The sequence below is a fragment of the Ruditapes philippinarum genome, unplaced genomic scaffold (assembly GCF_026571515.1).
Source record: "Ruditapes philippinarum isolate M1 unplaced genomic scaffold, ASM2657151v2 ctg915_1_1_1_1, whole genome shotgun sequence".
Classification (NCBI taxonomy): Eukaryota; Metazoa; Mollusca; class Bivalvia; order Venerida; family Veneridae; genus Ruditapes; species Ruditapes philippinarum.
The window spans coordinates 139,982-212,070 of NW_026865742.1; the positions used below are offsets into that span (position 1 = coordinate 139,982).

The 72,089-nt window shown below is 31.1% G+C and overlaps 1 protein-coding gene across 2 annotated transcripts; it reads right to left on the minus strand.

The window, feature by feature from the left end:
* Positions 1-14,247: 14,247 nt before the first annotated feature.
* Positions 14,248-52,363, minus strand: LOC132730152 (uncharacterized). Of its 2 annotated transcripts, XM_060716009.1 has the most exons (7): positions 51,571-52,363; positions 21,581-21,644; positions 20,876-20,890; positions 19,322-19,435; positions 16,497-16,604; positions 15,972-16,063; positions 14,248-15,175 (listed from the first exon to the last, which is right to left on the minus strand). In XM_060716009.1, the coding sequence occupies exons 1-7, from the start codon at positions 51,791-51,793 to the stop codon at positions 14,775-14,777; spliced, it is 1,017 nt and encodes a 338-aa protein (XP_060571992.1). In that variant the 5' UTR covers positions 51,794-52,363; the 3' UTR covers positions 14,248-14,774. The 2 variants fall into 2 exon arrangements, with proteins under 2 accessions (XP_060571992.1, XP_060571993.1); XM_060716010.1 differs by lacking the exon at positions 20,876-20,890.
* Positions 52,364-72,089: the final 19,726 nt, after the last annotated feature.

Below are 72,089 nucleotides of genomic sequence, written 5' to 3' on the forward strand. Positions count from 1 at the left end.
AAAATGACAGTTTTCAAAAATACATGTAAAGCTGATCGCCGCAGCTCATTCTCAACTTACGTTACATTTTAATTATATAATTATTGTAGGTATTTATTTCCTAAATAATGCCAAATTCAATAGCAAATATGGTACCAAATATTTTCAATGTTTGATAAAATAAAAAACTACAAGGTTAAAGTATTTCATAGTTTGCAAGACCAACCAATACACATTTAAGAAAATTTGTGCAAACTTTGAAAACAGGCCCTCATTGTGAAAAATTTTAGAGATATTTTAAATAAGGCTTTTATTACATGATTGTTTATAGTTTTGTTCCTTTTTTATAGGGAAACATCATGATGGAAAAACGGGATTGATGTCCATGAACCCACTATAAAGTATTGTTTAAAAGAAATCTTTGCGAGTTCTATGAAGAAGAGTATTTAACAATAAAATACTTTGACGCTTCCTGCAGGAATGAAAACTAAAGAAAAACCAACAAAACATACGTACATTTCATAAAATCACTATAGTAATTAAAAATTAATCAAGTTTTAGAATTATAAAAGAGATACAGTTACTACGGGTAAAATATTCCTAGATTTGAAACTTTTGGAGATAAGACAAACAACAGGCTTTAACGCTAAGATTTTATACGTACAATGCAAATTATGGCACGTCAAATTGTTATAGTCCTAGTGTTATAGATGGCCTTATAAGCCAACGTTTAAGTAATAATTTCAAATGTTTACCTCTTACGTGTCATTTGAAGTACGATTCAGTATTTATTGTGACGGTCAAAATAAAGCGGTGCACTACTGGTATACATTTTTCTTGCATCTTTCAATTTACTTTATGATAACGGTTGTTTTACATTTTTTTCTTATCGTTTGTTTAAGATATATTCAATTCAATTTCACACATAAATCCAAATGAAATAATTTTTAAACAAACAACGCAGTATGTAAGCATGTACATTAGAATTACTCTAAATTATTCAATAAAGGTGTTCAGTGCAATGCAATATGTTTAATCTGATACAAACAGCAGACGATTGGTACAGTTTTGTTTTTACAGTCCTCATACAGGAACATTAAAAATTAAAATCACATCATCCTGATTTATAGTAAAACTGTTGTACATCAAGCAGTGTTTGTTTATTGATACCAAAACATGCTATAAAGCACATTGTAATGGAAAATGTATTTTTTTAAAGATATAAATCAAGCGGTAACTTATGAATTATCTGCAAATGTTTGGGAAAACGATGTAAACCCTTTTTCAGAACAGCTGACAACGTTTCAAAATATAAGTTCTCAATTTTCTGATATTTAATCTGCCCTGAATATGTCTTATTTGAATAAATGGATAAACTATATATGGGAAGCTGCTTTTTTTAACGGGTAAAGTAAAGTTGTTTCTTTAAAATGACACTATATATTCATATTGTGCATATTATGACAACATAAAATGTGTAGGCTTTTGAACTCAACATATCTACTCTGTTTGTGTTATATTTACAAAGAGACTTTTTAGCAGTTCCAAGTATTTTCTAATATCAAATTTGAACATAGTATATCTTTAATAAGAGGCATCGTCATACAGATAACCTTATTATTTCTTTCTATTTCCCTTATTTTGCAAAGTTTCAAGAGGGTAATATAATTCTTGAATATATGATGTGAATCAGTATTTGGCGGGATAAGGATCAGAAGAAATGGACGCCGTTTTTGATCTTTGATATTTATAGATATATTCCAATTTCCCTGGCAAATATGTTTTTCTCTTTCTAATATTTATTTAAGGGTTTGAACTATATCTTTTTCATAGGCTACTTTGGACGGTACCTGTTTACAAACACATCTGCAGCACCTGTTTACGAGGCCGATGTGTCTGGTTTAAAATAACCGTGAAATGATGGCAATTAACATAATAAACTACAACTGTATATTATATTGACTTCCGTTTCTCTGTTACATGATATATTCTTTATGCCCTTAAATGTTAAGAAATTTACAGAAAATGCTGTATGGTATATGCCTGTCAAGCTTATCCTGTTGAAAATTCATTGTTATATGTGTGAATAAATAATGAAATACTCACAACTTAGTAGTTTAAAACGATGAATAATATTATTAATAAGAAAAGAATGTAAAAAAAAATGGCTTAAAATTAAAACGAAAAATAAACATATTTTAAGCTAAACTTGTAATTTCTTCGTACAGAAAAAATAAATGAACAGTTTTTATGATAATCCTAGTTTTAAGAATCCAAAAATTAAATGTGACCATTCAGCAACATTAATGAGCTATAATAGTGTTGTTTTTTTCTGCGCATAAATTATAATTTCTCCGCTGCCTTCAAAATATCCATAAACGTGAATTATTATACGTAGTTTTATAAATTGAAATATTACGATTTATAAACTGTTAGTCATAAATCAAAAATATCTTTCGAAAAGTTCTTATCTAAACACTACATGGTCGACAAAGCATATAATGTATGTTCATAGTTATGATTTCCAATATGATATTAAAATGTTGAACATAAAAATATATAGATATAAGCACATTAAAATACAAAATGGATAAAGAAATCTGAATCATGATATATACACTGGTATATTCCTTTTCCGTCATTTAGTTGTCTAGTCTGTAACCAGTTATTTGGTAAAACATTGGTATATTTCTGTTTCAGATAAGTGATTTGCATCCCTATTTTTTATAATATCCCATTTTTCGTTCCCAATACATTTTAATCCGAGTCTCCTTTTTTCAAGGTATGAGAGGTTTTTATTACGCCATTAAAGAGACAATGCAGGGAGAGCGAAGTGATTTATATCATTTGCTATTTAAAGCAGATATTGACACTTAAAAAGTACCCATTTTGGTATGTAGGTCTTTTTTTGTTAAGAAAGAACATTTTCTAGTTAATAACAGTGTTTGTATTTTTCTTAAAATAATACTAATGATGTTTATCTATATATCGCGCCTTAATGACGCTTCGCAAATGCAATTTTAAAACTACATGATTTACTTGATTTTATCATATAAATCTTTTTTTTTAATAAAAAATGTGAGATATGAGCTAGAAAACTATGCTGAAACTTAGATAAAAAATCTATTTATATTATCCCATGATAAAGATAGTAATCCAAGCTAGTTGAACGTAAGTACATAATTGTAGGCTTCCTGTAGAAATTAAGAATTTCTAATCTTTCAAAATAAGTAAGTCTGGCAATTTAAGTAAGAGGATTTCATTCAATTTATAACATTCATCCGAGTAATTTGGTTTTATTGAGCGTGTCATGTCTGGAAACGGTGATTTTAGAATAAAATCCATACGAAATATTGCATGAATGCGCTATACGGGTAGTTTGAAAAGTTCCAGTAAATTGCGCAGAAATACGTTGATATCTGACAAGCATGCAATCCGTCGAAATAGAAAACACGCTTACTTTTTCTTGCTTTAGTATAATTTATCTTGTATAAAATACGTTAAGAAAACCTGAATAAAACCAAAATAGTTTTTCTTAGTCTTATGAATAAGCAACGTTACAGTTTGACACTTTATATGTTTTACCTATATAATGTCAATACTTAAATAACGTAAATAAGTAACGGATGAATTTTTTCATTATGACTGAATTTTCATCAACAATATTATAATTTTATCTATGTATTAAAGATAAAGTAACTAGTTAGTTTGTTAATATAAAATTAAAATTCAATTTATAGGCACAATTTGGCTATAACTATAAGAATAATTGAAAAAAGGTGTTGATTGTTATCTATAAAACTCGTGCATCTTTCGGAAAACATAAATTATTCAAGCTGACAGATAAAATGAACAATTTATTCACAAATTGAAACATTGCAGCTACTTCTAGCAGCCGACGCAGACTTTGTCTCTAAGACACTAAGTGGTATGTCTAGTGTTTAAAATAGACATTAATGTTTGTTTGTTTGTTTGTTTGTTTCATTTTACGCCTTTTCCAAACAGTATTTCAGTCATATAGGCGGCTAGATTCCTAACCATCGTTCCTGGAGAGTAACAACAGTACTAGACTACCTTCCTCCGCGCTAAACTACCAAAGCATCTCCCGGGGATCGAACCCACGCCAGAGAGGTACCTGGATTAGAAGTCATTGACTCTAACCCCTCGACCACGGACATTTATGTGAAACAAACTCTTATTTTCGTTATAATATACAAGGTTTGACAGTGAACGTCACCTTGTAGTATTAATATTTGTTGTTTTATGACAATTTTGCGCTATACCTTTGCTAAATATTCACTCAGCTTATGACTAAGTTTGAATTCAACGAGGAGGGACATATGAAACGATAGATTTTAAGCAGTTCAGGAATACAAAGAATTTTCTTAATGAAACGGCGGTGAATAATTTTTACCGAGAAATAATCTTTGAAATAACTTAATTTCTTTTCTTTAGTACGTTGGCACTATCGCCAATTTGTTCCTGCTAATAGTTCGGATTTTGATTAATGTACCTTTCATTCATGCTTTTTCAAAAGTCATGTTATAAGGTTTTTAGGCGAATAACACCGTATTAAAACATAACAAGGAATAATATATTTAAGATCCTTTTAATCAGGGTTTTCTGTAGAATGCGATGTGTCAGTACCGTCCATGAACAGGCTCAATCAACATTTTCAATTTTGCCGTGTTGGGCTTTCTTTAGGGATTCTATATTTATCTATTTTATGATCACATTCTTGTTATTTGTGCCGTGTGGCGGCTGTTAAAAGTCTCCCCGTACATATAATCAATGATTTTATTTTTTCGATCCTTGAAGAGCGTTCAGCGCGACATTATTGTTGTGTTTGTGGTATTTTTAGTTTCAACTTTTCGGCATTTTCTAGTTGGGTGGTTCCAATATTCCTACTTGAATAATGTTGAATCACCCTAAGGATATGTTGCCTGCTTTTTAAATGTGTCTTTTAACGTCTTATCTGTGATACACAGGCTTCATAACCTCTGATCCCCTTTCAAAGTTCCATTTTATTTAGTTCCGCCCATTGTTTTTCTCGTTAAGGGTACACGCTTTTTATTACTTGGGACCATACGCCGCTTTTCATGGAATGGCACGGAAGTGTCACATTGAAGGTTCCATGATAACCGCCGTATGAACACATCTGCAGATAATTTAAATTCAAAATTTTACTATATCATGTTTAAATGTTGAATTCTGCTTAAGCCGGTGCTAGGGGGCGTGGACGGTAACTTGTACTTTCTAGTACCGTCCATGAACAGGCTCAATCAAACAGAGCCTGCAACATTTTCAATTTTGCCGTGTTGGGCTTTCTTTAGGGATTCTATTTTAGCTTATGCAGACATAAAATGTTTGTTTTTAAATTAAAGATAAACCCGTAATTCATCATATACAATAAACAATAGAGTATGTTGGACAAGGTGATGGGAAATGCACGTTTTTACAGTAAACTATTTTAGTTCTTAAAAAGTTTACATTTGGGAAAACGGATTAATGAAACAGCTGGTAAAGTTTTCGATTGTGAAACGAGTAATTCATAATTGATCAACATATTTTTATTTATTTACTTATATTTAAAATAATAGCAATATGTGTTTTATTGGCCAATTACTACAAAATACATTTACGGGCAAAACTAACGCACGACATATTTCATGTCACCTACCACTCGACAAAAAAGTTGAAAAAATGTCAAAATCGCAGACTCATTTTACCAAGTATTTTTCTGCCGGGCAAAAGAAACGGACAGCATATTGCATGTCACCTACCAATCGAAAAAAGTTAAAAAATATATACAATGACAGACTTACCATTTTCAAGTTCAAATGCTGAATTCCACTCAAGCCGATGCTAGGGGGCGTTGACGGTAGCTTTCAATCACCACTGCCGTCCATGATCAGGTTTAATCAATAATTTTTAATTTTGCTATGTTGGGCGTTCTTTAAGGACTCCTGTTTTCTCTATGTTAAATGCACAATGTGTTAATTAATGTTCATTTTTATTGATTTTGAAAATAAAGGTGTCAAAAAATAGGAGCCTTATGGCTAAGGGACTGCCTTTTCTGTTTGAGGTATAAGAAATGAAGCCAGCGTTCATCCCTGCGTGATCGCCGGAGGTGATAAAATGGGTTCAACTAACTGGAATGCATGCACTTCTTAGCTTCAGCAGGTGAGGTACTTCGACAACTGGTATTGCATTGCAGTTGTGGCACCCGAGGTTTGCCAAATTCATCATTCCAATTTCGACGCCACATAAAATGTGATTTGTTGCTGTACCGTCAAACCAAAGACAAAAACGAAGAAACATAATATAAAAATGAAGTTAATTAAGAATTGGTGAATACATATCATTAAGTTTTGTCTTGGTATGTTTGGCAAAAAGTCAGATAAATCATCTTTTCTCAAATACCTGTCATTGTATAACCAAACGATTAAGCTAGCAAAACAGAGAGTTAAGTGAGATAAAACTTTTCTTTACCTCAATGGTTGACCGCGTTTCGTGTTTTCTTTTAGCACTTCAGCTAGCATTCCAAACATTGTTGCCAATCTTTAAGTTTTTAAGGTTCATTGAACCATTACAAAATATACTCAAGGTTGTTAGTGAAGCAATATAATTTCGTTAAAGAATAAATAAATTTACACTCATTTATACTTTCCCAAATATATATCTATTATCAAATTCAGTTATTGTATTGATTGTAATGTAAAAGTCTATATACAATCAGATTAATTTCTTTCTGTGAAATTGTGTTTATCATTTTCGTTCCAGTTTACGTAATTCTTCTTCGTTTAAGAAATAATCGCATTTTTCATCTTCGTTTGATTGAAAAAGTGAGGGAATTTCACACACACAAAAATCTAAATAACTAACGCTTATAATGCGCTAGAAATGGCAAAAGGCATAAGTATAATTTAGGAAGAATTTAACGAGATTTAAATGACTTGTACTTATATGATCTAGTATTGCCGTCAAATAAACTATACACTGTTTTAGTATGCATTTTTTAACCTTATTATATTTGTAACATTAATGATTCTTGTTTTTGTTCTTTAAAGCTTTTTTTAAAACTGAAACAGCACTTAACACCTACTCACAACTTTATTAAGAATGTTCCATAAACAAGGTTATTTATAGATTTGTGAATATACCTCTGTCCGTTGAATTTATGAGAAAAGTTAGATAATCATTCTTTTCTCAAAGACCTGCCATTGTGCTATCAGAATAAGTGGCACATTTCAACAGTAGATAGATATAAAATATTTTCGTTGTTTTAATGGTTGACCGAATTTACTTGTTTTCTTTTAGCAATTGACATTATCAATTCAGCTAACATGCCAAGCATTGTTGGCAATCTTAAAGTGTTTGAGTTCATCGAACCATTTAAATATAGTTCGGAAATACACATATTCACATGTAATTATTATAATTTTAACACAATCTGGTTTGCTTATGCTTAGAAATTGTTCACAATAATTGTATGGAATGTAATGCATAAAGGGTATTTTTCTTTTCATTTTAGAAAAAATAAAGATATTTCATCTTCTTTTAATATTTGACAAAGGTTCTTAATTGATTTAACAAGTTGGAGAATAATTTTTAACAAAAAACGTATTCATCTAGTCATTGCCCTATGACAAAGGAATATCTATCAAGGATAAAAAATGTCCGGTTCCTTATGCTTATAAGTTTACTTCAGTCACGAGATTGAAATGGTGTACGGCGGTATCTTGTAAGGACAATTTAATTTAATCAATGATGAAATAAATTATCGGAATGATTTTTTAAGATTTGTAGTTCAATATTAAAGTTGATTTTAAACTTACAATGTATCAGTATACATTAATTCAATCATATTTTTATTGTACTTTACATGATAATAATTGGATTTGTGTATGTTTCTAAAAGAATCCGTTAAATGAAAGATTGATAGTTGTTTGATATAATTATTTAAATTAATTTTGAACATTGTGATACAAGTTTCAGTATAATATCACAGTTAAAATCGTTAATTCTTGTATATTAAATGGTTTCTGCTAGTTATATGTTTTTTACAAATACAACATATAGTTTATGTTAATATCATTTGTCTTACCTTTTTAATATTTTCTGTTTTGTTTTATAGTAGTATTTCTTACACTTACCACCACATTAATGAGCTTACAACATACAGACTGGCGAGAATTCTATGATGACATAGACAAGGCTGAAGGATTATACTTGTAATTGCATCTAAAGGTATTGTGATAACTACAACAACATGGAAATGGACGCTTTTACTCAGTTTTATACCTAAAATTAAAAATTAAAACTCGAATATAATTATAATTACCATGACTATTATCATAAATTTTTTTCGTGATGATTATTTATCTGCTGATTTATAATTTCAAAAATTCATATTAACTAGATTTGGAGGTTTTTGTCAGCTTATCGATTATATAAACTATTGTAAAACAAAAGATCAATTAATTCATAGTTAAATTATGTGTCCTTAAATCAAAGAGTAAAGGTTTGAAATCAAATAGGTTTACGAACATGCTCCCTCAGTTAACTGGTTTAAAGATACGCTATGCTCAAATTTGATATTAGAAAATATAGATAATTGTTACACATTCTCTCTGTAAGGATAAGATTAACAAGTGATACGTGATGTTTAAAATTCTACACACTATAGGTGGTCGCAATATGAATATATAATGTCATTAAAAAAAACTGTAATAGGGAACGCAGCTTCTCATACATAGTTAATTCATTCTCACGTTTTTATATCAGACATATTCAGTAGATTTCATAGATTTTAATAAATTTCCGTAATTAAAACATTTTTCTCAAGGATGAGCGTAGTATATCTTTAATTGAAAGAATATCTAGAAATTAACAGTACTAACATAATAGGTACTAATGTTTAACAGATAAAAAGCAACATCTGAAAATATGAATATATTTAATACACCAATCAATTTTCAAAACTTGTTTGATAAATAGTTTACTAAGCTAGGTAATATTAAAGAATGGCCTCCGTTAAAAAGGACAGAAAATCTAATTTCTTCAACACGAAAATACGTAAATAAATTAGTGAAACACATTTAGTAGACAACTGAAACATCCTCTTTGAGAGACTTATTGGTTAACGATGGGAAAACATAGCACCGTTTATTCATTACCGATGCACTTAACACCAGCCTCTTGTGTACAAATTAGCCAGACCTTACAAATTAGTTTCCATTCATAAAAAATCTGGTTGCACTTCGTAACTTCAAAACATTAATAATCTGATTATAATCCAAGAAGGTTGCATAAACGTTTTCTAATTACCTGCAACTTTTGATGATAATACGGAAATTAAAATTGTAATAACTATTCATAGAACAAATTTCATTGAACATTAGTAGGCAATAATAACACTTCATTTAATGATCTATACAAAAAGATTGGTTGCATATATGTCAGTCATTCAACCAGAAGATCAGGATTTCTGAACAACAGGTTACATGGTCTGACATGGTTTTGTATACTAAGATTATTGTAGCAGACATTACTGAAACAATTAAGCCTTATAAGAAAATATGTACTTTCCATATTGGGGTTGTTTTTGTGGAACACGATTTAGAAGGCTAAATTGTTCAGGATATGACGCATGATTTTCAAATTTGTCTTTTGACACCTTAGCTGTGATACGCAGGCTTTATAACCTCTGACCCCTTTGTAAAGTTTGTTATCGGTTTCTATTACTTGGAGACCATATGCCGTTTTTTGCTGAATAGCACGAAAGCGTCGCATTGAAGGTTTCATAATAACCGCCGGATGAACACAGCTGCGGATGTTTCTAAATTCAAACGATCAACATGTTAAATTCTGTTTGAACCAGTTCTAGGGGCGTGGACGGTAACTTGCATTTTCCAATACCGTCCATGGACAAGCTCAATCAAACCGAGCCTGCAACATTTTCAATTTTATCGTTTTGCAGTATTTAGAGCTTTCGTTTTCTCTGTTTAAATCATTTAAACTGAAATGAAGAACGAGGTTATAATTATGTAAGAGTATTAATACAACCCAAGAAGCCACCAGGCCTGGTTATTGGTATCAAATTCTGAAGAGGAGAGTTTACAAAACAGTTGCGCACAACTATTGACATTTCGCATTATAGTGAACATGTTATTATCATATAAAATCCTGAATTATAATTATCTTAATTTTTCTTTTCGTGTAGACCCCCTTACATTAGAACAGCGGCATGTTTGAGAAACATATACATATAATTATATATCTAATTATTATTTTTATATAATACTCAGCTGAAAGTACATCTTTATTATCTTCCACAAATGACAGATTCTGTGATTTGTGCATAATTTCAAATTATCGTAATTATCAAAATAGTGTTACTTTTTGTAATTTTCATATTAAATTGTTAAAGAAATTTTTTCAACATTTTCTGTTTTTATCGTTTCTTCTTGAATATGAAAATTGGTTAACAGAATTTCTAAAGATCGCCCAACATGGCAAAATTAAAAATGCTGTGTGCCTCATGCTACCGATTTATTTTTAGCTTTCTTGTTACAAAATGATAATATACGAGTAGATAGGCAACAAAAATGTTTTTGCCTTTGTAAAATGTGTTTATAAAAGAACAAACTTTATCATCTGCAGTTCCTACTAATTGTTTTCATAAACAACAAATTATTTCTATTATTAAACAACCTTATCAAATTATCCTCTTTGTTTAATCTTGCAATGTTTATTTGATCAGTAATTTTAATGAAACAATGAAAAATAATCTCCTTAGAAATATGAAACGAAATAATCATTCCCAAGAAAATAAGATAATACTTAACGGAAAGCACGTTTAATTATATGAAATGCAAATTTCCTGCTCTTAAATTAATTACCTCTCATGTGGTAAGGATTCAATATGAACACTTTATCATTTACTTATCAAGTCTCCTTTTGAGTATAATATCTCGTAATCGAACACATATGATGAAAGAATTTGGGAACTTGTACAAGTACAGTTTCTCTCATATGTAGCGACTTTAGAAAATATTTTAAATCTGATGTTTCTTTATACAACGACATTTGGTCAAATATATTTCGTATTTTAATAATCATATTTAATTTAACGAGATGTTAAAATTTTAAAATTATAAATGCAAACGGTAAAAACTGACACGCTGGCAACACTTTACTACTGTTATAATGCCAAGTAACATTTGTATTGTTGTTTTAATGGTAATCCACTGAGATCATAAAGCCTAAAAACATAATCTCAAAATTTCTTACTGGAGTCCTTTAAACGCTTAAATAATACTAATTCCATGATACACGCCTGGTTAACGATTAGGCTACCTCTTTCGAAGTTATAAGGCAAATCGCTCTATCGCTTCTTCCGAGCTAGTGCATGTCGCTAAATTCAGGTGTCAAATGTTTTCATTTTTTATAAAACTCTACACCAAACATCGATATTCAAAGAATGCTATGCCATGTAGATTTGATAAATATTTCCAGGAATCATATGTGTTTGAATCGTAGCTGTGGCGGCGCTTCCCAGTTGATATGAACCGTTTCTAAATTCAAAATGTTTAAGCTAGGGCGCGGACCGTGGTTTTCACTTGACAGTACCGACCATGAACAGACTCAATCAAAACGAACCTGCAACATTTTCATTTTTGCCGTATTGGACTTTCTTCAGTCTCTTTTGCCCTATTTGATAACGCAAATATATGTTACGTGTTAGCGAGCACCAACCTAATTTGTTTTTACGGGGGTCACATGTTTAAATGTTCGTATGAAATGTCAATAATTTGTTCTGCCACTCCCTTGATAATTATATAATAATTAGTCAATGTGTACAAAGCATTTCGGTGCAAATAAGCAAAAAAGCAAAATATTCCCAACATAACGCGTTCTATATATCCATAACACTTGTAGCAATACATATGTTTTAAATTAACACAATTTGTTACATACTATAAAAAAACACATCGTCATTACATACTTTCTAGTATGCAGTGAATAAGAGAAAATATTCAGATTACATGTATATTGGTGTTTGCCTGTATATTTTTACTTTGTTTCTACCTTTCCTTATTTTCTATATTTCATGAACAATCTTTATTGTGATACAGGAACATGGCGGTTTTTCCAGCACTTTTAAGTGTTGAGAATTGTGTACCGTACTTCACTTCAGTGTTTTCATAATTTTCTTGTCCTTAAGGATCATTGAGTCCAGCACTTTTAAGTGTTGAGAATTGAGTACTTCTCAGGCGGTGTAATTTTGCTGTTTTTTAATGCTTCCGAGAGATCACTCTTTCCAGAATTTGACTTGTTTTTAAGTATAGTGTGGTGTAGATATATCATCCACATTTACTTAAACAGAAATAACAATAAACATTGATTGCTTATAAACACAAGCGAGTTTTCTTGTTCTTTACATATTAATAGTCAACCTTATGTGCATTTCCTTGTTTTCAATTACCATATATCAGTTAGGTGTCTTGAACAATCTTTGTATTGCATTTCTACCCATAATTTTTGTCACAACATAGCCTGCAATAACAAAGTTATCCTGGTTGACGCATAGGTTACACCAAGTCTGCATAGGATACTCAATTATCCAAATTTGTTGGAAAACAAGATTGAAGGTAGTTGCAAAATTTAAAGATAAACTAAAATGAAAAAGAAAATCAACCAAAAAAACTCTACAATGCCCTCTAGTCATTCTCTTTGCTCTGCCTTGTGCCGGGTCCTGTTTTTCTTTAGGGTTCGCCTGGGCTCCTTGCCACTTGTTCTTGTTACTGGGTCTTGTGGAGGTTGCGTTCATTGAACGCCGCCTTTCCTTGTTGATCTTTTTTATCATATTTTTAATTGTTCGTTATTCAGTAAGTATATTTCAAAATTAATCATTATAATGATGACTCGTTTTGTCAACATTGAAAGATGGACACTTAAATCTAGCAGGTTTGTGGTTAAGTAACGATAGCGTGCTACAATGTTAGACAAATGTAAAATTATAAATACATTGACAGTATTGTACACACAAAATAAAGAAGAAACGATATTCAAAGTTGCGTCATTTTTTTATTTGTAACAATTCAATGAAGACCTCTGTTGTTTTGTTATAAACAAAGGGTAACAAATTCAGCACATAAGAAACCCTAGGTGATATTTCAAAATATCATTGCAATACTTAATATAATATCAATCAATTATATATTGTATAAACTTTTATAATCAGTTTTCCCATTGAGTATAGAGACACGGTACAATTATGAGTTATTGGAAAGGTATTGGACTTTTAAATTATTTTAACAATTGTGAACATTAAAAACCTTTTATGACAGTGGATCTGTAACAGAACATTAGAAGAATAACTTATTGCATTATTTACCAGACGTTCTGTGATTCATCTAATAGTCATGAACATACTGATTTATATAATTTGATAAAAAGTATTATTATTATTATTATACAAGTATTATTTACAGGTATCATTACATGTGGTTATACGTGCCTCGTCAATTAGTTTTGGCATTAAATATTTTTACATAACACAATATTTTTTTTGTCATTTTGCTAGGAATGTAGCATGCCTCTACAAGAAACGTTAACAAAACGAAAATACCTAATAAATGACAAAGAACAACACTTAAGAAAGTAAAATAATAGATCAAATTATCAACACCATATGAAGGTAGCACGTGTATAAACGATAAATGTAGGCAATGCAAAAAAAAGATCTACAAATGTGTTAACATTTCTCTATTGCTGAAGAAATGTCACACGATTGCTTCTCTAATTGTTTGATACAGTAATTTATTTACAAGAGCCCATTACTGACAGGGGCTCGCTCCTAAAAGCAATAATGACGAAATATGACAAACACCTAGTGGTCGTTAACGCTTTATATGACTGATTATGTTATATTTCAATGTAAGACATAATTTTATATAGATTCTGTTTATGAAGTGACTTAACTTATCAACTTGTTTTTTTCTTTCATTAATGAGTCATATATAAATATTATGTATAAATATTCGGCACAAATATATATATATAAAGATATTTCCGTACATTCTGCCTTGAACAACGTAAGCTTAGAGAAGTAACTGTTCATGTACCAATTATTGCTTTTACTTTCTGTTCACAAGAACGGACGTCTCACATTTTTTGCAAATAATCATATGTTTGTTTTATCTCATTCCTGCCATATTTTCTTATTTCAAAAAGGTTTAGCAATAACGTATTGTTATATAATGAATTGGAATATACAATAAGTATACTTATCAAGATAATACTACCATATTAAAGGGTGTACTTGTGCATTTAACGGAAATGAATCAGTGTTTGTATATATATAAATATTACATTTTGATTTACATAACAAATATATACACACGTGAAGGGAACAGTTAATAAGTTGTAATTGATTTACACTCTGTGCATGTCAGGTTATGAAATAAGGTCAAACAGTTGAGTGGAACAATGTTCTAGATCTTTTTCAAACTTACAAATCATGGCAAAAGTAATGCTCACTCTTATAGTTTATAAGGTTATTCTAAGTAAGGATGTTGTAATTGTGTTGTGCCGATCGTCATAACCGCACAGTCATGCATGTATCTGCATAAGGTCACTACAGGTAAATGCCATGACACGTGATCACCACAATATAATAATCACTGTGTTTATCTCGCATTTCTATGTTTTTTTATTATTGTCATTAGCATAAACCTAATTTAAGGTTTATACACACTGTTGTTTATTGTCATTTCAATATGCACTTTTCACATAATACTGTATCGTCGCCTAGTCTTTGATCTAGGTGCACCCCCACCAATAGGTCCATTAAGTCCCGGTAAATTCGGATTAAACTGGTGAACGGTTGGCTTATGTGCATTGTCTTTCATTGATAATCCTGTAATTCCATTAGCCAACGCAGCGAGGGAAGCACCACCTAGAAGTGTATGCGGAGGAGGAACAGAAATGTCAGTTTCAACAGAATTACGTCGACGAAGATTTATCAGTGGGCGGAGACTGACGAAGGGTTCCGTTGAATTTCGTCGGGATATTGAAACTGGTTTCGATCTGAAGTATGTACTGCTTTCTCTATTTTTAGCAAATGTGAGAAACGCTTCCTCCATTATTTCCTCAGATACCCCTCTGTCCGCCCAGTATGTTGTTATGCCTGTATCATTCAATAACAATACTTTTCGATCATCACATAAAATAATTGCATAGATTACAAATATAATTATAATCATTTGTAAATATGAAATGGGAAAACGGTTTCATTTTATTTATATATATATATAAATTGAACATAACTTTGTTTTTCAAAAAAAGACAATTATTTTACAGGTGGCGCAAATTTAACTTTTTTGTAGAATTAACCTACTAGTGACTGTGTATAAAACTAAATCAAAGCTCATGTCGATATTTAACTGCAGCCACATTCTCTTCAAACCCTCACGTTATCTAGTTAACACCTATTACAAGGCAATTGATAATGATGGTCATTTCTTAAAATGCTTTATAATGTATCGGTTTGTTTCTTTTCAGTTTATACCTATTCACCAACAACGTATTCTCAGTCGGTATTTTCCCATCGGAAGAGATTACACAGTACAGACTACACTCCACTCTGCTAAACTACCAAAGCATATCCATGGGATCGAACCCACGCCAGAGAGGTAACTGGATACGAATTCATCGACTCTAACCCCTCGACTACGGGGCCGGTCAATTTTTTTTTTTTTTTTTTTTTAATAATGACACTTTATATTTATAATGTGATCATCTATAATGTGCAGGGTTTAAAACATAACATATCTCTTTTGTGTGTGAAGTCAAAACATGTTTATTCACAAAAAACTATGTAGCAATTATCACTATTTTCAAATATTAAATTTGACTATAGTATATCTTTAATGTAATCGGTTGTTTACATTTATAACAAAAAGAAAAAACGTTTTATAACATACCTGTGCAAGTGCCAGCAACTTCTGCTAAGTGTTCTTTCTCGTCATCAAAATACAGCATGTCACAAAACTCTACTCCACTCTGCTTCTTAATCCTACAAAATTCAAAATTGAAATACAGTCAAAGCCATTTCTTTGGAATATATTTCAATAATCGAGCACTGTTGTGAACTGTGGTCAAGCTCAATCAACTGAGAATACAAATATTTAAAGCAGCCACAAAGAACCACAGGAAAGGAGCTTTTAATTGCAAAACCCCAAAGAAACAGAGCATAAAAAGTAACGAACATTCAAAACCCCCATCTTCATTAAAAAGTTGTTACGAAATAGGCTTCAATGTTTTTCTTACCAGTGGTCATGTAACAACATCAAATTATTTTTTCTTTCGCGTGTATGATAATTGTTTATCAAATACGATTTGCAGAAAAGGGTAAGATATTGATATGTTAAAGACAAATATTAAAACAATTGTTTGAGAAATACAGTAATTGAAACTGATAAGGACATAATTGATATAGATACACTTACTTTACAAAATGAAATATTTTCGATCCCGGGTATATTTCTTTGTAATCAATTAAATCGTCCCATCCGAACAGCTTTACCAACTTTGCACATTCTTCTTTGTAGAAAGCTCTGTAATAAAACAGTACCAATCAAAATCATCACCATGACACGAAAATAACACAGTACGTCTGAATCATAATGACTTTTTAATAAAACAGTACGAATCTGAATTATGATTTTTCATGTTTCGAGTTTCGAATTACACAACGATAACGTGTTTCATTTTTACGCTTTATTTGGCAGAAAATAGTGAAACTTCAAATTTGACAAATAGAACTGTAAAAAATTGTATTCCAATTTTAAGGAAATATGAAACATAATTATAGATTTGGCATGTGTTAAACTACAACCTTTGCGTGAAAAGATCGTTAAAAATAGTCGAAACTTTCATATTTCAATGTTGAAATTGAAAGTACTACAATCCACTTGGTTTTAGAAAACATTTAACTCAATGGTCGAAAATGTGTTTAATTTGACTCTTTACAATTTACACTAATATTGTTTTAGTATTTACAAAGTTTAAGTTAAACCACATTGAGCAAAATAAAATGAGTGGCATCTTGCATTTGATCATGTACATTTGTAAACTTCAGAAAGTGAATTTACTTTTCAGGTAACACCAACATTCATATAAGCGAGACTATTGTGTCCATTGATGCCTTTGAGGATAATACAGCAACGCTTTTCATTTGTAATTGTTGCAAATTTGATATTAACCTTATGAAAACAAAACTGAATACATACTGTAATTCAAAATTTACTATTATATGCCATTGAATCAGCATTTGTAAACATTGCCATTACAACCAGACGCAAACGGTTGTGTGTTCAACAGTATACCTCTTTCAGAATAGGGTATTACTATTATATTATTAATCTGATATCTAAACCAACAATAGCATTTTTGTGACAAATAAGACTTTTTGCCACCTCTAGCAGGCGGCTGTAAATACATTGACATAAATCGTATCACTTATAATATCACCAAAACATTTTAAATGAAATACATAAAATAAATATAGCACGCACGCCAAAAAGCATATATATTGCAAACTTAAGTTTAAGAAGAGGCAAAAAAGAAATAAATAAATAAATAAAATAAACATAAATAAATGAACTAAAATGTACTGAAAACATAAATATGAAAAATTCCATTCATTAGATATGGTAAAAATGCAGATTATAATGGATGTCTATAGATGAACTAGTTCTCACACATGTTCACGACATAAATTGGTCGTTCAAGTAAAAGCATTGGAATACAAATATTCTTACAATTGTTTACAACATGTGTGTACGTGTTCGAGCATTGGAAAATACATACTATCACATCCTATCACGTAAGTAAATCGTTCATGCAAGAGTATTCGGACAACAAATATTCTTAAAACTGTTTACGATATACGTTGGCCGTTCATGTAAGAGCATTGGAAAACAAGTATATATAGAACTGATTCCGACATAAGTCGATTATATGTTCGATTACCATCCTCATTAAATTCAAGCAGTGTATGGTTATTTGTACTCTTGTATCAATATTCAAGACTGGTTGAAATGAAGGGATACTGATAAAATAAGTATACTTTATATATCAAGAGAAAAAATTGCAATGAAAACAGTATCGTGACCATAAAATCACTAGTTACTTTGTTTAAATTGTGAATATCGAATTCCCTATTATATGTAGATTAATTTCTAAAACCTATAGTAGTTTTGAGAGCACCTTGTAGTACACTAGATTACTAATGAATAGCAATCTTTTAACAATGCTTCTCCAAGTTAAGTAATACACTCACATATATTTCTGACTGAATTTACAAGTGCTTGATTTCTTTTTCCAATGTATTCTGTTGCATGGATGACTGATAATAATGGCTTTGAAGATATTTAGTTATGAGTTTCAACAATGATTTTATAATATGGACGAAATATGAACATTAACAGAATAAAAATAAAAATAACATTTTTTTCATAGCGCCAAATCAATCAATCAATAATAAATTGATCAATCAAGCAATTAATACATCTTTCCATATTTTATTGATTTACACGAGGGTCGTACAGCAAATGGGTTCACTTACCCTGCGCTATTAGACAAAAAATTGAAATAATACCTTCACATGTTAGAGTTTTTATCTATATCTTTCAAACACAACTACAACCTAGCTAATCATTAAAATACATATACATATATTACAACAATAAACTACAATATGCTAGTATTAATTTATATATACTGTTAACATGGTTAATTACATTAGTCAAATTTTAGAGTTTTAAGAAATGAACTTAAAGTATTTTGTTAACATTGCTAATATATAAAGTTATAAGAAAAAGAAGATTATTCTTAATGGTAAACAATGCGCAATTGACATTAACAAAAATATAATTATATCTCTACCTGTTCTGATTTTTTTGAAAACCATTCTTTATTAAAAATACTGTAGAACGTTTTTAATTTGCTTCCGAACATTTTTTCAATCGTGCTTTTGCTCATTCTTGAATGTTCGGCATCAAAAATTCAATATATATTTGCAAATTGATCTAACGGGAATATAACTGGTTCTACAGTGTATGAAGGTGGTATCATTTCTGTCGTGAAAACCATTTGGTAGCCGACAATTTAAACATAATTGGTCAAAGCGCATTATGTACCTTACAGAAACTGAAACAATAGATTTGTAGCAAAGACTTTTTGGAGCAAAGGAATATTAAATTATCATTGCAGTTTTTGTCAATAAATAAGTTGTCTCAAAATTGTTAATATCATGATAAACTATACTTACTCTGAGGCGATTCCCAGTTTATAACCCTCGTTGTGCAGTCTTTGCAATAATGGAGTTATATCTGGAAAACTTTTAACTTCCCTTCCTGATGCGTCACAAACTTTGTTCTCTCCCCTGAAAATATAAAAAGTTTTCTCCTAAAATATATATCAAAACGCTTTGACAATGTTACATCATTTGAACAAAGTGTCAATTCACTACAGAAAGGTTTTCCCTCTTACAATAAAATAGATATACATAACAAAAACACATTGAAATTTATCATTTCGCTTCAGCAATGTTTTATCCTCAAAGTATAAAACCGATACAGTAAATATCATATGGATCTTATTAGTTAATTTTTTTTTGGTCTTTTTTTCATATAACAAATTAATAAAACTGATGTTTTCATTTTGCAATTTTGAGCACGTTTAATGTTATGGTAACGTATGAATTTAGCACAAGCATTCATACAAGCAAAAGGAAGCCATCTTTAAAACGTAAAAAGCCCCTAAAAATATTAATAAAAGGCGCGCAGGAATGACGTCTTTAAAGCACGCAACTTGTCTTACACGAGGGGTTTAAGACATGTTTTATAGCGCCGGTGTAATTGGTTGATAATCCTGTCTAATATGCAAGAAAATATTATTACAGATAAACGTGTTTAATATCAGAACTATATATTATCAGAGTTAAGCATTATATCCCGTATAGTCCCACACATCAAAAGTACCATTCACATATTGAAAAAACCAAGTCTGGGAAGGGCTTAATCTAATGTTGTAAGAACTTGTGTTGCCCAACCCATTTGCATTTTGATATATACTCACAATTTGTATAATAGGTTCATAAACATGTATTTAATGCAATAAAATATGTTTAAACTAATGAAACCAAATCGTCGTAATATATTTTAATTGCTTTAAAAAACATACTCACATTAAAAAATAGTTATGATAATAAATCCTAAAATTAACGAATAGAGTGTGATGTAACATTCAATACACAAGTAAATATTCTTTGGCAAAGTAAGAACATTTGTCTAATAACTATATGGATTAAACGATAAACATGTACTGTTTTTGCAAAGGGGTTGGATCAAACAATTTATTTATCATGCACTTAAATTTGGTCTTTTGTTAACAATTTCAGACCATTTGTTTACATAAAGATGAAGCATTAAGGGGGAAGAAACAAATATGTTACTGCTGTTAAGGTTGCGTGCTTGCGTGTGTGCGTGCGCATGCTTTGTCTAAAAATAACTTACCGTTTTCGTCGTCCTATATACTACGTTTGCAAGCGCTTTAAATGGGAGGCATGCTTTGCTGTTTCTGTTAAGCAAGAATTTATTAGATATAAAATGACTGCGCTATCAACTATTGACTTATTGATGCATACTTCTATTATTATATTGAAATATAAATACATGTACCTTGTACGTTTTAAGCTCTGGTATACTATACTTGAAATGCACATTTAAAAAAGGAAGACAGGCCGTGCATGCATTATAAAAGAATGGCGCTGTTTGCTACCCAGTACATGTAGTGCGTGTTTACATGATTATGTCATACATACCTGCATGTCTTGCCACTATAGGGAAACATGAAAGGGTTTTTGAAGATTATCAAAATTGTAAAGAAGAAAACTATTTTATATGAAACATAGAACAAGTTTGATAACTAATTTAATTTAACAAGATTTATTGTACTATTATTTTCTTTTCTTTCTATTTACCATACACTTAATTGTTTTAACATTTGAAATAGTTTTGTTAATTGAATGATATTTTAAGTAGTGAGATGTAAATTATCAGTAAAACAAATTAACTTTTCTTCACTCGTCACAGTAAGTTGTAGTTAATTGGATTTAGGGTTGAAAAATCAACTTGAACAATTTCAAACGAACTCTTGTCAACATGTTCTTAAAACAAGTAAAGGCTCTCGCAACACGTTTAGGAAAGGAATGCAGATCATTATAATATTTTGAAATAATCATACATTCACTCACTCACTCAGTAAAACAGATGAAATTGGGCTTTTTTAGAAACAATATCTGCAACAGACCATATAATTTCTATTTCGTTTGTTGATATTTTTAAAATGAAATTTGAACTTCTTTCTCCAAAATCAAACGATCGTTGATAAGACGTGTCCCTGGTCACTGACTTGTAAGGTTAATTAAACTTTGACACATTTAATTTTTCTACAACAGAGGGAGAGATAGCTACTTGTTTTAAGAATGTTGACATAAAAGCAATAAACTTCATTTGTTTTAACTTACACATGTTTGAATGGAAGTTCTATATTCATACCTCTATCAACCCAGAACGGCCATAATGTGTAGTCTGAAATGATAGTAATAATAACATTATTAATGATAGTATCATGATAAAAAATATCAAATTTATATAAACATTAGATAAATAACTTTTCTAAAAGTTTCGTATTCAACAGCTTACAACAACATGTATAATGTTGCAGTTTGCAATAATGAATTGTTTATTCTCAAAACAGTATGTCCCACACATGCATGTAGAGTTCATCAGCGAAATACAACTTCTTTGCTTTGCCGTATAATACATTTATAATATAACAATCTAATTACCAAATTAAAAAAAAATATCAATCTCACAACTTTCTGCAGGACAAACATTATTAGTTTTAGAAGAAATTGCCATATTATATAAGGTACTCTTATTACCTTCTTATAACCTTGTAACATAAAACTCATATTAACTAGAACAGGCTCTAGTTCCTTCAAAAATCCACAGACTTTATACACATTTATCTTTCCTGATATTTACTTTATACATTATATGCATAACATTGCAGGGGCAAATGAAGCGTGAGTAGGGCTGTGAAAGAAATAAAACGTAGACAATTCCCGCAACACACCTGGCATAAACATGCTTAAATCATCGAATGATTTCAGTCACAAATGACTGCAGCATTTGTTCAGACATATAAAATCGGCGTTTATAGCTGCTTGGCGGCTGCAAAAAATTAAACTCTGAAGCTGGTGTAAAAAATAAGTACCAAACACATGCAAAAAGGATCATGAAATAGTAGAAAGTTCATTATGTAAGTTTGGATCATCACCATAAATATGTCATTCATTTAGTATGTATTATGTACCAGCCTTTGGGGCTTATTGTGTAGCGCTTGCACAATATATGCAAGGTGCGTTTGTTATAATGACGATATTTTCTTAGTAATAACTTTTTAAACTCTTTTAAATACACGTAAAAGCCAAAATATAAATAATAAGTATGTAGCAAAGACAAATTATTTGTACAACAACTTCTTCCAACATTAGATAAAGTCTTTTCGAGAAATGAAATTAATAGAAAATATACTATTAAGGAAACAACAATCACTTTTCTCCACAAGTACAAAATTGAATTATGTTTTGTATCAGTTTATTAATACATTCTTCATTAAGTTCAAGTAATATACTCATATATGTAATTAAAATGATTATATTTTAGCCTGCTCTGCTTGAAAGATGAAAAATTTGTTATCTATTCAAACCGCCATGGTTGAGACAAGGAAATGTCGAAATTGAAACATGTATGTGAATTAGTCGCAAACAAAGTGACTTCAAATAATAAATGAGATAATGAATTGTAACTACATACAATTAGAATATTCCTTGCGTATAATATTGTTCGTTTTTACTGTCGATTTTGTTTTATTGGATGGCCGTGACGATTATATCATTCATATTAGCAACTGTTGTAAATAAATTAATCATATTGAGTTTAAGTCAATGAAAAACGATTGTTCGGAAATATTACACTTACTTAGCTTAAACTCTTTTATGGTGGGTCTTTAACCTGACAAATAATCTTTATGATGGACAAGATCAGAATATTCCAGATTTAAGAAAATAAATGTTTTATCTCAGTCATATTTTAATTTCATCTTCATTATGTATTTTTCTTTTCGACATATTTTTTTTTTGTCTTCATTTTCATGCATTAATGTAGACTATTTTGAACAAATGCATTGACCTTTGATTTAACAATAATGCACCCTCTGTAACTGCATTGACATTGTTTATTTCATAATAGTTATTTTAATATATAGCTACTGCAAACTTATTACTTTTATTCTGTTTTTTATAAACAAAGCAGTACGTATATACATTCCAAAGGCTGTGAAAAGGCAATTTTACCTTGTTTTAAAACTGTAGCTTACTATCCGAATTACCTTCAGTTTAGCAGTTTGGGTTATAAGGGCTTATAACCGTTGTTTTGTACTGGGCCATATAAGCTGAATAACATTTATCGGAAAATAATTATAAAAAAACAAACAAATAGCAATCATATTATCAAAACATAAGTGAATATTTTATCTATACGTCCAGATAATGACGTAGAAGCAACATTAGTGGATGAGATATAAGGCAACAGACACGAGAACTATAAAACTAATTGCATCTCACTGGATCAGTTAAACTATTTTATTTGTTTGAAGTGCAGTTTATTTGCAGCAATTGCTGAAGAAAAAATGTTACCGGGTATATAAGTTAGATTAAATGAAACTTTAATTATGCAATTCTGTTCCGATTCAGAACGCAATAAAAGCCCAATGTTTATAGGGGTAATTATAAAAGTAAACGTAAATGGTCCAATTAAAAGAAGGCTTTAATTATATAACGAGTCTTATTACATGTAATTTGGACAATAAATAAAGCTTACAAAGAGATGGAGAAGTGATTAACATACCACTTGAATGCCAGAGATAATCAGTTATAGGTAGACTGGGTAATGAACAGGAGATAATAAAACCTTCTTCATTTCTTATACAAGGTAAACGTTTATAAAGAACTATTCCGAGAAGACTGTGAAGAAATATATGTGCAAGATTTTGTAATAAGAATAATAATAATAAATCAATGAACCTCACTCAATTGTTTATTCCTGCACTCCAAAGAGTGTAATGTATGGCGTGTCAACGTATTTAGATATTCCTTAGTGAGTAAGTCTGGTACAAAGTAAATCTTTGTAAGTCTGGTTCAATTTTAAACGTTCTTCGGTCATTGTTTACCTTCACCCAATTGCATTCTTGACCCACCCTTTCTCTTTTTTACTTGAATTTTTCGCTTACGATACATATTTTCTTGCCCGCCTTTAATCTATTAAATCATCACTTCAATCCATGCCTTGCGTTTAGATATTTTGTCGGAAACTGTATTTCGTGAAAATTGCTCTCCCTTCCCTTAGTCGTATTTCTTATATTGTTGTTTTTTTAACATATTGAGCATTCAAATCTTGTATCATCTATATCAGGCGCTTATTTAATGTTCCAACTTTGGTGTTTTAAAAAATCAAGACAAATAACAGAACTTCAAAAGGTGACGTTTAATGAAACATTAAAGAGGAAATTTATAGGTTATATTTATTTATGTAAATGACATCTTTAATACGGCATAGTTATAATCAAAAACATAATTGAATACAATATTACCGCACAAACTGTTTTTTATTTCTGTGTGATGACTGAGAGAAGTACATTTTGCTCCCAATTTACAATTATGTATAGGAAACATATTGACACATATGTTATCAATTAAGATGATATGAAACACGTGTTGCACGTGATCAAAAGAAAGTGGCAGTGCAGCCACTTGTATATTGATAAGAGTGTATCTACTTGCAAGTACATTCTGATTACAATTAAGCATACAAAACTTTAAAGGAGTGATGCTACAATATGAATTTGTATTACATATCTCAAGTTATCCGATGTCAAATAACAAAAATATTACACTTCCATACAAGTGCTTAGCAACATAAAAATATATTTAGTTAAAGGCACATAATTCCCCCAACAATTGGTCTTATGTTATAGTTTTAAAAAAAATCAGTAATTGGCCTTTTATTTGAACCATCTTTTGCTTCTGTTGCCATACTTATATTTTTTAGTAGATCTATTTTCTAAGATATTACTTTGTTTACATTTTGCTTCATTTATGACAAATAATTTCACAATCATCGCTACTATCTTTTTGTGAAAAGCATCTATAATATGCTTTTAAATTTCATATTTTCCCTTTCTAGTTTTCGTTTCCGAGGCATAATGTGCCTTTTTATATTAACAATAGATAAATCAGAAGGAACGCTAGTATGTATTATTCTGTAACTGGCAGTGCGGGCACAACGTAAGTTAAAATTTAAAAAAAAATGTTTTCCCCGCTGTCCATAACCTGACCAGGGTCTTAAGCCGATCATAATCGACTTGTGCATGTCTTGATTAAAATTGTGCGTCTGAATAATGAATAACTCATGACTCAGATAGTGCTTAACAAAAAAATGTGTAACTATTTGCACCGAAATGTTTGAAAGAAATATCACCGCCACAGCATGTAATAAATTGACTTCTCCTGTAACTGCTGAGTAAACAGCTGCACATCTGCACAGCATAATGAGTTCTATATTCATTTGTACGTTAACAGTTAGATGTAATAATGCCTTCGATTAGAAATAAACAAAATCTAATTTTGATTTTATCCTCTCACATTTTTATTGGATGAAATAAACAGATGATTGCGAAACGCCCTCCGGAAAAATCTAATCTAAAACTCATTTTCAAAATGGTTGCAGTTAGCTAAACTCTTCTTGTCAATTCATTTGACACTTTTGAATATACATTTCTTTATTTTATTTTAAACTTATTTAAAAACCATTCATGATACATTAACGAAAGTAATTATATGAAACAGATATATAATGTGTTCAAAATCGTTCACCGTATTTCATTATTGATAAAATTAAAATTATACGTATAAATTTCACATCTATAGGAGTCTCTTCAAATCTTTAAAACACACATAATTGTTTGCATAAATTTGTTAATTGAAAGACTTTGCTCGAATACTGGTTTGCGACCAATTATATTCGAATATTAAAAAAAAATAAACCAAAAGTTATTATAAAAGATACAAAACTAGATTGATTTATGATATTAAGACAAATAAAACACATTTCATTGGAATGAATTTTGTTAGCACACATTTTGCTACAAGTGATATCAGTTGTTATCAAATAGGAAGACCAGAATCTATGGTGGCTGATTTGTGCCATTCGTGTTTTCGCCTCTCGACCCCGTCAAGCGAAAAGTCGAAAATTAACAAGTTAAAATGGCGGGGGCGCGCGCGAAAACACGATAACACGCTAATTATCGAGGGCGCTGGGCGAAGTTTAATAAATAAAACTTCGTCCCGCGGGGGGCGCAAAGCGAGATTAAAGAAATAAAACGGCGGGGTCGCGTGACGAGAACACACTAATAAGCGCGGGCGCAGGGCGAAGTTTAAGAAATAAAACTTCGCCGCGCGCCGCCGCTAATTATCGTGTTTTGGTCCCGTGACCCCTGCAATCGAAAAGTCGATAATTAACAAGTTAAAATGGCGGGGCTCGAAGCGAAAACACGCAAATAGCGGGGGCGCTAATAAGCGGTTTTTCGCTCCGCGACCCTGTCGTTTTATTTCTTAAATCTCGTCCCGCGCCCGCGCATGGCGAAGTTTTATTTATTTAACTTCGCACCGCGCCCTCGCTAATTAGCGTGTTTTCGTCCCGTGACTCCGCCGTTTTAACTTGTTAATTTTCGACTTTTCGCATGGCGGGGTCGCGGGGCGAAAACAAGAATGGCACAAATCAGCCACCATAAGAATCCCTAAATTACTATTACCTTTGACTCTTACTAAAACAGAGAAACGATACTGAAAACTTAAATTACTAAAAGTGATAATATAATTATCATCTAAAATCAAAATCATATCTATACTGTTTCTTAATTCGGAGAAAACAATGACCTTTCCACCATTTTTTGCTGAAAAAAATATGTCTTGCAAAGTTAACTGACGGATAAACAAATATATTCTGACAGCTTTATTATCACTGCACCTGTTATAACAAAATAGTCGAGCTATTGAAAAAGCATATTTTGCCGTATCGTAACATCAATGTTTACTCGGCATTGAAAAACCATTCGACAGTTAAAATGATAAGATGTGAACAATCATTTCAGTGATTCAAGTAACAGATACAGCTGCTGCAATAAATAGAACAGCCAAATATCTGAAGTCACTATGTGACACAATGAAACCCGTAAATATCTGGAAAAAAGTGATATCTCAATCAGCAAAATTAATGATTGCGTTTGTACATGACTTAATTACAAAAACGAAATGGTTTACGTTCAAATCAATGGATAGAGAACAATCCAAATGAACGGAATCAGTTAGTTATAAAGACAGTTTTTGAGAAGGCGTTCTGTTCTCCCATTTTGATCTTGTATTAGATGTTCTTCTTCAATATGAACGACTGTTATATCCGTTTTGTTCTGAGCCCTTTATAACCTCACGCCCGTTTAACTCACAACGAGTGAAAAATGTCCATCGGTAAAAATGTTGTGAGCAACTTCCGTTCCTCGTTGTGAGCACCCATCTAGGACGTGTGACAGGATAAACAAGGTGAGTTTTTCATAATTTTTGAAGATTACAGACATTTATGTAAAAATATCGGAATGCAGTTAGCTAGCGATGTGTTTTCCGAGTATGCACATGTAAAGATATTGCCTGTTGGTCGACAATTTGATGGAAATACCGTGCGACGCAGTCACTTGGGGTAGCTGGAAAACTGGAGACAACTTCTCTCCGGACCAAATTTAACTTTGAAAAACGTCGATTCTGGTGACGTTTTGTGCATTCTTACCTAAAACGGATGCCCGTAAGTCTTCAGCGTAAATTATTACATGAAAGTCTTAATAGAAATGAAGATATACCCTTTTTTGCTTTAATCGTCGTTGTGAGCACCATAACCTCGTTGTGAGCAAGACAAGCGCAGTGCGTGTCTGGTTTTAATATGTAATTCAAGTGGGGAGAATACAATTTTCAATCTACCAAAAGCAATCAAAACGTTTTTGCACAATAGTTTCTCTTTGCAATAGTTCTTCTTTGTCTACATAACTTGGCCAGTCTAACATGAATAAAAATCAGGATAAATACATGCATGTTTAAATATCACACAGACTGCCCTCTATGTTAACTCTGGCAACACGAAGTATATGCAATTAAATACATAATTTACCACCACTTATTAGTTCACCACCATTTGCACAAACAGCAAAACATCTGCAAAATTGTAGGTATAAGTAGTTTTTTTTGTTTACCATTATATATTAAGCTAAGAATATACTAGTGAAGTGTTAAAAGTTACAATACACAAAATAAGTAATCCTCCGCGAAAAACGACAGTCCCATATAATAACAGATTCAAATAGTTCTCAGCGATTGTTTGCTCTGTACACGAGCATTTTTCATGATTTTAGTTGCACTGTCTTTCCTAGAAAGCTCATGACAGTCTGTGTTTGACATTTAAATAGCATTTTCATCATGAAATAGTGGCATTTTAAGAAATCTTCTTGACTTCTTAGGTGTTTCACCACTGGTACAATTTTGGGTTAGCTAATTTTACACGAATGTTTTTGCAAGAGACATGACCAAAACTTTTCTTTTGATTTTTATGCATCACTGACAGTTTTTCTAGTAGTTCTAATCTTTTTCAGACCAGGGCAAGTACATACTTGATGCCTCGCTTCGGTCTCTCCTTGAACGACCCCATGTCCAATCACTGAAAAGAATAGTACTGCAGTTGGAAGGCCTTGTCCCAAGAGGTGTTGCGCCTAAATATGAATTAAATTGATTTACTTATAAGGACATTATGGCCAATCTTAAATGTTTTTGAACAATTTGACCTTCAAGGTAAAGGCCATTAAGGGGTCAAGGAAAAAAAAATACAGGCCCGTAGGAAGGTCTTGTGCTAAGGGATGTTGTGTTCAAATATGAATCAAATCCGTTTACTAATGAGGAAGTTATTGCCAATGTTAAAGTTTTCGGACGGATTGACGGACTGACGGACGGACAGTTCAAAACTAATATGCCTCCCTTCGGGATATGCACAACGTCTTGCAAAGAAATGCTGCTGCGCAAAAACGTTTTAATTGCTTTGGTAGCTATAGATTGAAAATTATATTTTCACCATCTTTTGTTTGTTTTGGGTTTTACGTCACATCGACACAGTATAGGTCATATGGCGACGTTTTACTGGTGAATGAAGACCTCAGGTGCCCTTCCGTGCATTATTTCAGGCACGAACGGGTACCTTAGTAGAACCACCGACATTCCGTAAGCTAGCTGGATAGCTTCCTCACATGAAAGAATCCAAAGTCCCTGTCGGGATTCGAACCCAAATAGGTTAGGGGCAAGTGGTTTGAAGTCAACGACCTTAACCACTCAGCCACGGACGCCCCCCCCCCTTTTCCCCATCTGAATAACATATTAAAACCAGACACGCACTGCGCTTAATTGTCTTGCTCACAACGAGGTTATGGTGCTCACAACGAGGATTAAAGCAAAAAAGGGTATATCTTCCTTTCTATGAAGACTTTCATGTAATAATTTACGCTGAAGACTTGTGGGCATCTGTTTAAGGTTAGAATGCACAACACTTCACCAAAATCGACGTTTTTAATGTTAAATTTGGTCCGGGGAGAAGTTGTCTCCAGTTTTCCAGCTACCCCGAGTGACTGCGTCGCACGGTATTTCCATCAAAGTGTCGACCAATAGGCAATATCTTTACATGTGCATACTCGGAAAACACATCGCTAGCTAACTGCATTCCGATATTTTTACATAAATGTCTGTAATCTTCAAAAAATATGAAAAACTTACTTGTTTATCGTGTCAAACGTCCTAGACGGGTGCTCACAGCGAGGAACGGAAGTTGCTCACAACATTTTAACCGATGGACATTTTTCACTCGTTGTGAGTTAAACGGGCGTGTAACCTGTAAATGTGTTGCAGACTCGATTTTAATGTCTCTATTTAAGACATGCATCCCCTAAGTTCCTAGCACCGGCTAAGAAAGTATTAAGTAGAAAATATTAACAGACTAAAAATTTCACTATTGATCACCTTTCTGAATAGAAACAACTGTGATTAAACTTAGATTTTAGATATTTACAACATAAATATAAAAGTTTTCTTAAAAATAATATCGTTTGCCCCTCTCATAAGAAAGACGTCGGTATTAATAATAATATAAATGTATGTCATGTCAAAGTCCTGTAAAATAAGACACAAACGTTCGTTAAAGTACAAATATTAAATATTCATTTGATACAACCTTATGTTTGTTTATCTTATATATCTTACTCTGATACAAAGGTCTACAAGGCCAGGCGGTGTTCATAAAACGCAATCGCCGACAAGACCCTAGCACACCGGCAAAGTTCCCATCAGAATACCGAATTAATGCTATGTCAAAGGTCCCTTTGTCAGAATGCTATTTTTGCTATTACACAAACAAATGTTAACACTCGCGGGAACTCTCTTTATTCTATCGCGAATTCCAAACATACTTAGGGCTCATACGTTTAAACTAATGTTAACCTAGATTTAGATGTCTATAACTCATAACGTGAACGTTATCTCTCATTTTGAAATGTTTATCTAATGGGTGTAATTGAAGTTCAGGACGTGGTGTAATCGGACAGCCAATTACTGATAGCCATGATGGAATTACTGATAGAAAGATAAAAGTTTACGTTCATAGAAATGATCGGTGTAGAAACAAACATCTTCTCCCCCAACGTGATTAACTTCTTCTTGAAAAATTAGGTGGGTTAAATGACACTTTATCCATATGTTATGCCATGTCTTCCATCAAACATCAAAGGAATTGAAGAAAAGTGATAATCATTATCTGTACCTTAACAATGTAAGAGCTTCTTGGAAAGAAAATTGTCTTCTGGTGTAAAGAGAGGAATGTTAATTATAATGAAGTTCATGGTGAAAATTTACACCGAAATCACATACTATCATATATAAATATGTCTGTGTAGATATTGGCAAGATTTGACAGCTATTAGATCGTTCGGCAATAAATGTTACGACGATTTACTTCATATACAGACGCTCACAGTAACCCATGAAATATAGGTCAAGCATATATAGTTATGACAAGGCAACAACAAATCTAATATACACGTATTACATTGTTTTTCAATTCTTGAATTCGAGAGCAATGAAAAGAAATAGTTGTAATTCGCCGACTCGATTTATTTAATCTGTTCATGTAAATGCCCCTATAGAACCGCCTAAAGCGATATCTGATCAACAACGCTACAACTAACAACTAATAAAGTAAATTAATGTGAAGAACACACAAAAATAGAACGGATCAGCAGCCAATAATAAGAGCACCAAGCTGGGAACTGATTAAATTATCATCGTCACGAAACTACTGGTGCATACGCAAGTAAATCTGTATACTCGTATCTTCTTTTAACCTTTCGACCACATTATTAAGAGAAATTCAAAACTTTCAAGCCGATTTTCTGAGACCGACTTTCAAAAGTAAATTATATTGCGAATAAACATTGAAAATTGAAAGGCGAAACAAAAAACAAATACTTCTCTGTTTATATATTCCCTTTACATTGCAAATAAACAAACATGGTCAAATAAACAAGAATGTCTACTACATTGTGGTAACAAATTATTAGGGCTAGTATAAAGGTTTTGTATGCGATAGCAATACTACCTCTATTAATAATAAAGATAATTGCCCAACTGAACATCAAATGTATCGTATCACCTTGCCCCTTTCAGTTCTTATGTCACTTTATAACATGTCCCTCCCCTCATACCGCCCTTGTGTCCACTCCCGTTTTCTTTTTGTTTGGTGCCTGCTGTGAAAGTCGCATAGCCTTGTTGATCTTTGTTCTCAATTTCTTTTTATTTTATAAGTAAGTGTTACATTTTTTATCAGGGAAAAATCATTGAGGAAAAGCTGTGACAGAGAGAGGAATTATGTACTCTGGTATAGTTTTTAATTAAACAAAACTTTCAAAACTGACACAAACGAAACCTTGATCTACATTTACTTACAGTTATATGAATATTATTTTGCTTATCTAAAATGGAACAAAAAACCCACAGAATGCCCAAAACGGTAACACTGAAAATGTTGCAGGCTCGGTTTGATTGGAACATAAGTCTAATAAACTTGGTTTACATGTTATCATCCATCACATTACAAAATCCCATGCATTTCCCATATTGAAGTACAGATAGTGAGACTGAAAAGTCTTCAAAAATAGACATTATTTTATAAGAAAATTGCCATTGGTTTAGGTAAAGGAGAAACACTAAGCAAAAAATCCACCTTTTTTAAATTATACACATTCACTTGAAAGAAAAAAACAATAAGTTCTTGCTAATCCTGTTTGCCTGCCTTTGAAAAATAGACCAGTTTCAAATTAATGGACAGATAAATTGATAATAAAGTGAATGACACCAGGTAGTTTTGTTATTAATAAGTCTAACAATTTCTTATGTAAGACTTTCGACCTAACTTATCTACAATTACGCAATTTGAACATGTTCAGACAATCTATGAGCTGTATCGTTACTGCTTTAAACTGTTATTTAAGCAACTCTTTTAAATACCTACTTATGTTCTAAAATCTTAAAAGCAAAGACATTTATGCCTTTGTTGTTAAAATTGTTCACAAAATAACATCTTTAGAAGCTTTTCAAAATCCATTATATACCTGTTTTAATGTTATTGTTTAGAAAGTTAACATTTTTCTCGAGTCTTTTAATAATCTCTGATTAACATTCCTCCGTAGTTGAGTAATTGTGAATTATTTCTACAATTTATGTTTTTGTAAGATTATGTGAGCAAAATCTTGCAAACAATAAAATGTTTTATTATCGTAGAGAGGCTGTCGAGATACTTTTCCAAATAGAAGAAAATAAATGTTTCAAGAAGTTTTAATGCGTAACCTTTCAATATACTGCACATGTTGTAATGTTATAAGTAACATTTATACATGTATTCTTAGCCAGTTATTAAGGTACTGTAGGTTATATGAACTATGTTGAAGTAAAATTGCTTTTCTGTATTTACAAACTTCAACTTCCAGAAGTTTCAAAAATGGAATAAGGATGCTTAGTATAGACATCTCTTTTAAATTATCTTATAATAACTTCTCAAAACACCTCCGGGAGATTCATCTTGGAGGCAACTTTATTACAACATTTACAGGAAAATTTCAGCTTGGCATTTATCTAATGAAATTTATCAAAATCATCTTGGTAGCATCCGCGTGTTACGAAATTAGTTCAATTTCTAAAGAAAATATGCTCTTATCTGTTCTAAGACCTAGTTTATAGTAAGATTTTTTGGAATTAATTTGATTGAATCTGACGATGAGATATGATAAATTTATCTCACAAAAGTTGCTGCATCAGTCATAATGTCGAATTCCTTTGATTTTTGTTCGTGCAAAAACTTGCAAATGATAACAGTATTTATTCAGCAAATGTAAAATGTTTTATTACCTGATGTCTATGAGCATGAGAATATACGAGAAAAATCGAGATTAGCAATGAAAGAGGTGTGAAGATTCAAACGCCGGAATAGCTTTACAAAAATTCCAAATTGACTTCTTACACTTTGTTTGTACATTGCTCGAAACACATACGATTTTTTTTATTATTGATGATGATCAAGGGAATGTGTGTCTTAAACTTGAATATATATTTAAAGTTAGCAATTTCCAGGAAAATAGATGTTACTGTTTAAGTTGATATTTTTGCGTCACAAAAAAATTGCGAATGTGAAAATGTGGACTTTGCGTGCGGAAATATGATTTCTTGAATTTAATACTGTTTTTGTGATATCATGAATTAACCAGGTACATGTTACGAATATGCCGTTATTGTAATCGTTCTATCCAGAAATCATATATATTGTTTCATTGAAACATTTGTGATTTGTTAAGACCAGACCTAGAGAACATTATATCTCAGTACTCGAACAGTCGAACTTTTCATGTAAGATGCTGTATGAAAACGTGTTGAGACAGTTTCCCGAAAAAGAAATATTTTTGCGAGATCAATTATTTGCGAATAATTTCAATTCGCGAAAATCGCAAATATTTCCACATCGCAAAATTAGCCACTTATACAGTATTATGTAACATTTGACATTTGAAACCATTAAAAAGTCTTCTTTTATAATAGTATTCCTCAATACAATAGAGAGATATAGAATCTCTTAAGAACGTCCAAAACGGCAAAATTGATGATGTTACAGGCTCGATTCTCCTGTGCATGGATTATACTGAAAAGTGCACTCTACCATTCAGGCCTCTAGCGCCAGCTTTAGCAGATTTTAACATGAGATAGTTACGTTGTCGAACAGGCCAACATCAATCCATCAAGCTATTTTTACGAATCTTCTTTAGACTGGCAGCAAAGATTGAAGTGCATATTATATTCAGTCTGTATTTCATAGCAGATTCGGCATAACACCTTTTCTAGCAACCCTAACTGATATAAGGTCAACGAACAAAATCGACAGTTCTGAAACAGACACGTGCCAATGAACGCTTTATAACTATCATTGGCATTCCATTTGTATGTTTATTATTTTCTATTAGTAACGAATCAAGATGGTACTAATTATATATCTTACATTTACCAACTTGTCAACAATCGTGCAATCACATTCAATTAATACAAAAATAAATACAAAAAAGAATATAAATGAATTGAATTTAATTAGACGCCTGTCCACTTCGAGGATCACTTTTAGATTAATTTAGTCCTTCCAAAAAGGAAAAAAAAAAACAGTGTATAAATTGGCTGGCTCTACACTTTATCCAATATATTTTTAGATAATGGGATATTTTAAACAGTATGGAAGAAAAATACTTCCGTACTTTTCTCAAAGCAAAACTAAATTAGTTTTTACATTTGCCGAGCCAATTCTACGTTTTAAATCACATCATGTTCTTCAAAGCATAACTGAATATATCTATGGATTTTTAATTAAAGAAAAAGGAAAACATACAGCAATGACCGTTAATTAAGTTTATTAAATACTATATAAACAAATATCATTGAAAATTGAATTAATTTTACGTCGGTTTTAATACCGTGTAAAACCAATTTATCATCCACCCTATTACGTAGGAGATTAGAATATAAACCATTTTAAAGCGCAATTTTATAGATAATAGAAAATAACCACATGTTAGAATTATGGAAAAATCTTCATTCTTTGTATCATAGAGGTATTTGAAGATAGTAAATATTTATACCTACATATACCCTGGCACTCAACACTACACTTAACGAATAAAAACATTTTAGCTCAAACTAATCAAAGGCTACTTGGCTAAAAAAACAATAAAGGAAACTTATTTTTTTAATCATAGGATGAGAACACGTGCTCTACCACACATTGGTCTATTGTTACTCTGAGTATCTCATTTTGTACGGTCGTTATAAAGATAATTGTAGAGGATTATATATGAAACAAAGGGTGAAGAGTTGTTCGCGTAATTAGACCATACTCCAACGTAAGACTAATGGTCATTTAGAACACTGTTCATTTAAGATCAGCTGTCAGTCAAAATTATGAATTCTTTGCATACCAGGAATGCATAGCATTTTACCTAGTTACTTCTAGTATATTGAGGCGAATAGTTTACAAAAGTAAACGCCTCAGACAAGTATCCGAGGCATTCTAAAAAGTAAGCTCGAAGCTCGGCAGTTATGTGATATGTTTGCATAATTTATTCTTATATTTCACTGTATAAGGTTTTATATATACATTTACAACGTAACCCTTCCCCAACACCTGTGTTGCCTGAGTGGCCGTACTTTGCTCAACAGTACATGTGATTTCCAATAAAATGACGGCATGTTATCCACCAAACAATTGTTTAACGCGGAGACTTTAACGTCTGAATTTTTTTAAGGTTTCTGTGCTTAAAAATCTCGCTTAAGCATCCGGTGAACGAGTGTTTTAAAATTATACTCATGCTTTCACTTGACACGCAAATACCACATGTCCGACAAATCACTTGTTGATTTCCCCAAAACGTTAATATCAGTTACATGTATTGATATTACATGATTACATGCTCAACTACCCTAAATTGCTGTAATATTTACTTCTTTATACCGTTTTAACGTTGGTTCCCTGTCAGTACTCATTTTCAATACAACCATTTTTTTATATTATGACAAATAATATTATATTCAACACTCCTTTCATCGTTCGAATAAAAAACTAACATTATAAAACACAGGTTGGACTTCTCTGCAGAGGAATTCCTGAAACTTTGTTTGTCGCAAATTTTACTGTGCTTTTAAATTGTACTTGTTGAAGTTTTTAATCAGAATTAAGATTAAGAAACATAACAATAGTTATTTTGCTGCTGCTATAGATGGAATGTATTTTGTTTCCATGAAATGGATTCATACACACACAAAAAAAAGGAAAAAGTAATTACGAGTCGATCAATTTGTCAATGTGTATATGTAACGAATGTATTGCTTGATATGTTATTTGACATATCTATGTTGTTTTTACTTGTTGCAGACGAAGAAAATGTTTGTATAGTATGAAGATCAACACATGAGATGACGTCATAGCAAAAAATGTGAATATCTTTTTGATATGTAGCTATTAACACTGTAAAGATGAATGTTGTCCTACCAAGGTCATTCTCATTGGAAAAACAAGTCTATTGAAGCGATATATTCTAGTGTTGACTCTATTATGCGTGGAAGATAGCATTGTTAGTTAATGTTTGTTTATTATATTTTACACATTGACATGACACACTTGTTTGGAAAGAGCACTGCTATGCTTCGAGATAGATTGTGTATATAGCTAAATTACAGTAAGCTCATAGTTGTTTACACATCGGTCACGTGACAACAGTATTGCACATGTCAAAAGCAATATTTACAAAAACAGGAAACAGCAAAATATCGTTCAGACAGCCATTGTGGGGATATAAGGTAAAAACGGTATAGCTGAAAGGACGCGAAGGCTTCCAAAGATGAATACACGCTTGTTTTAACTCTAAAATAGATAAATAAAGAATCCCTGAATAGCGCGCAAACGACAAAATTGAAAATGTTGTAGGCTCATAATAAAATAGAGATAAGTAAAGAATCTTTAGAGTCTAAAGAACGTTCCAAAACGACAAATTTGAAAAAGTTGCAGACTCGAAACTTTATTTTACCAGGCATTCTTGGTTCTTATGAAATGAAATGATCGTGTTTTAGTAAGAAACCCGAAACATTGATATGTAATTGGAATACAGTACATTTTGTCAATAGAGTTGTCATATCTATTGAATGTTTACATTCTAACTAATTATCATATCTATTTGTTAGCAGTTTCATCAATAAGAACAAGGTTTACCTTGCCTTTGCCTTGTTGATCTTTATTCTTGTATTTTACGTTTACAAAAATGTTTACAAATATCAACAAAGGAGAGTGCCATTCGTCAAAGAAAACATCACAGACAAAAAGGTTTACCAAATGGGACCCACTTCGGAACCCAACACACTAGTGGTTATAATTTATGGCGTAAAGAAATAATCAGTTTTTTTTGTACACAATTTTAATTTGACGATGAAAGTACCGTGTTCGTAACCAGTTTCCTAATACGTTAAAATGAACGCAAGCATCGAAAGTAATTTAGTTTTTCTTATAACATCTATCAGCGATGAGAGAATTTCCTTCCGAACGTTTTGATCGTTATTTTGCCATTCCAACAAAACGATTTACCAGATTTCGAATATATAGTTCAAACGACTTTTAATACCGATTCTACTTTTCCGTGTGAGTTACAAACCTATTGACAGTGATTAAATGGAACTGTGTGCCAAATAGAAATAAATGAACAGTCATGTTACAAAAGGTCTATTTAGTAAACTGGGTAAATAAAATGAAACGCAAACGAATGTTTCAGATATGATGGTGTTAAATATCTAAATTGATATGCATCTTCATGTAGTTTCCATTTGCCAAGACTGTAAATTTCTTTCATATGCCTTTACATTTTGTGTCAAATGTTTTGAGTTTTACTGTAATAGGGTTATACCTTTTGACACGACACCTGGTGTTTCTTTTACAGTAAAGTATCATTTAAGAGAATTTACATTAAATAAATAATAATTGATAATGTCATTTTTGTCACGACGCCCATGCACGCAAATCCCATGCACTTATAACTGAATGCGGCAGACATATTTCGCTTGTGACCGAGTTAACAACATGCCTGGCATAGTCTTCAACAATTTTCAAACAACTAAAAAGGACAGTAATTGTTGTAGTAAATTCTTCGGCGCATAGAGGTCGATTTTCGCATCTGATAGGAGCTTAACATGTTGTTCAAATGTCTATATTGCAGTCAATGTAAACATTAAGTATAGTATGTAGAAAGGTTTGTAGTTCTTGAACAGAATAAATCAAAATGGAACCTTCATGGTCGCCAGACACGTTAAAAGGCTTTATTTGACACCTCCAAGCAGTAAGCATCTACGCTTTTCAAGTTCATATTGAATTCAGCTTTAGCCAGTGCTTGTGGGTATAAATTGTAGCATGCACTCACCCCTACCGTTCGCACAGGCTAAATCGAACCGAGCCTTCAACATTTTTGAGTTCCTTACTTTCTATTTTAAGTAGAATACTAAGATTTACAAATTTAGGTTGTGATTTATTAAGAACAAGTATGATATGTACAAGCTGAATATTTATATTGTTTTAACAGAATTAATACATAAACAACATTTTGAACTGGGTCACATATGTAAGAGTAATTAAGTATTCTTTGTATTACAACATATAGCTTAACCTTCGGAAGCTTCTGTAAACAACTCAACATTTAAAGGTTTGACGTTGTCAAAATTGATGCTTGTATGTTATTAGATGCCGCTTACAAGCGGTGAATAGTAGATATGTATTTGTCCGTACAGCAATGGGGAAAATTTTTGACTTGAGTTTGTGTATTTTTTTTTTGTTTTAACAAAATCACAATATCACTGCAAAACAGTTTGTCCTCAAAATCATTCGAACTTTATGCAATTCGGACCAATATTTGAATGGACATATTCTCGGCACAAATTGTTTTGAATTTATTTTAAGTATACCAATCATTCCAATTTTACTTGTTATCCAATTTATTTTGCTTCGACTAGACGTATCAATCTTTGTCGCAACAGACAAACATTTGAGAATTTCAGACATGGCATTACTTTGTGATTTTATGCATATGGTTCTACTTTTTCACAACAATATGCAACTTAATTATTAAACAGCGAGCACATACCAAGAGCACGGAGAAAAAAATTGATTTGTGCTTCGGATATTCAACTGTAATAGAGAACGTTATTCAATGCTGATTGACTGTTCACATCATTTTGCGGCGTCTTTGATGTGCAGCATCAACATTTAAATTGTTATAAACTAATACATATGTTTCCTCTGAAACAATGTATAATAAGGGTAATAAAAATAGGGGTACACTATATTGAGAAAGTGCGCTTCATAACCGCTCTTGAATACCGCTAAAGCCGATGCCAGCGGGCGTAAGGAATGTTACACTTTTTTCATTATCTCTCATACAGTCTTAATCAAACCGAGTCTGCAATTATCATGTAATTTTGCTGTGTTTAATGCTTCCGAGGGATCACTGTTTTATATATATTCATTTCCTAAAAAGTGAATTTATTTGTAAAGATTTTACGCCCTTTTTTAGTCAAATAACTGCGGTCCGTCCACCTAACCGGCTTCTATGTGTCATTACCAACTACTACATCTATTGTAACTGAACAAAATTGGTTCGAGGATTGAACAAGCGACTTCTTGATTACACATCTGATGAAAAATTGCTGTTCTTCTTGAGATGATATCTAAATACATTGGAATATATTTCATGAAGATAAAAAATATGAAAATGTTTAATTTCTAAAGGATATACATTAATAATTTTAATTTTTACTTTTATAGGCTTTTTATTATACTGCAACAAGATAACGTATATCCATCTTAAACAGTAACCCTTTGCAGTTTCGTGTTTATTTATCTCGAATAAAGAAAAGGTCCACAGAAAAGCGCAGTACAGAAGTCTAATGACTGCGACTAAAACATAAACAAAACAAAAGAAGAATTTAGCAAAAACTACTAGAAACAACTCACATGAAAACTTAGGCAAAAACTAACAGAAACAACGAATGAAGAATTTTGCACCAAAAATTTAAGCATTTATGAAAGAAATAACGTATTTATTTTTTTATTTGCCTCCATATACGTAATTAAAATATATTTTTTTCAAACGAAAATGTTCTTTAATAAATGACTACATTTATATCAATGATTAAAATGTAAAAATGCATTGTCCAACCTATTCTAATCAGTGTCATACTGTTAATAAAACTATTTATGAAACGTACGATAATAATTATAATAAAAATGATAATAACAATTATCTTATATATATAAATTCATACGTGCAATATCTCCTTTCATTATGTAAAATCAGGAATCATAAATGTAAGAAAACCACTATTAGAATACAACCACACTCTCCCCTCAACTCACTAAGCTCACATTTCTTAATTTGGGTTTAATGTCTATGCTGAAAAAATGTATCTAATTCATTCCACTTTGATTCAATTCTCTCTCCTCCAACTCCATACCCACAATAAACGAGTTACTGCATCAAACAGTGAAACTCGTACAAATATTGTGTACGGATGTAGCGCTCGGTTAAACCATTTAGACATTATCTGTACCGTGCTAATTACGCATCATATCTTCGTGTTTCAATTGTTTCTATAGGTCATAAAGCACTGGACATAGTAGAATAAACGTTTCTCTTGCAATTACTAAATGCATGTCTCATTATCAGCAATATGGTCTGGGAATTCAGCAGGTGATAATTATAATAACAAGCCCAGACAGTTTGTACATACCTGTCCAAGGTCAATCACGTGATACTTCACAGCAGTATAGTAAAAAGAATTTCTTCAAGACGAGCTAGGTCATCGCTTTTGTTTTCATAGCAGTGGAGATTTAATTTGGTTCATTTAGAATTATTGAGATAATACTATGGCATTTCTTGAAGCTTAAGTATATTCCTCTATGCCAAGCCATGTTGGCGTTGGAGAGAAAAAAAATTGCTATTTATTTTGTTTAGGAATTTTGTTATTGTTTCAGTACACAAGGTTAAGTTCAGGTCACGAGAAAGCGAAAAATTGGGGCAATTTATATTAAAGATTTTATTATTAACATTATTTTATCAGTCAAGAAGCCGGTATCAAAATTCCAGAAAGAAAATCTACAATTATTTACACAAGTGTTGGTCAAGTAATTTAAATCAAATAGGAATTGCAACTTTAATATTATTTTTTACACTTAAGAAATAAATAAAAAAAACTTGATGATAAAAATATCTTGAGCTTTCCGATGTTTTACCACAGTAACTCAGTTGTAAAGGCCTGTCAAATCTTTGAAATGTGTTAAGTGTAAAAAGACAGAGATTTCCATTACCCACAATGTCATTATTAAACGCAAAATAATGGCAAAATATGCAGTATCAGCCCTCCGTAAGCAAGTGGTATAAATACAGCTATAAATTTTCAATTGGATTCAAATATTTATACGAGGAGTGAAGCGGAAGGCCTGTCTGCCTGTTAATTTGAGATCGTGGGTTCGAGCCCTACTCGAGTAACGACCATTTTGTCCCATATGACACCAGTCCTGGATGTGGCAAGGAAGAGAGCTGGCTAGAAATTGATTAAACCAAGTTTCAAGAACTTGTCTCGCAATCGAACTTAAATGATAAGTTTAAACTTTTCTTACACGCAACTATTTTTTTTATATTTTCTTTCTATTTTTATCTTTGTCTTTGAACAATTTAGATAACTTTTTGGAGTCTGACGTTTTAATTTTTACTTTTATAGGCTTTTTATTATATATGCAATTTTACTTCAAATATATCATTTTGCTACAAAGTTTCATCTATGTATTGCTGTTACATTAAAAATATAAACATCATAATACTATACAACGATTTCGCAGTATTCAGACACCTGTTATATAATAATTATAAATATGCTAATCATAAGCTGGAGACTTTAAATGTTTATTGTGTTACTTTTCGGTCATTGCCGAACGATATGTAAGAATGTCAACATAAGACATGTGTTCAATTATTTCTGCTGAAATAAGGCTGAAATATCAATTCGTATTATGTACAATTATTATGTCAATACAACCAAGTTTTTTGCAAGATCTTAAATGTATTAGGATGCAAAATGTTTTCTCCTCACTTTGACATTGTCTTGTTTATTGTATACAAACAAATAATTATAAAAACAAAGAAAACCATTATAGAAAGACTATTTCACCTACCAAAATGTTTTGATTTTTGTTTAAAAAAAATACTCTTAAATATCTTCCGAACATTGAATTAACATTATTGCACTTGACTTTTGTCACGCAAAATATTAACCTTGAATTCCTATGCGTTAGAAAACTGTTTACTATTATCATTATTGCATCACACAATGTTATTGTGGGGGAGAATTGCTCGTGCCAGGTCGATTCTATCAATGTCCCTTTGCCAAGGCATGATGCCGAATTTTTACTTAGACTATTAGAAGCGACAGCTAATGAGCGTTTTTATTTCAGCTGTCTAGTATAATCAGCATAGAACGCTTTAGTCAAGTACATAGTGTTTAGAATGTTGTACACCTGTTTTCAACAGACTTTTCGTTTTCAAGAAAATACGGTCACATTCCTTCTTTTTCTCCAGTGATAAAAGGTTACACAGGCTTCCTTCCGTTTGGCAAAAATGTTATATCTTGATAACTAACTTGTATTTAGCTTTTATATTTTCTTAATTAATACCTTATTTTAGTCACAGACCTTAAATACGAGATAAACTTTTATTTTGTACAGATATCTCTCTAGATTGAAGTGTAAAGACTTTCTTGTATGAACTACTTTTAATAAAGGAATTACATAGAACAAATCAAACTGTTTATATATAAATAATTACACTATTTCTAAGTTACAAATAAGAGATGTAAAACATGAATAGATAGCTTGACCTCCTTCAGAAACCAATTTCGCTTAAATAATTACATCACTTTTTTTTCTTTTTTTTTTATTCTTTTTTTTTTAATTTTTTTTTTTTGTTACTCCTATCAGCAAAATATCGTATAGCAATTTGCAAAATTTTAATACTATAAATAACTTATGTTTTCAAACTACAAATATCTTAAATTCGTATAAAGACGATATTCTATTACTATACCAATTTAAAATAATATCAGTCTGTTACTACTAATAATGGTGTAAATACATGACTGTTCGTCAAATATATACCATTTTATTGTTTGACGTTATACAGATTAAGAGAGTCAATCGTACATAGGAAAGGATCACATATGTATTCAAATTTTGGAGGTCACGTGACCACCGAGCAGAATGAAGTAATTTTCTGGAACCTTGACAAAAACATGATTCCGAGTATGTCATATATCAAAAACATTCTAGTCGGAATTCGCGGAACTTCTGTCATTATGTTGATGTTACAAAGATATTAGCATGCATCATGTAAGAGTCTTAGAGATAAAGGTAAAATTGTTTTGTACATTATGGTGGAAAAAAGAGAGTCATGCTGATGATCGTAAAGTGTCAACGTGTATATATACATGTCTTTTCCCTTCCCTCCTTTCTCCGCCCTTATACCTTCTCATATTGTTTGGCCTGATGACCTTCAGTGCCTTGCCAGTGTGACAGGGTTTGTCTAGGCTTGCGTCATGCGAGCATTGCCTTGCCTTGTTGATCTTTGTTCTAATTTCTAACTTTTCGGTTAAAGACATTTTCTACAGTTTTATGAAAAATTAATCCTTTCATAGAATTTTCTAAATTTTTTGTATGATGAGTAAAATTAAATGACGAATTTAAAAATAAAAAGAAAAATATATGTTGACGTGTTTGATTTCTTGTAAAATGGCAGTTTCCATGGTAACCGTATATCTAAAAACTGTCAAAATAGCCTAACTGTGTTATAACGAATAGAAAATGTATAAGATAGCTTAAAACACAGAACGAGCATTGTTTTATGCAAAGATAATCTTATCTAATGATTCTGTATGGAACAAATGATAATCTGAACATATTTCTTTAAAAAATGGGTTCTCCATGTTCCTCAACCGAACAAAAAAATGAGAAAAATAAACATGAATTCGGAGAATAATTAGAGATATTGAAAAAAGTGTTTCATAGGATTTTCTAATTTTTTTGTATATTGTGTAAAATTCAATGACAAATTCAAAAAGAAAAAGAAAAATATATGTTGGCGTGTTAGATTTTTTGAAAAATGGCAGTTTCCATGGTAACCGTATATCTCAAAATTGTCAAAATAGCCAAACTGTGTTATAATAATGTATAAAATAGCTTATTACGCTCACAATAAACATAATTTTATACAAAGCTTGCTTTATCTTAGGGTACTGTATAAAACAAATGATAATTGGAACATATTTCTTTAAAAAATAAGTTTTCATGCTTTTTAACTAAACAAAAAATGAGAAAAATAAACATGAATTCTGTAAAAAATTAAAGCTATCAAGAAATTTCTTTCATAGAATTTTCTACATTATTAATATATCAAGTATTTTTTGATGGTGGATTCAAAAATAGAAATAAAATATATATGTTGACGTGTTAAGTTTTTGTAAACGGGCAGTTTCCATGGTTACCGCATATGCCAACTGTCAAAATTACCACGCTTTCTTAAGAAATATCAGTGTTATACTAAATGTATTGTCAAATATACAACAAAAACATGTTGTAATAAAAATTTCGTTTTCTTTTGATGTTATATTAAGTAAATGATACTGAATATCTTTTTAAAACATATCTAGGGCCATATTATTTTTTTCACTCGACTAACATACCCGAACAGTAAGCAAGTATTCAGAAATTTACAAAGAAAATAATGAAATTCGGAACATTCCTTAGATATTAATTTTGTTTTTTTATTCAACACTTTTAAACAATATCATTTAAAACTTCTTTGCCCAGTTGTCTGCCAGTAATCAAGTCGCCACGCACTTTCGTCACTATACCACAAGTGGGTGGGGTAACGCGCGCAGAATTATCATCAATGCTGACTTACTAATGCTTGGAGAAATCCTTTATATGATGTTGTCTAAAAGACCTCTTATTCTTTTGAACCGATCTCCTTTTGAACATTTAGAAATATCTATTCTGTATTATTTACTCATTATTTGCTTATAGCCGAAATTTAAACGCTTATCCGAATACTATTCAACTTTACCTTCATTTGAAGAGTAATTAATCCGTGATTATCTTTCTTGGATGCGCATAACGATGCACACAGAAAACTACCGAAAACGTCTTTAAATGAATTTATGTTAATGGCAAATATTATGTAGAAGAGTTAATGATGTATGCATGCAGGTCGACAAACCAATACTGTCAGTTGGGTTTACATTGATTTACTATTATTTGTTACATTTACACGGTCTTATAATGACTTAAAATAACACAACTATATATGATTATTCGTGTTTACTCGATAATATGTTGGGCGAGATAAGCTTTTGTGTATCTAAATATTGATTGAATATTCAATGATATATACATGTGTTGTTTATCAGAAAACAGATACGTACATCAATTATTATATAACTGTTTAAGATAGTGTTTTTTAGACTAGTTTATAAACGTATTACATTTTTCATCATTGAAATGTAAGAACGTAAGTATTTGTCTATTATGCTTAGACAGTTTCATAGGTAAAACCATTTACAATCATTTAGACTTATAAAATGTAGACGGCACAAACTAAAAAACCAAAAGTATGACGAAAAAGATCAACAAGGGTTGGCGACAATCACGGAACACAGCTACATGTACCACAACATTCGGGCACAGTATCATCGGAGATACACCAAGCAGGGCGCTTTTTTAATTCTTCACACTTATTGACAGTGATTTTTCGTCCCAAATTATCAATGCATTGGCAATTTATTATACCCTAAAATAAGATTTCTTTAGCCATTTACAAAGTGAAACAGTAGCAGCAATCTAATTTGGCGTATCTGATCAAAAATTCAAATTCGTCACGTAATACAATACAATACATTTCAAGAAATCCCGCACTGGGCGTGAATTAAAACTGATAAAAAAAACAAATGCAACACTGAGAGCTTTAGTGAAAAATGAAACAAATTTCTGACGTTTCTGTCAGGTTTTGTATTTATAATAACAATGGTACGAGTGTTTTATGCGTACTAGAAAATTGTGTTCGCAGTCACTGTGATTAAAATATTTTAAAGAACTCGTAGAGATCATTAAAGAATTTTTGATTTTGAGTTCTTAAGTTAGTTTGTTTCCCACTTAGTTAATATTGAAGTATAAATGTTGGTTTATTTTGAAGTATGTATGTTGTGAGCAGGCTTGATTCGTGAACGGGAGTGACTTACAATTTTCAATTTTGTCGATTTGTGTGTTCTTTAGGAATTTAGTTTGTCTTTATTTTACACAGGCCACATTCAACGCTTTTCTAGCACAGACAGAAGCTACATGTAAATATCTACATGCATTATCTTAATTCTCCCAATTTGAGGATAAATCTGTTAAGAAAAGATAACTAAAGAGCGGTAATACTTGTACTGAGAATAATGCCACTTCCTGATAAATACATCTTGATGTGGTTTTAAACGACAGTGTCAGCATACTGGTATAAGATGAGTATTTTGTTTTCAAATCAGTAATGATAAAAACATCAATTACACGATAAGACCTGACGTGCACGTGAATTTATGCCTGATAAAATTCATGATAACCTGGTTAAGGCCTTGAGCCTAAACGTTCTTGGATATCTAACTGTATAACATATGTTTTGATAATTCAAATTTTATAAATAGAAGCCATGGCATAACGTATCATTTACGGTGAATTACAAACACTTTCGTCATCCATTATAAGGTAATCTTTAGCCATCTTTCACGGAAATTGCAAAATTATAATCGGAATTATCTGGCAGTTAATACATGTAATTGAACAGTAAATCCAGGTAATCTGTCATGTATTATCATATCACAAATCGAGATTTTATCAGGTTAAAGATAGTAAAATAAGTAGAGCACTATGAATGCCAAGCGGAGAAAAAAATGCGGTCACGTTATAAAAGTTCAAGTTTATAATCGTTTAAAGGAATTTTTTATCTCATCAATTTCTCATTTTCTAAATATGAGCCGCGTCAAGACAAAACCAACATAGTGCGTTTGCGACCAGCATGGGTCCAGACCAGCCTGCGCTACCGCATTATGTTGGTTTTGTCGTGACGCGGCTCAAATCTTAACAATTACTCGTACATGAACTGACTCAATCAAATAGTCTGCAATTTAATGCAGATTTGTTGTTTTGCATTGAATCCTTTTCCAGATTTCATATGAAATATTTAGTTTTACATTATTTATCTAATTTGTTTCGGAGTAGAAACGTTAATACATTCATTTTGCATTGCATTTAACGTAACCAACTCGTATACAATTTAATTTATAAAACCTCCAACAAGACACATTTGAAAATGTTGCAATTGGGCGAAATGTTGTGGCGGTATACTATTTATATTTGCTCAATACGATTGTGTGCATTTATTTTATCAAGCAACTAAAACTTTTGCAGATCAAAATGAGTCAGTAAGTAAACTCGATGGAATATTTATGTACATTCTTGTGTCTAAAAATCTTGATAAAATGTGATCCCCCGGAAGCATTTAAACACAACAAAATATACATTAAGTTTGTTCTTAATTTTTTTATTTTTTTTTTGTTTCTTCATACAGTTAAAAAGACATCGCTCAATTTATAAAATGGCCAGAACCTTTCGTTCTAGTTCGTTCTAGTTCAATGCTTTTGTCTGACTTTTGTAATTTGTTTTTGAAATCCATTAACTTAGCATCTATAAAAGTTTAAAGTTCGATTAAAAGTCAAAAAGTGAGTAACCGTTTTGCTTAATAAAACATTATTAGATCTGCTCACAAACATTCTATTGTTTATAGCACTGTGTGAGATAATACTTCACAGAATCCATTAAAATTTCATCGTCCAGCAATATCTGTTTTATAACAAATTACGTGCGGATTGATCGACATAAACAAAACCGATCAAACCTCTGCGAAATTTGCCAAACATTACAGGTATCAGAGAGAAAGTTAAACACAAACCAAAAGCTTACCGATGAAATTCAAGAGAGATTTCAGAATGCCAGGCTAATGGAATGTTGATGGTTAAAGCATTTATGAAGCTTTGATTTTATTGGTGTAAGTAGCCGAGCAGTTCACTTCTTCATCACGATTTATGATAGTTTTTTTGTTGGTGTTCAAATACAAGTAAACTGTGAGATTTTGAATCTTTATAAAAAGGAATTTCTTCCAGAAGATTTTGTTCGTTAAACTTTTTGTCTTATAAATGCTCTTGAAATAAAGATTGTAATGTGTAAAATACAAGCGTTCATAAAAATGCATTTATCGTCTTAGTGAATTCGTAAGCTTCAGATTACTAGCAGTACCATTTTTATAAACTATAAACCGAGTTATCATGAAAGAATTCTTAAGGGGATGAACAATTTCTTTTTAAAAGATGTGTTAATTGATTTCATTTTAGAAATCATGAAATTTATAACTGAAATAACTACCATGAAAATTATGTTATTTGCAATTTAGCAAGTATTTAAATGAACTCATTGGAACCACTCTGTTTATTTATACCTGAATGCGATCCATGCAAACATATCGGTTAATTTAAGGTTTTTTTTGTTTTATTTTTTTTGTATTTTTTTTTGCGCAAGTGTTTCTGACAAAATATACAAAACTAAGATGTGCGTAATATCTAAGTTAAAACAACGTGAAGAAACGTATGCAAGCACATCTCGACAGACATCTTTCTTGCCTTCCAGCTATGCACATATGTTTTAATATGCTTTCTAATCGCAAAATAATTCATATTCATGCACATTGATGCACACAATATCAGCCTTAAGATCTTTAGGCTTTTTGATGTAAGCATGCACCGCCCTATTTATGAGTACGTTGTAAGGTTACCCTTTGATTAAATTGCTGTTGTAATTAAGCACGTGACAGTAATATAACCGAAAGGTTGTAAATTTTATTAGCAATGTCACATAAATAGGTAAGGTACAAATATTTTCAGAAATGTGATTTTTGCATGTTTTTCAGACTTTTTTCAATGTATTTTTATAATTATGTTTTCATATAATCATTAATGAAAATAATTCGTTAACGGATATATTTGTCAGAGTAAAAATTCTTGAAATAAAAGGTAATGTATATACCCATTTTGTACTTGTTTCATAGGAAAATAATATATACACATTTTGCATTTGTTTCGTGGGAAAAAATCTTGGGAATCATAGGATATATTTATTTTGTATTTTATATGTACACTTTTTTATGTTTGTTTTAAAGGAATATAAAAGAGTGGGTACTTGATATACACAATAGATGTTTAGAAATATATATTAAATTTTGTTCAGGTGTATACCCTTCATAATCACTTATCAAGGGTCCATTTTTTTATACAATTATTCTTCTAAATACATGTGTGTTAGTATACGGGTTATCATACATATGTATCTCTATTATATCGGCATGTTGCTGTCAAATTTTGAAATATTAATATATCTTAAACGATAACATTTTGAAATATCTATCTATCTTGATTTATAAAATTTTGAATTATTTATCTTTCCTGTACTGTAAAATTGTGAAAGATATGAATCTTGAAAAATTAGAGCAGCTGGAGATGGAAGCGATTATAATATTAGTCGTAAAGATTTTAGACAGATTATATATTAAAGTTAGAATGATCGTTGCGATATGTCTATATAAAGCATGAAAGAGGGTTAATAGTCTTTAACGACAGAAGTGCTTACTTTGTTTATTTTCTTTTAAAAAGTCAATACGATTAAGTGTATATTGGTCATTTAAAACGCCACAATTTGTCAATAAAATTCGGCGTTACAACCGTGCAGAATTATATCGGTACATATATTGTAAAGATTTTGGTTGAGCAGCCAGTCTACCTTAGTCTACGTTTTTTTCCTGATCTTGGTAGACACAGCAACCTAACAATTGTTTGTTTTTTCTTATCAATTTCATATAATTTTATATTTTCTTTGAACATTTGCTTTGAAATATTTCGGCACATTCACTTGTGTTAAGACTGAATTTAATATAGAGGCATCTTCATATCAGTTATGAATAATATAGCTGTCAAATATCTTTCATGCTTTTGATAGATCTAACAGAACAAACTACTCACTCGAGGCTTGTGTAATTTAAATGTTTTCTGACATTTCTTGCGGCGGGATGAAAAATATATCTAATTTAAGCCTAGCAGTATGCCTCATTAATTTAAACATTACCTTCGAATTTATCGTAAAACATTCCCCCTGCGTGTTGCCGAGCTTCATTACGGGCATTAATTAGAGAAAAATACCGCCATTATACATGTGATTATATGGTATCTCTGTTACATCGTAGAAGAATTTTCACGATAATTACTGGGATTTTATGATGCATAGTTTCAGCGAATACTTATGTTTAATGTGATTAATTACATTTTCTTCTTTTCATTATAATTAAAAACTAATCATAGCTTTATAGATAAGGTGTACTATACAAAGTGCAGGCAGTTTAAAACACTTGAAAAAGGGGAAATTAGCACTACATAAGGTGCAGAATGTTAGAAAATTAACGAATATATCATATAAACGCTCCGAGCTCTGTGTTTGTGAATCGTTAAAGTCTTAATGCAACCAAGATGTCTTCACATTAACTAGAGTAATGCACTAAATATCGCCTTTAATTATATAAGATAGTCTAAATAACTGAATTTTCTAAAAGTCTTAATAAACAATGCACATTATAGAAACTTGCATTGATGCCTTGATTATAATATTTGAGCGAAATTCTACTTATCTGTTTAAATAAAGGCTTTTCTTTCGGCATCTGATATCAGACAGCTTGTTTGATTATTATTTAAGTATACCTTTTTATGAATATATGCATTTTTCTATTTTCGTATCAAAATCATCACAATTAAATGGCTTATAGTTGGGCATGAAACAACATATAACTGATTTAAAAACATTAGTATTAGTATGATACCTTAAAGTACCGTAAAATCACTTGCAATATTTAATTCCAGTATAAATTGTCAGTAGGAGTTGTAACGAGGGAGGGCTGTAAAATATATATACACACAGGGAAAAGTTTTATAATTATCAAATTCAGGTGATCTATGAAACTTCTTACCGAGATCAAAAACGATCACTTTGGGTTTTGGATGATCACGTAATACTTCCTCCAAATCCTCTAATTCCGTGTCTGACGTTATTGAGCGTTCCTCTGACGTCACTGAGCGACATTCTGACGTCGACATTGTGTCGGCGGAATCCGGATTATCATAAAGATCCGGCAGAGTATCGCGTTCTTCCTCCTCGAAATGATCCCGTTCATCTTCTGAAGCCGAAGCCATGTTTTTAAGACTGATAAATAAATACAAATATTCAAATATTTACAAATAATTACAGGAACAAACACCTTATTAATAGAAACCTAGCGAAATCCTGTAACTAATTTATTTCACTTTAATGCATGTTTGGTAAATTTGTTCGAAAATTATACTCCCGCGGCTTGTATCACAGTTCACCTTGTTGTGCATTAGGTAAAACTTTGAATCGCAATGAATGAACGCGCGTTGAATGAAAAGTATTACCCGCTTGTATGTGAAATTTAACCAGGGAGAAATTCCGCCAATAACATTCGCCGATCTATTTTACTCCAGAATATATAATTCCTTGTAAATTCTACTTCAAAAACGCTATCTAGCAGACAGTCGAATACCGATGGAATTCTTTCGTCCACACTTCTAGAATTTGGATTAGTATTTATATATTTTACTTATCTTAATTCTTTGATATAACCCATTTTTGACAATATTTTGAGATTGTTATCTATAACAACATCTTCATTTTACGAATCTTAATTAATTCTACCGAACAGCTGAGCATTCCCGAGACACGTATGTCGTCGCGCAAATGCAAACGATTTTTTTGTATCTCGGAATGGCGCGTGCTTGCTTCTTTAGGGCGAGACATTACGAGATCTGAAAAAATGTTAGAAATCTTTCTTCTAATGTGAATTGTTTATTTGTTCTGTTCTTCAGACTTTCGTATAAAAAGCACCTTTTTATCTTACACACACGATTTGTTTAGAAAAAAGGTAAATGAAAATTCTTTTGAGCTGTGAAGTTCAGGTGAGAAACAGATTTCTAGAATTTCAAACGTTTCCGGTCCAAGGTGCGAAATTAGATGAAAATATATAACTTTTCCTGACATATTAATTACTAGGAAAAGATACAGAACATCAAAATAAATCAGTTGTAGCAAAAAAATAATGCCAATCTCACAAATACCTGGCATATGTTTGTGTTTGTTTGATTGATTGATTGATTGATTAATTGATCGATTGATTGATTGATTGATTGATTGACTGATTAATTAATTTATTAATTGATCGATCGATCGATCGATTGATTGATCTAATTACTTTTGATTGAATCTGTTCATGAGAGATCATATAAAATTTGCAACATCGCCCATTCACTTGCACCGGCTTAAGCGGTACTTACTCATTCTTCAACACTGACGTGCTAGAATCAATGATTCCCAAGGACATGTAAAACAAGATGTATCTTCGGCCGAACTAAAACTGGTTTACATGGAAATGGAATCATAAGGATTATGATATTGAGTCTATGTTTGCATTTAACCTTTAAGTTTACAAAATGTAAAGTCCGAAGTAAATCCTTTAAAAGTAAAGAAGAACTAAAAACAGAACAATTTATTTCGTACTCAATATATTTCGTTTGAGTTCATTTTTGCTGCCACGTAATTCATTCATATCTATTGTAAATGTCGTTTAAGCTCTATGAAAAACATTTACGTAATTGAAATTTATAGAATATCGAATTTTTATAGAAAATTTTGTTGTTACGAAATATCCAAATCAACGGATTTAACAACCTTTGGAAATAGCGAAAGAAACCCTAAAATCCGAAAAAAAAAGAACCGGAAGTAAGCTTTCTAATCTAAATATACTTTGACAAACATTTATAATAAAAAAACAACATTCAACCGTTAGCGGTTTTGTAAATACTTCATTAAAATTTAAATACATGAAAATTATAAACTTTATCCATTTCACATAACTAACTGATAATATCGGATACGTTCGTTTACCTATGTGCATTTCGCTATTTTCATGCGCTTGAGTAAACGGGATTGTGGACGAATTTGTCAGTGGTGGTTTCGTTATTTTTTGACGAAATTTGAAACTCATTAAAGCAGCGTAAAATAATCTGTAGGAGAATGTATGTTAGTATAGAACTGATAATGTGTAAGAGAAGGCATGGTTAAACAAAAATGACAGTTAGATATTTAATGAATGTAGATAGTTCGTATCCAGAACTCCTTTACATCAATAAATATTGCGAATACCATATCAGAAAAAAACCTTTATTTTATATCAATAATTTTACAATGGTCAATTAGATTCCGAGATTTCAGATTGAAATTTGTAAATGGCCAATGGATTTTTTACATATATACAGTTTTCCCCTGTAAATTGTACAGGAAGTCCAACCGAAAACACGTTGCTTCCGGCCGAAAACACCAAAAACAGAGTTAAAATACGGGGCAACAATTCCATTTAACATATTTTGCGCGGTACGGGTTAAATATCAGAAAACCACAACTGAACTTGGTACACGAACCAACCAATTTACAAGCAACGCAACCTTAAGCAAACAACGTTATAATTATTTCCTACCAGAAGATCTTTCAGCATTATTGTTGTGTTTGTGGTACTTTTACTTCGTTCTCTGTAGTGTTTTACTAGTTCTAGTATTCCTTCACTTGAATACTGTTTTATCAATCGTAGGCTTTTAAAGTTTGTCCTATAACATCTTAATTGTGATATACAGGCTCCATACCCTTTCACAATTTGATTTTATTTCTTTTCGCTTATTATTTTCTTGTTAAAGGCATACGCACTAACGTATGACATTGGAAGTTCTATGATAACCACCGAATGAACATACCTGCGGTATCATTACATATTTAATATTTTAGTTTGCTGTAGCCGGTGCTAGTGGGTGTGACGATCGCTTGCAGTTTCCCCAGTACTGTTCATAAACAGGCTCTCAATCAAATCTTTCCTGGAACACTTTATTTTGCAGTTTTTGCCTTGCTCTCGGGTTTCTTAATTTCTTACTGTTTTAACATTACAAACTGCATCTTATTAATCTAATTATAAAGTGATACAGTAATAAAAGGAAACGTTATATAGTGAAATTTTGATACAAATTTTATAGAAAAAAAACATCAAAAGTGCAAATCAACAAACGAAACGACGCATATTTGAATACTAGTCAAACATTTGCTAGTGTTATACTGTTTCAGCTTAAGTCAATGACTTTAATTAGTTAAAAATGCGAAGGAGCTTTACGCTACGAAGGAATTACTTTCTCGGTGTGAAAATGAAAGTAGTAAAACAATGTGTAAGCCCACACTAAGTAGGAGTCATGTTAGCATTTATAAAGTAAAAATGTGAAAGAAGAGTCATTTTGAATTATGAAAAAAATAAAGTAAAAAAAAATGTTACAGACTATACGTAGTAGAAAAAGAAAAAGGATGATCCCTTGGAAGCATTTATTACAACAAAATTACATGAAAATTGCAGACACGGCGCAGTTTAATTGAGTTTGTACATGAGTGATAATGAAAAAAATGCAACATTAAAGTACCTGAATCAATTATTCCAAAGGACCAGAAAAATATAACGACAATGAAGTGAAGTACGGGGCAACTTTTTTAAATTTTCGCATTCATTATGAAGTGATAAACAAAGTGAAAAGGTATAAAGAGTCATTTTGCATTAATTATGACAATGATAAAGAAACGAAAATGAAAAACTGAATGAATGACTCATTTTCGGATAAATTACGAAAATTATGAAGTAAAAAATATATGAAAGTCTACATCAAAAATGAGTCATATGCTTTGCCTGTACGTCTACCTGTCATGGAAAAGGCGTTGCATTTCTCAGTCGTCTAGGACAAAAAGAAAATGAATGTTAGTAATTATCTATACAATATCAGAAAATAAATCAGTTGGTAAGAATTTCTCACCTGGCGTTCTATGATTGCCTGAAGAGCGTTTCATCTAGCAAACATTTTCAATGTTATCATCTTATGGTACAACGGAAATGTTCTTGATAATTCTAACGTATCGTTTTCTATATCAATCAAAAATATGTTTGATTTATTATAATAAGTGTGAGATAATTTATAAATTGTTGTTATTTGATAAGCCAGGTGCGCGATTTCCGATTATATTCGTTGCTAAACTTTCTCATGAAAACTGCTATCAATTTAATTTAAAGCTTATTGTTCAAATGATTTGTACTATCATTGATTTATCATTTGTTAATTATCTTGCTGAGTAATCAAAATAGCAGCACACTGAAAGGTAACTCAGTGTTTTAAGGAAGACAGAAAATATATAAATGCATTTATATTCATGTACCTAAAGGTTCATCTAAATGATAAGTAAAGTAAGTTATAAAATACATAATCACTAAATACACCACCTCTTCCCATTTACACAAGTTAGAAAACTAAATGAACACAAATTAAAACAACAGCATTTTTATCATGTTATTACACAATTGTTCATCTATCCAATAACGGAAAGTCTAATTCTTTCGCGTAACGAAGTTAAGTATGAAATCTTATCATTAGTATTATAAAGCTAGTCGTTCCTGTATGTGCGTAATTGAGTGTTTATAGTGCAAAAACAAATATTTTTTGTATTCTCACATGTTACTATCCGTATAAATTTCAACAAGGGGTGACTGTTCTACCTGCAATGTAGCGATTAATGATGAAATAATGTGCAGCACATGTGTGTATCAATCGTTTGAGCAAGTTGGAATTATTCTGTGGTATACCTGAAAGAAACTTGTAAGTCACACGTCAAAGACATTGAACTCTTCAACGAAACGTCATGTCGGTTGTAATTGAATGTTTTGTTTTAATAATGAATTTCTTTAAAGGAAAAGCTTGGTGTAAAGCCACCACCTCAGATCAGTTTAAAGATATTTCATAATATATTCTATTATCTTCAATAGAATATTACTTGAACTATTGATTCATTGATTGGTTAAGTCCAGTCTAATGAATCGAAATGGTATTATTTTCGTCCAAATAAAAATCGGCAATAAAATAAAAGCAATGAGAAATATTTATAAGAAATCTTAATCATAATAAGATTATACATATAGCGCCGGCTTGGTTGGCTTTTTCCAAAGTCAAGGCCACGCAAGGTAATCTGGTGTGGAAGTTTAGTGCAGTTTTAAAGTTCATTTCCGCTTTTGAAATAAAACTAAACGAATTGGATAAATTGTGAAATAATGAGATCATGATGGGTAGAATGAAGATTTTAAATTCCTCAATAACGTTAGTATAAGGAATTCGAACGTAAGCGTAATTTGACTTTCAAAAAACCAGTAAGACTAAAGAAAAAAAATTTGGAATGTTTAGATAAGGTAAAAGGTGATAATGTATATAGGTTAATCTGATTTACCTGCTGAATTTCTGTAACGGATTTGGTTCACATGTGAATTTTAGAAACAATCAATTCAACATTTAATGGATTTTTTTAATCAAATATTCGAAAATTGTCCTATCGACAATATAGAGCCTGGTCAGACTTCATTGACTGGTGGCTAACCATAACTATGTTTGGTTCAAGCAGGTCATGAATTATAGATCGTAAGATTAAAAGAGATATTAAGAAGTTATTTTATGATACTTTAAAATTAAAACAATAATAGAAGTCGTGCATGTTTTATCTTTAACACTTACCAGCACTTAATTGTGTTAAAAAACGTTAAGATTGCACGTTACATAAAACTATTGCACAACTGCTGCAATAAAATGATAATGTAAAAGAACACATGCAAACGCCTGTGTTTTTCATTAAGCACTATGGAATAAAAAAAGGAATATTTTCAACGATCAAATGAGTTTGCCTTTCTTACATGCAACAGACGTTATAATTAGCACTAGAAGAGATAAAGTTTATTTTATTAAATCAATAAGAACTGCCCTATTAAATGCATGCATACTTACCAAACCAATCATTTGCATTGATTACCATGCATTTGCGATCAATGCTTTTCTTTGAATAAAAGAGGTGAAGTACGGACTATAAAACAACACAGAAAATAACTTAGTGCTGAAAAAGATAAAACAAATTTGCAAAAGTTATCTCGTGGATATACAATGTAAGATACAATGTAAGATACTGAGTTGGTTCCAGTGTCAGTTTGTGTACTCATTGCATTGGAGTACACTATTGATTTAAATATTGCTAATTATGTATTTACATAATTTTTATCGGTTTTTCATTTTTTGCAAAACAAATTAATTTTATCATTGTAATTAGAATACAATAATTGTGAACTTCCGGTCGTCTAGAAATTGCATATTAAAACACGTACTAGTACTTTACCATCTGTAGTTCAATTTAGTTAAGATAATATAACTATCATGCTTTTGGAACATTGGAATCTTAGATTATACGATGTGGTAAACCACAATACCAGTACCTATAAATAAGTTTAACCTGATGAAAGACAGTTACTTCCTTACTTCGGTTTACAAATATCCTTCTGCAGTCCTATAATAGCTATTACTGACGGAAACGCATTCCTTAACAAGTTCAAAATACCATTCCATTAATTATTCCAAAATTAATGCAAATACATTTCCATATGAATTGGTTGATTTTTGTTGCAATCCTTTTGATTGAGCAACTTGTGTCAAAAAGGACATTTAAGTTTATTAAATTTAATTTGGAAGTTTATTAAATAATGCCAACTTACCGTTTTACGGACAGAATTTCTTACCACTACTTTAATCTAGGCATGCAAAAATCTTATTGTTATCTTTTTCTTTCAAGATAACAAAATACATAACACTTTTTCTTCTGTAATTTGAGAAAAATATAATATGAATACATTAATGAACTGTTTTAAAAAAGAAACATTTATTCACATAAATATTACAAAGCTTGAATAGATAAGTTACTCCAAGTGGAAAAGGGTTTCTGTAACAACTATGAATGATGATATGTAACAACTATGAATAATGATATAACATAAACAGTTTGGCACGGTAGAACTAAACCTGTCACTTCCTTGTTCATTTACTTACACATTTATTACTCCATCATCAAAACAATTTTCATTGGCATAAATCATTACAATTATACCTTTTTATGTGTTTTTCTGCGTCATATCGCATCTGTTGACATTCACTCACAAGGGTCAAATACTAAAAGCTGGGTAACTTGTTTATGACAGTATTATTTTCTTGTAATTTTTCAATCTGAAATTGATTTCTATTAATACCAATATATCTTTTTTTGTTTGCCTTTAAGGCCCATCATGCCTTAAAAAAGGTATTTGTTTTCAATCCTCATAAACTTTCTAACTTTGATATCTTGTTACTGTTTCCAAAAATACTCATTTCCGATGTAAATGGTTTATCTAGTGAAATAGTATTATGTTTGGAAGTCAAAATACTAGTTTGATTCTATGTTGCTACCTTAACGATACATCACTGTATGTTCAGCGCTAATTTATTGATAAAGAAGAAAACTTTTTGTATCATTTTTACAGTCTGAAAAATACAATTCCTTCCACATGCAAAACTGCTCTTGATGACATTTGGGCATTTAAGTATCCTACAAGCAATAACTGTCTAATGCAATATGAAAACTTGAAAAGCAGTAACAGCCATCAGCCCGAAGAATAAGTTAAAAACCCAGCGTTCGTAAGGCAGCCTTTCAACAATTCCATGTTTTCTAATTTCCTAGCCGCCTTTTGAATGTTACACATCTGTCAACACTTATTTATTGTCTCTAACAATCCTCAAATAAGTTTTCTTTCTCATAAAAAGATGTACATGTATGACTAAGAAATCGAAAAGATATCCCTCTGAATCAAACAAAATTATTTTCCTTCCGTGAAATACACAACTTATGAAAATGGCGGTCGCTAATTGGTCTAATATGAATTCGCCGTAAGTAGCGGAAATAAATTCGGATGGTGTGTCTTTTCTGCTACTAGAATATTTTGCTTTTATTATTAAAATAAGTGCTCATACATTTTTTTGAATAAAATAAATAATATCATCGCAATGTAACGTTGATACTCGAACTTATTTTTCAGCTTCTGACTTCTTGCATTTTATGAAAAATTCGACTAAAATGAGTCTACCAGTTGGGAAAACAGATTTTAATATTAATATTTCATTTAAACTTGTTTTTAAGCAAACAATTTTTAATAAAAAGAAAATGTGTGTGTTTGTTGCATAAGATGTAAGTTTATTTCATCTCGAGAACTTTAAGTTAACTTTGAATCACCCTTAGGATATGTTACCTGATTTTGTAACTTTGTCTTTTGAGAGAAAGTTGATATAAAATATAAATGGGATTCGAACCTAAGGGATACCTTTAGGGCAGGTTTGATCGGCATATTACCTAATCTAAATCAACTGACGACAGAGATAAATACCAGTGATCGACAGGCCGTAAACAGCACTATAAATAGTTTTACCTGTTTAATAAGGGAAGTTGCAGACCCTCTTTTTTCAAGAACATATACAAATAAAATGCATGTTAAATTTTCAGATAGTCAGTCTTTAAAGGATGCTGATTGGTTTGACGCCGAATGCAGAAATTCAAAGAATATATATGTAGATGCCTTAAAGTCGTTTTGTATATGTCAAACCCCAGCAAGTAGGGAATATTTGTGTCAATGTAAGAAAGAATATAAAAATTTAATCCGAAAGAAAAAGAAAACTTTTATGTCCAAAAAATATTCTGAAATTGAACGTTTAAGATTTTGTAAACCCAAACAGTTTTGGGGACAATTTAAAAAGAAAAAGGCTAATGTTTCTAAAGACATTAATCTTGAAGAGTTTAAATTGTTTTTTGAAAATTTATCTAATGATAAATTCAGTTCCAATAATAATGAATGTAATGACTTTTGTAATGAGCACGATTTTAATTGTGATGATTGTACCTATGAAGAATTGAATTTACCTATCACATGTGAAGAAATTAAAAAAGCTGTAAAAACACTTAAGTCAAATAAAGCTGTAGGCTCAGACTGTCTTTTAAACGAATATTTTATTGAGTCTATTGATATTATTTGTTATCATTTGTGTGATATTTTTAATGCCATTTTAGACTCTGGGTTTTATCCAGACAAATGGACGGAGGGTATAATTGTGCCCGTATATAAAAAAGGCGATCCGAAATTAGTTAACAATTATAGGGGAATAACTTTAGTCAGCTGTATGTCTAAGCTTTTTACTTCTATATTAACTAATAGAGTTGAAATATTTTGTGATAAATATTCGGTTATTTCTGATTGCCAATTTGGCTTTAGAAAGGGGAGATCAACTGTTGATGCAATTTTTATTCTACATTCTTTAATACAACATTATTTAAATGATAATAAACGTTTATATGTAGGGTTTATTGATTTGAAATCTTGTTTTGATAGTATTTGTAGAAATTCATTATGGATGAAACTGTATAAATGTGGTGTACAAGGAAAAATATTACGAATCATTAAAAATATGTATGACAAAGTAAAATCATGTGTAAGATGTTGTAACACATATTCAGATTTTTTCCAGTATGCTGTTGGCCTACGTCAAGGGGAGGTAACTTCGCCATTAATGTTCTCTCTATTCGTAGAAGACCTTGAATTATATTTACAAGATAACTTAAACTCAGGATTATTGATTGATGATATTGTTTTGATTTTATTGCTTTTTGCTGACGATATGGCCATTGTAGGTAAAACTCCTGAAGATTTACAAAACAGTTTAGATCTTTTGTATTCATATTGTTTTAAATGGGGATTAGAGGTCAATACCATGAAAACAAAAATTGTTGTTTTTAGAAAAAGAGGGCGTATTTTTATCAACGAAAAATGGACGTATAACGGTCAGCAAATAGAAGTAGTAGATCACTTTAACTACCTAGGTACAGTGTTCAGCTATACAGGCAATTTTTCTCTTAACAATGAACATTTAACCGGTAAAGCTTTAAAAGCAATGAACACATTATTGATAAATTGTAAAGACATGGATTTAAAACCCAAATTATTATGTCAATTATTTGATTCTTTTGTAGGCTCGATCATATCATATGCATCAGAAGTATGGGGTTATAGCAAATAAAAAAGATATTGAGCGTATTCACTTGAAATTTTGCAAAAGAATTTTAAATGTTAGAGCCAATACAAGCAACGTCAGTATATACGGCGAACTCGGCCGCTATCCATTGTATATAAATAGATATGTAAGAATAATTAAATTTTGGTGCAAATTGATAAATACTGACAACATAATTTTACGGAAAATATATGAATTAAGTTTATCTGATTGTTACAAAGGTAAAAAGAACTGGGTGTCAAATGTCAAAGAAATGCTAAATATGTATGGTTTATCCGAATACTTTTTTGAAAATAATATTGTAGATAGTAAATCATTTCCAAAATTATTTAAACAAAGAATTATTGATAATTATATACAAACATGGCATTCATCTTTAGAAAATAATTCTGTTTTAGAACTGTATAAAAATTGTAAAGAATTATTTTCATACGAAAACTACCTTAACATATTGCCTAAGAATCTTAGATTTTACATCACAAGAATTAGAATGTCTGCACATACACTAAGGGTACAAACGGGTAGATATGGGCAAAATAGAATCCCAAGGAGTGAAAGATATTGTTTATTTTGTAATACTATGGATTTGGAAGATGAATACCATTTTGTTTTGATATGCCCATGCTATGTAGACATAAGGAAAAAATATGTGAAACAATATTATTACAAAAGACCATCTATGTGTAAATTTATTGAGCTGATTTCTTCTAATAATAAAATTATACTAATGAATCTAGCTAAATATCTGAGAGAATCGATTAAAATCAGGAACACTTTTGTTAGTACTAACACTTAAATTCTATATTTGTTACAAATTTATACTCAAATTTCAATTGATTTGTTGTATCAAATATGTTTATACTCTGCTTAGGAAATTATATTACAAGTGATGATAATAACCTCTTAATTTTTAATCCAGAATTGTTCATTCTCCAACTTTACATGGAATTCAATATTATATATTAAATCCTTTATTGTTTGTTAATATATAAAATAGAAACGTGACATATTTACAATGTGTGTGTTTATATTGCAGTGATGATGTACTATGTACAAATCCTAAATAAAATTATGTTCTGTTCTGTTCTGTTCTTTTGACGTCTTATCTGTGATATGCAGACTGCATAACCTCTTATCCCCTTTCAAAATTCCATTTTATTTAGTTCCGCCCATTGTTTTCTCGTTTAGGGCACACGCTTTTTATTACTTACGGACCATTCGCCGCTTTTCATGGAATAGCACCACTGTGTCACATTGAAGGTTCAATGATAACCGCCGTATGAACACATCTTCGGATGTTTCTAAATTCAAAAATTTCACCATGTTTTAATGTTGAACTATGCTTAAGCTGGTGCTGGGCGGCTTGGACGGTAGTTTGCACTTGATAGTAACGTCAAAGAACAGGCTAAATCAAATTATTGTATGTTATATACTATGAAACACACATTTGACATGCTTTTCGACGAGTCAAAATGCACATAAACAGGTCTAACCCCAGGAAATATAATTCAACTACAGACATGTACGAGGAAATATCCAGAGAGTATGTAGATGTACTCTCTGAACTATAAAAACAGAAATGATTTTTTCTTTCGTAAAAACAAGCATTTTCGACTTGACATGTATGAGTTATTCCGTTCATTTAATTTAGATTTTTTTATTAATATTTTCTATTTCTATATATTTTTTATGTTTTAATTAATTTTTACTTCATCGTTCAATTAATTTACTTCTTTTGGATGGTGAGTAAGGGGGTAACGGGTACTCATAATCGATTTGGATAACTCCGCACTGATTATTAGATGGAAAACCATTTAACTTTAATATTGAGCTAATTTGTTTCTTAGTTTGTAACTAAATATGTATTGATTTATTGATATCCAAAAAGTCTAAATCACCCTTTTTTATCAAATTTTAAACCTATCCATTTTTTTTTGCTCTATGCATTTTGCTTTTCAGTTTAAATGTTTAGGCATATAAAATGTAAATTAGGAAATGATAAAGACATATAATTCCAAAATGTTGAGTCCAATTATTGGTCATTTGGTACACAATATTCATGTATAGGGTCACTAATTTTTTTTTTTATCCGTTGGCAACAACAAGAACATAACAATATACAAAACTAGCAAAATGTGTGTGCTTCTTTATAGCTTGTAAAAGTTGGTCACTGTGCCGAGGTCAATAGATACCTAATCGTACAAGAATCTGCGACATAATGAAGGAGGTAAACCCTTATAAGGGCTGTTGTTGCTAGCACTCGCCGATGTATAAGCCGTCCCTTCCTACTACATGTAGTGGCTCACGCACCCTAGTACACTTTCTCGTCGTCTCTGCCCGTTTTGTAGAGTCAATCCTCGGCTTCAGTCAATGGCATCTGCAGCTGCCTTCGTACAAGCCAAGTTGTGTCGCCCTAAACGTAACCCCGAGCTATAAAAAGCATACGACCGTGCCGTCTTCCACGTTGCATCCGGATTGTTCAGTCATCTTCCGATGACGTTTGCCTCTTCACGACGTGCACGTACCGAGGGGTAAGACTAGTCTTTCCCATGATATATCTTAGTCGCCGATCCAAGAATCATTGCAATTTTGTAAACGTTCTACAAAGAAGCATTGCAATTTTGATAACATAAGATCAATGGCCATTTTCTATCCTAAAATAAACTTCAACAAAGGACATATCGTTCAATAAATAAACGTGAACATAAATTATTGTAATATTTAGGAAAGTATTCTGCATAGATGACACCCTTTGATGTATAATAGTGAATTAAATGTTTAAAATTTATAAATTTTATTTAAATGACATTTGAATAAGTACTGAAAATAAAAGAATGATACTTCACAAACATAAAAATTGATATACTAAATTCATGTTCTTCTTTTCCCTATCGAGAAATGATTTTCCCTTCTGCAAAATATTCATAAAATGTAGATACACGTATCCTAGTTTGTTTACTTATGCTTTTTGTACTCTTTATAGTTAATCATAGCCTTAATATAACAATGACTTAGAAACGTTTTGGTATGATCTAGTTTGCATTTATAAGGGCACCTTTTATCTCTTCTTTATCATTGTTTCACGTTTGTTCTTAACAGTTGAACAAGAAGAACAAAACATCGTTAAATCTCTTAATTATTTCTTGTTTAATATACATAGTGCTTCATAAAGAAAAAAGAAAAAGTACAGAAAATATAAATAAAGAACGGAAAACCAGTAAGCTTTTGCATTTATCATTTAACACAATGGTTAAAATCCGTTCGTTATGAAAAAGATTCAAAGAAGATGCAAACTTAAAATTTATGTCTTCATTACAAATTTTACAATATGGCAATACGTGGGTAGGTACAGTCGGACGCGAATACGGATAGAGAGACATACATCCAGTTCATGTAAAACTATGTTACGATTATGTATTTTGTACAGGTTCGTCACTTCACTTCCATTCCCTAATGACTTTTGAAATCACTTCTCAGTAATGTTTCGCAATAAGATAAAGATTAATTTAATAAATTGAAGAGCCAATGCTACATCAGCTAATGGATGGTGATAGTCCAACTGTTAGCTCTGATTGCATTGGTTCGTGGGTTATTTTAATAATGAAATCAACCGGTTGACTGTTTAAAACTTAATTTCAATTAAGAAAGTGTGTTCGCGTCTCATAATATACGATTTCGTTTATTATGCATTAGCTTTTGCTGAGTGTGCATGTTTTTATTGCTAAATGTCATGCCGTTCTGCTGTAACGGCATTATTCGGGGCGTAAGTATCATGCTGAGCAAAATCGCGGTGATATATGTCTTAATTACGCACAAATAACACTAATGTCCTGTATGGATACACTCATAAGAATTCGGTCATTTATAAATTCAGATTTCAATATTTAGTTTAGTACTAATGATGTAATACATTTTTGTACAGTATTAAAGTTGTTTTAAATGTCTAAACATTCTGAACCTGTGGTTGTAAATGATTATAATGTTTATATTTTACAAAATAGATATTGTTCGACAACATTGCCAAAGAAGACATTTTCCACACTTTTTACCCCGAGATTTAATTCGTTTTTACGAAATATTAATTCTTTGTTACGAACTATTAATTCGTAATTACATGTATGAAATATTAATTCGTAATTAATTCGTTTTTTATGAAATATTAATTTGTTTTTACGAAACATTATTTCGCAATTACGAAATAAATCCTGTGCTCAAACGGAATCAAAATATGCACAATAGCCTCTTTTCTTGTCGGCTCAATGACTTGATACCTATAACATTTACTATTTTTTTATTTAGTGTTTTTATGACCGCATGGTGATTATAAATAAATTAAATAAAGGAAATATATTTTAAGTGCAAATCTGGAAGCCAGCCTCTTTAAGTTTATGATAAGAGAAAGTTCTACTAAAGTCATTTGGTTTTTTAAAGAAACGTCTCAGAAAAGATTAATTGTTTCAGAAATTAAAACATTTTGATTTATGCCAGCTGTTTGTAAAAGGTAAACAAGAGGATGTTTTGGATTGAAAATGACCTCCCATTCATAAACCCGGTTCACTCAAATATAATAACTTTCGAGCCATAAGACTTATATTTGGCGACAATGTTGATCCAGGCTTGTAAATGACCACTTTTGATTGTGAGGTTAGAAGGTTTTATGTCAAGCTTACAATTAACACGAATGAACTTTTCATAAGAATGAATTAATACTTCGTAAAAACGAAATAGTATTTCGTAATTACGAATTATTATTTCGTAAAAACGAATTATTATTTCGTCATAACGAATTAATATTTCGTCATAACGAATTAATATTTCGTCATAACGAATTAATATTTCGTAAAAACGAATAATGATTTCGTAAAAAACGAATTATTATTTCGTTAAAAAGAATTATTATTTCGTAAAAACGAATTAATATTTCGTAATTACAAATTAATATTTCATAAAATACGAATTAAGTCACGGGAAAAAGTGTAGACAATGTCACTTTAGGGACTCCGTAAATTTAGTACTAATGATGTAATACATTTTTTTGAATAAGTTGTCTTAAATGTCTAAACATTCTGTACCTATGGTTGTAAATAATTATAATGCTTATATTTTACAAAATATTGTTCGACAATATTGACCTGAGACATTTGAATATCTCATGACTTTTTGTAGGTAATTATCAGATAGTGAAAATGTTACAATAGCCAAAACAGACAAATTATGGTACAATTCAATGGATATCAAAACAGAAGGATTACATGTGATAGGATAACATAAAGCAATTATTAGATCGTCAAAAATACCTATCAATCTAAAGGTTCAAATTAATAGATAACCTTTAAAGAGGAAAAAATAAGGTGGAACAAATAAGTAACTACCAAAAAAGAATGATAGGATAGCGCAAACATATTAACGCACAAAGAAAATGGAATATTAAACAAAAGGATAAATAATGATACAAATAAATGGATATCAAATCAGAAGGACTAAAAGAATAACACAACATATAATGAATACCCAAATGCATAGGGATTGAAAAGGATGGTAAAAATCGGACTAATACATCTTACAAGTGCAAATAAAAGAATAAACAAAATAAAAAGGGATAAATGAGGATGCATAAATAAACAAGTATGAAAAACAGAAGGCTAATTGGGTATGTAAAATTAATGAATACCCCAACAATTTGAAACACTACAAAATACTATCAAAAATTACCCTTTTGGCTGCGGACATTCCTTTAATGGGTTTAGGGTGCGTGTACAGTAGTTTGCACTTTCTTTTACCGTAAATGAACAGGTTCAATCAAACCGAACTTGCAACATTTTCAATTTTGCTGCTTTGTGCGTTCATTTGGATTCTATAATTTTAGAAACGCAGTCATAATTTATCCTTGAGTGATTGTAAGAGGCAGCTAAATGGGTTATAATTACTGGTGTCTATGCATCTCTAAGCTGCAGATGTGAAGTAGTTTTGACCCCTGTTGTTGCCCCCAGTTTCCAAAATCTTATTTCCTGTTGCGGCGACATATAACCTAAAGTGTATTTGTGCACCGTAAAAATCCTAAACAGTTGTGTTCCATGAATTATATGTTAATTGTCGGTTTTAGTGTCAAATATTTACAACGGAATAAATCGATTTTGAAAATTTGGAAAGTAGAGCAAAACAAACCAAAGAAACGATATAAAGTAAAATAACAGAAATGAATGAAACAAAATACAAGAAAACCCTTACATAATCAACGCACAATAAAACCCGAATTGTTGTAGGTTTAGTTTGATTTTGTCCGAGTAACTGTATAAACAGTGCTGGTAAAAGCAAGCTGCCGTTCATGTTTGTCATGGTTTCTAATTACGGCTTATGCAGAACGCAATACTGAAACACGAAACGGTGTTAAATTTTGATTTTCGAAATATCAAAATCAAAATGGTACGATAACGTTTTTATTTATTGAACCATTTAGATTGCCCTCTAACACGCTATGTCATAACAAGCTGAATGCACTAATACTTAGTATATGCAAACAATCTAACCACTGTTACACCAAAAGTCTAAGTAAAAATAAAACATATGGATGGAGTAGCCTATTTATGTGAAGAAAAGGAATTAACAAGCTCAGACAATGCAAATATCATTCGAGTATTTTCACGTGAATAACCTTTGTTGATTTAATACAAGTAAATAAATACAGATAATTTTTGTTTGTAAGCATGTTTTAATACATCACTTGGCATGTCAAATCAAATTATGTTTATAAATCGGCTTAAACCATTAAGCTGTATGTTGTCGAAATTTGAAAATGTATGAATTTAAGAATAAGTTCATCTTAAAGGGGATTGCTAAACAATTGGCACATTTTCAATAAGTATATCAAATACTGATACTTACAACAGAAATGTATCATTTGAATATCTTTATGGAATATACAAAATGTTATAAAGTTATTTTGCATGAACATTTATATGATGATGAACAATATGTTGTTCCGAAACATTTTGTTATCTGATATTTACATAAAACAATATATTTAATATTGGGAATTTTGTCGGGCACTTGCCAACAACATACATATATAATTATTTAGTGATTTTTATAACGCCTAATACTTTTTACTATTCAGCGTAATTATTTATTGTTTCACATAACTTCTATTATTTGCTAATTCACTTAAAAATTGCGTATAATTTAGAAGACGGCAGAGTAGCCTTGGTGTATTATTTATTCATTGTCGATTATTTCGTTCTTGTCTCTGACTTGTATTATCATATTTAATATACGTTCATAGACGTTCAAATCACTTGATAGATTTTCAGCAAAGGCACGTTGTTGTTTATATTCAAGGATAAAGACAATTTACACTAAACTGCTTTTTTCTCTAAATAAAATTGTTCCTTTTCTTTGCCTTTCGTTCAAAGTGTGTGTTCATGTGAAAAAGACCTTTCGGCACCGAACTACACGTTGTCGGTCAAACGATAATCAAGTGAAATCATGTCATTTATGTTATTTATACTCCTTTTATAAGTATTAATCAAAGAATATGTATCAAATTAATTGACTTTATTCTTATACTCCTGTTCGTATATCTGTTTATTCAGACCAGAAACAATATCGGTTAAGACATAAGAAAGGAAATAACACTTAAATTATCAAATATGGGAACAAAGACCAACTGAGACAGGCGGCATTCAGTAACATAACTCTCATTTCTAGTACTAAGTCCTTTTAATTGCGTGGTTTTATTTTCAATAACATTGACATTTTGTATTGATGTACACCCAAAAATTTTTTTCAATGAAATAAATTGTATAGGTAAATGAACAACGTGTCTGGTTTTGCACGACATATCAAACCAATAATCATATATGCCATTGCAAAGAGATTGATGTCCGTGTTGCAGGTAGTGTGTGCCTTATTTCTTTCTTTCTATTCTGTCATAAGTGACGTTTTGTAGAGCTCTGTACGCAGGCAATAAATGGCCTTGCTTTTTCCATCTCGAATTTGGTCTCCAATGAAATGAAAAGAATGTAAAAGCGAAACCGCAGTTTTTAGTTTTTAACAATAGCTATTTTATAGTTCCTTTTGTGTAATACATCGTTATATTTCTTTTATTTTAGATTATTGCAAATTTAATTCCAAACCGTGTATTTTAATCATTGAAAGTTATGTGATCGTATTTGAAATCAAATATTAAATACGAATAAACGGTACCAGAAACTAAGTTTTGTAATCCACAAATTAAAACATATTTAGAAATTCTGAAATGTCATATGAGTCTGTAATAAAGTACTTTTGAATGCAAGAGTTTGCTAAACAACAACAACAATTATCAATAGGTTTTAACTTATATGAAAAAGAGTAACTTTTCTGGTGCAAAAGTACATGTTTTGTGTCATATTTCATTCTTATAAAAGTAGTCTTATGATATATTTTAGGCATGTTTCAACACGGTGCCTAGCCTATCGTTAATAGATATCTCTTACTTCATAGAATATGATTATTACACCAAATCATACACCTGCACCAAAGTGCACTAAAGTGTTAATGAATGTAAATTAATGTCATAGAAGCGTACTATGTAAACTTCCTACAAAATAAGCAGTAACTGAATATATTGAATGAATGTTTCGCTGGTCGTGGTTTCTAGGAATGTAACAGATGAGGAATTTTGTACTTGTTAACCTATGGAAAGACCACCTTTCTTTTTAATCAATTAGAGGTTATTTATAGTTGATGTGGTTTAACTCCTCATTTATTCTATGATTATAGATGCTGAAATATATAGAGCCACAGAGATGATATGTGTATTGGTCCTATCATATCCATTCACAGTTGATCAATTAATGCTCGGTACTTTTTTGTCAGTAATTATTTTGTATATACTTGTTATGAATTATATTGATACAATATTTCTTTGGTTAACTTTTACGTCACATCAACACTGTAGAGGTCATATGGCGACTTTACAGCTTTGATGGTGGTGGAGAAATACATAACCCGGCCGCAGACGCCCCTAACACGAAATTGAGATCGCTTTCATACGTCAAACAACATTGCTGTCTACATAATATCATAGGTTAAAATTAAAAATATGCAAAATGACGAAATAGTCAAGGTATCAAATTTTGAAAACATAACTTTCTATATAAAAAGAGTCACAAAGACTTAAACCACTAAAACATCTTTAGCCATTAACTTTTAAGATGTAAGATTTAATAAAAAAAAATACAATGATTTTTGTTTAGAGTGCATCATTAATCTGAACACAGAATCGATGTTCTCGTTTGTCATCAAAATGTTATAGTGCTACACAGAAGTTTTTTTTTTCTTCAAGTGTTAGAATGCACACGGAATTTGACAAGGGATGACTGTTTCATCTACAATTTTACGATTAATTATAAAATAATGTATAGCACACGGGGATGTTGTAATCATCAAACTGCGGTTATATAGTTATTCTGCTAGTGTATCTCGTAGTGAATAAAGCTGATATTTACTTGTTTGTTTGTTTTCCGTGTAGGTCGACATATACCGGTATTTCACAGGAGTGAACACAAATTGCAATGTGTAGCGCTAGCTGTAAAAAACAACCAAAAAAACTTTGAACACAACAGCAGGTGTAAAGTGCTGTGTGGCAGCTGTAAAAGGTTGCCCACTTCTTCACTTCAGTGTTGTTATATTTTTCTGGTCCTTCAGGTCATAAATGCCAGCACCATCAAGTGTTGAGAATTGAGTACGGCTCATGTCGGTCCTAAGCGCGTAAGGGACGTTGCACTTATTCATTATCCTTCATGTACAGACTCAATCAAAGCGAGTCTGCAATTGTTATGTAATTCTTTTGTGATATATGCTTCCGAGGGATCACTTTGTTTCCACATTTTGAAAAATCATTAAATGTATAAAAATTGTTTTGTTGTTAAGGTTAGATATAAAATCATATTTTTAAATATCGATATGAAGAAAAAGCTCTATATTTGCTATTATTTAATACATTTGCATGAATCTTTTGCAGTTTCAAGAAAATGATTGACGCTATCATAAATGTGACGGTTGTTCTAGGAATAGTTTTTTTTCCATTTAGGTAAATTCTTCCGCAAATCTCGTCAGCAAGCGACTCTTATTTTCTCCATCTAATCAGTGCATTCATCTAATTTTACTTCAGATATATTTACACAAACATATGAACCAGTTGTTGCAGTATTTAAAACTGTGTTTGTAGAACAACACATTGAAAGCTACATCAATCTAGGAAGATATTATCACATGTGCAAAACGCATAATCAAAATATAAGTCACTGTGATATCACTCAGTTTGATAACATACTTTACAAAAGAATGCTTACATAAAGGGGCGGTTACGTAATAGAAAAATAATGATAGAAAAATGCAAAAACATATTATGCTGTCTGTGTTAATAGAAAGTCTTTACCTGCAAGTATTTTGATAGTTTAATGGAAGAACT

What these genes read in the sequence shown, in the direction of transcription:
- LOC132730152 (XM_060716009.1), bottom strand. Translation starts at nt 51,793, where the DNA reads ATGGCTTCGGCTTCAGAAGATGAACGGGATCATTTCGAGGAGGAAGAA. An exon ending in AGTGATCGTTTTTGATCTCG is followed by an intron (nt 21,645 to 51,570) that starts GTAAGAAGTTTC and finishes CTATCATTTCAG; the next exon opens with ACTACACATTATGGCCGTTC. An exon ending in AGTTGCTGGCACTTGCACAG is followed by an intron (nt 15,176 to 15,971) that starts GTATGTTATAAA and finishes TGAATGATACAG; the next exon opens with GCATAACAACATACTGGGCG.